Raw genomic sequence first — 72,089 nt, forward strand, 5'->3', positions numbered from 1 at the left:
CCACAATGAGCTCACAGTCCGGGGCGGTTGGGGGGCAGGGAGGGGAGACCGACATTAATACAAATAAACTGATGTCTTCTAGACTGTGAGCCCACTGTTGGGTAGGGACCGTCTCTATATGTTGCCAACTTGGACTTCCCAAGCGTTTAGTACAGTGCTCTGCACACAGTAAGCGCTCAATAAATATGACTGAATGAATGAATGTCAATATAAATAAATGAAATTAAGGATATATACCTAAGTGCTGTGGGGCTGGGTGGGGGAGCAAAGGGGGCGAGTCAGAAGGGAGTGGGAGATGAGGAAAGGTGGGGCTTAGTCATTCTCTCGTATTTACTGTATATATATATGTGTTTGTACATATTTATAACTCTATTTATTTATTTTACTTGTACATATCTATTCTATTTATTTTATTTTGTTAGTATGTTTGGTTTTGTTCTCCGTCTCCCCCTTTTAGACTGTGAGCCCACTGTTGGGTAGGGACCGTCTCGAGATGTTGCCAATTGGTACTTCCCAAACGCTTAGTACAGTGCTCTGCACATAGTAAGCGCTCATTAAATACGATTGATGATTGATGATGATGATGATGATTACGACGGTGTGGGGGGCGCCCAATAAGTCCGGGTGGCACGAAAGGGCTCTGGCCATCTTACCCCCTTCCCTTCCCCACAGCACCTGTACATATTTATATATGTTTGTACATATTTTTTACTCTGTTTATTTATTTATTTTACTTGTCCATATCTATTCTATTTATTTTATTTTGTTAGTATGTTTGGTTTTGTTCTCCGTCTCCCCCTTTTAGACTGCGAGCCCACTGTTGGGTAGGGACTGTCTCTAGATGTTGCCAACTTGGACTTCCCAAGCGCTTAGTACAGTGCTCTGCACATAGTAAGCGCTCAATAAATACGATTGATGATGATGATGATGATGATGATTACGACGGTGTGGGGGGCGCCCAATAAGTCCGGGTGGCACGAAAGGGAGACTCTGGTCAGGCTGGGCCGCGCCGCGAAGGCTTCTGGGACTCGTAGTCCGCGTGGGGGCGTCAGGCGGCCAGGCGGGGACTACATTTCCCAGCACGCCCCGCTCCCCGCCCCGACGTCACTTCCGGTATTCTCGCAAACCGTCGTGGCCGTCCGCCGCCGCTCCCCATCACTGCCACGTATCCCTACGCGGGGAAGCAGGAACTTGGGAGGGGAGGGAAAGGGCGACCCCCCCCCCCACAAAAAAAAAAGCTCTCACACATACACACAATCTTCCCCCCGCTCACCTCGAACATGAGCCCCAGCAGGAAGACCATGGCCACGCAGGACACGATGTCGGCATGGTTCTGCAGGACGAATTCGTGGCTCAGCACGGGCGGGTTCTTGGAGCTCTTCTTGCGGATCGCCATGGCCGGGTGGCGGCTCCCCTTCGTGAGGAGAGCCGGTGCTGCGGGGGGATGCCGCGCCGCCGCCGCCGCCGCACGCGGACACTCGGCGGCCCCGACCGGCGCCACTGCGCAGGCGCCGGGGGGCGGGGCCGCGGGGGAGGGAGCAGCGCCCACCACGGAGCGGCCTAGAGGGGGCGGCCTAGAGGGGGAGCCCACGGCGCCCCCCCGAGGCCGGAGGCCGCCAACCCCTCCGCCCCCGACGATGGAGAAAGCGGGGATTCTCGCTCGCCCCGCCCCCTTCCTTCGGACGGTTCCCGTCACCCTCCCTCCCCCCCTCCCACCAGCTGCCAGAGGTGCGCGCGCATCCAGCGGCCGTTCCAACGGTTGACGCTCCCCGGAAGCGCTGAGGCGACGTTGCGCGCATGCGCCCGGGGCTCCTCTCTAGGGGGCCACGTCTTCGCTGGAGGGCGTCACTCATTCATTCATTCATTCATTCATTCATTCATTCAATCGTATTTTTAATAGTAATGATGGCATTTATTAAGCGCTCATTCATTCATTCAATCAACCGTATTTATTAATAGCAATGATGGCATGTATTAAGCGCTCATTCAGTCAACCGTATTTATTAATAGCAATGATGGCATGTATTAAGCGCTCATTCATTCATTCAACAGTATTTATTAATAGTGATGATGGCATTTACTAAGCGCTCATTCATTCAATCAACCGTACTTATTAATAGCAATGATGGCATTTATTAAGCGCTCATTCACTCAATCAATCGTATTTATTAATAGTAATGATGGCATTTATTAAGCGCTCATTCATTCAACAGTATTTATTAATAGTAATGATGGCATTTATTAAGCGTTCATTCATTCTTTCAATCAATCGTATTTATTAATAGTAATGATGGCATATATTAAGTGCTCATTCACTCAATCAATCGTATTTATTAATAGTAAAGCTGGCATTTATTAAGCGCTCATTCATTCATTCAACAGTATTTATTAATACCAATGATGGCATTTATTAAGTGCTCCTTCACTCAATCAATCGTATTTATTAATAGTAAAGCTGGCATTTATTAAGCGCTCATTCATTCAACAGTATTTATTAATAGCAATGATGGCATTTATTAAGCGCTCATTCATTCATTCATTCAATCAGTCGTATTTATTAATAGTAATGCTGGCATGTGTTAAGCGCTCATTCATTCAATCGCATTTATTAATAGTAATGATGGCATTTATTAAGCGTTCATTCAATCAATCGTATTTATTAATGATGGCATTTATTAAGCGTTCATTCATTCTTTCAATCAATCGTATTTATTAATAGTAATGATGGCATTTATTAAGCGCTCATTCATTCAATCAACCGTATTGATTAATAGCAATGATGGCATTTATTAAGCGCTCATTCACTCAATCAATTGTATTTATTAATAGTAATGATGGCATTTATTAAGCGCTCATTCATTCAACAGTATTTATTAATAGCAATGATGGCATTTATTAAGCACTCATGCATTCATTCATTCAATCAGTCGTATTTATTAATAGTAATGCTGGCATGTACTAAGCGCTCATTCATTCAATCAATCGTATTTATTAATAGTAATGATGGCATTTATTAAGCACTCATTCACTCAATCAATCGTATTTATTAATAGTAATGATGGCATGTATTAAGCGCTCATTCATTCATTCAACAGTATTTATTAATAGTAATGATGGCATTTATTAAGCACTCATTCATTCATTCAATCGTATTTCTTAATAGCAATGATGGCATGTATTAAGCGCTCATTCATTCAATCAATCGTATTTATTAATAGTAACGATGGCATTTATTAAGTGTACATTCATTCATTCAATCAATCGTATTTATTTGTAGTAATGATGGCATGTATTAAGCGCTCGTTCATTCAATCGTATTTATTAAAAGCAATGATGGCATTTACTAAGCGCTCATTCATTCATTCAATCAATAGTATTTATTAATAGCAATGATGGCATTTACTAAGCGCTCACTCACTCATTCAATCAATCGTATTTACTAATAGCAATGATGGCATTTACTAAGCGCTCATTCACTCATTCAATCAATCGTATTTATTAATAGCAATGATGGCATTTATTAAGCACTCCATTCATTCATTCAATCGTATTTATTAATAGTAATGATGGCATTTATTAAGCGCTCATTCATTCAATCAATCGTATTTATTAATAGCAATGATGGCATTTACTAAGGGCTCATTCATTCATTCATTCAATTGTATTTATTAATAGCAATGATGGTATTTATTTAGCGCTCATTCATTCAACCGTATTTATTAATAGTAATGATGGCATTTATTAATCGTTCATTCATTCATTCAATCATATTTATTAATAGAAACGATGGCATTTATTAAGTGCTCATTCATTCATTCAATCAATCGTATTAATAGTAATGATGGTATTTATTAAGCGCTCATTCATTCATTCAATCATATTTATTAATAGTAATGATGACATTTATTAAGCACTCATAATAATAATAATGATGGCATTTATTAAGCACTTACTATGTGCAAAGCACTGTTCTAAGCGCTGGGGAGGTTACAAGGTGATCAGGTTGTCCCACGGGGGGGGCTCGCAGTCTTAATCCCCATTTTACAGATGAGGGAACTGAGGCCCAGGGGAAGTTAAGTGACTTGCCCAAAGTCACAAAGCTGACAAGTGGCGGAGTCAGGATTTGAACCCATGACCTCGGACTCCCAAGCCCGGGCTCTTCATTCATTCGGTCGTATTTACTGAGCGCTTACTGTGTGCAGAGCACTGTACTAAGCGCTTGGGAAGTACAAGTGGGCAACATATAGAGACGGTCCCTACCCAACAGCGGGCTCACAGTCTAGAAGGGGGAGACAGACAACAAAACAAAACATGTAGACAGGTGTCAAAGTCGTCAGAACAAATAGAATTAAAGCTAGATGCGCATCATTAACAAAATAAATAGAACAGTAAATATGTAAAAGTAAAATAAATACAGTAATAAATCTGTACAAATATATGTACAAGTGCTGTGGGGAGGGGAAGGAGGTAGGGCGGGGGGGATGGGGAGGAGGAGAGGAAAAAGGGGGCTCAATCTGGGAAGGCCTCCTGGAGGAGGTGAGCGCTCAGTAAGGCTTTGAAGGGAGGAAGAGAGCTGGCTCGGAGGATGCCTCATAAGGTTAAACCCCATACACGACTGTATTGTGACAAACACTGTTTCAATGCTGTTGAATGATCAATCAATGATATTTACTGAGCACTTATTATGGGCGGAGCACTGTGCTAAGCCCTTGGGAGAGTACAAAACAAGAGAATTAATAAATACGTTCCCTGCCCATAACAAGCTTACACACTCAAACTATTCATTCATTCAATCATATTTATTCATTCATTCATTCAATCGTATTTATTGGGATACGATTGAGTAAGCGCTCAATAAATACGATTGATTGATTGATTGATTGAGCGCTTACTGTGTGCAGAGCACTGGACTAAGCGCTTGGGAAGGACAAGTTGGCAACATATAGGGACGGTCTCTACCCAACAACGGGCTCACAGCGCTAGGGGAGATACAAACATAAAAAGCCCTGAACAAATAACCGCAATTATTACTATGATTGTTATTAATCCTAATAAGTTGATTTCTTAGATTCGATCCTAGAATTAAGTCTTGCTTCTTCCCAACAAGCACGGCACCATTAGTGTGTGCAAACCCATGTGGAGGAGAATAAAAATCTGAAAAAATCTGCTAGTTTTGCCCCCCCACTTCTGCATTGCTATTCCTTTCTCGTTGTCTTGTCGGGATCCCAGAAGATGCATAATTGATTGGGAGGTTTTGTTTTTTTTAATTCATTCATTCAATCGTATTTATTGAGCGCTTACTGTGTGCAGAGCACTGTACTAAGCGCTTGGGAAGGACAAGGTGGCAACATATAGGGACGGTCCCTACCCAACAACGGGCTCACAGCGCTAGGGGAGATACAAACATAAAAAGCCCTGAACAAATAACCGCAATTATTACTATGATTGTTATTAATCCTAATAAGTTGATTTCTTAGATTCGATCCTAGAATTAAGTCTTGCTCCTTCCCAACAAGCACGGCACCATTAGTGTGTGCAAACCCATGTGGAGGAGAATAAAAATCTGAAGAAATCTGCTAGTTTTGCCCCCCCACTTCTGCATTGCTATTCCTTTCTCGTTGTCTTGCCGGGATCCCAGAAGATGCATAATTGATTGAGAGGTTTTGTTTTTTTTAATTCATTCATTCAATCGTATTTATTGAGCGCTTACTGTGTGCACAGCACTATACTAAGCGCTTGGGAAGGACAAGTTGGCAACATATAGGGACGGTCCCTACCCAACAACGGGCTCACAGCGCTAGGGGAGATACAAACATAAAAAGCCCTGAACAAATAACCGCAATTATTACTATGATTGTTATTAATCCTAATAAGTTGATTTGTTAGATTCGATCCTAGAATTAAGTCTTGCTTCTTGCCAACAAGCATGACACCATTAGTGTGTGCAAACCCATGTGGAGGAGAATAAAAATCTGAAAAAATCTGCTAGTTTTGCCCCCCCCACTTCTGCATTCCTATTCCTTTCTCGTTGTCTTGTCGGGATCCCAGAAGATGCATAATTGATTGAGAGGTTTTGTTTTTTTTAATTCATTCATTCATTCAATCGTATTTATTGAGGGCTTACTGTGTGCAGAGCACTGTACTAAGCGCTTGGGAAGGACAAGTTGGCAACATATAGGGACGGTCCCTACCCAACAACGGGCTCACAGCGCTAGGGGAGATACAAACATAAAAAGCCCTGAACAAATAACCGCAATTATTACTATGATTGTTATTAATCCTAATAAGTTGATTTGTTAGATTCGATCCTAGAATTAAGTCTTGCTTCTTGCCAACAAGCATGACACCATTAGTGTGTGCAAACCCATGTGGAGGAGAATAAAAATCTGAAAAAATCTGCTAGTTTTGCCCCCCCACTTCTGCATTCCTATTCCTTTCTCGTTGTCTTGTCGGGATCCCAGAAGATGCATAATTGATTGAGAGGTTTTGTTTTTTTTAATTCATTCATTCATTCAATCGTATTTATTGAGGGCTTACTGTGTGCAGAGCACTGTACTAAGCGCTTGGGAAGGACAAGTTGGCAACATATAGGGACGGTCCCTACCCAACAACGGGCTCACAGCGCTAGGGGAGATACAAACATAAAAAGCCCAGAACAAATAACCGCAACTATTACTATGATTGTTATTAATCCTAATAAGTTGATTTCTTAGATTCGATCCTAGAATTAAGTCTTGCTTCTTCCCAACAAGCATGGCACCATTAGTGTGTGCAAACCCATGTGGAGGAGAATAAAAATCTGAAAAAATCTGCTAGTTTTGCCCCCCAACTTCTGCATTGCTATTCCTTTCTCGTTGTCTTGTCGGGATCCCAGAAGATGCATAATTGATTGAGAGGTTTTGTTTTTTTTAATTCATTCATTCATTCAATCGTATTTATTGAGGGCTTACTGTGTGCAGAGCACTGCACTAAGCGCTTGGGATGCTTCCACTGATTCCTTGACACAAAGCCAATATTACGGCATCACTGCTACATCGCTGTTTAAAACCGTCACATTTTATTCGTTTGGGGGGATCTCAGCGTCCCCCTTCCCCTTTGAGAACTGCTAAATCCCCCAATTCTCCATTATTCATTCATTCATTCAATCGTTTTTACTGAACGCTTACTGTGTGCAGAGCACTGTACTAAGCGCTTGGGAAGTACACGTAACGTATAGAGACAGTCCCTACCCGACAACGGGCTCACAGTCTAGAAGGGGGAGGCAGACAATAAAACAAAACATGTGGACAGGTGTCGTCGTCAGAATAAATAGAGATAAAGCTCGATGCACATCATTACAAAATAAATAGAATAGTAAATATGTACAAGTAAAATAGAGTCATAAATCAGTACAAACATATATACAGGTGCTGTGGGGAGGGGAAGGAGGTAGGGCGGGGGGGATGGGGAGGAGGAGAGGAAAAAGGGGGCTCAGTCTGTAGTTGAAATGCTTCCACTGATTCCCGGACACGAAGCCAATATTACGGAATCACTGCTACACCGCCGTTTAAAACCGTCACATTTTATTCGTTTGGAGGGATCTCAGCGTTCCCCTTCCCCTTTGAGAACTGCTAAATCCCCAAATTCCCCATTATGCATTCATTCAATCCCCCAAATTCTCCATTATTCATTCATTCAATCGTATTTATTGAGCACATACTGTGTGCAGAGCACTTACTGAGCACTTGGGAAGTATAAGTCAGCAACATATAGAGATGGTCCCTACCCAACAACGGGCTCACAGTCTAGAAGGGGGAGACAGACAACAAAACAAAACATGTGGACAGGTGTCAAGTCATCAGTATAAATAGAAATAAAGCTAGGTGCACATCATTAACAAAATAAATAGAATAGTAAGTACGTACAAGTAAAATAGAGTGTGATTTTGAGAATTTATTGACAACGGCAAAGACCTGCCAGTTACATAAAAATGCAATCACCACCCTGAACCTAGCTCAAGTCGACGTGTTTTCCATTCTTTCGGTAAAATGCATCGGAAGGACTTTTAAGTCAGCCAGTTCCTTTAGCCCCGCAGCATTTCTTCTGCATCACCTACCTTCTCGTCAGGGTTTGGAATTAAAAAAACGTTCTTAGACGTGGTGGGGTGGGATGGGGGGAATCTCATCACAACGTGCAGCCTAGAGATTGCTTTTCCATTTGCGACCAGAAGCGTCTTCTTTTACTGGAGGGAGATAATGAGAAATAATGAGCGGTTTGCATTGAAATGCCAAACGCCAATAAATGTAGATAAAACTGCAGCTTCATTATTACAGACTCATTTTGGCAACAAAGATTTAACCGCTCAGGGAACTTGAGCTCACTTGCACCACGGATTTTGTTTGCACCCCAAAGCCTTCTGCTAGTTTTAAGCATCTGCTAATTTGGGCTGGAAAATCAGGGAACCTCGGCATTGTTTGGTCACTTAAATGTTGTGAACAATCCACCTGAAACAGCATGACCTCATGGTTAGAGCTCGGCCTGGGAGTCAGAAGGACCTGAGTTTTAATCCCGGCTCCGCCACTTGTCTGCTGGGTGACCCTGGGCGAGTCGCTTCACTTCTCTGGGCCTCACTGACCTCACCTGTAAAAACCAATAATAATAATAATAATGGCATTTATTAAGCGCTTACTATGTGCCAAGCACCGTTCTAAGCGCTGGCGAGGTTCCAAGGTGATCAGGTTGTCCCACGGGGGGCTCACAGTCTTCATCCCCACTTTCCAGATGAGGGAACTGAGGCCCGGAGAAGTGAAGTGACTTGCCCAAAGTCACACAGCTGACAACTGTGAGCCCACCGTTGGGTAGGGAATGTCTCTATACGTCGCCAACTTGTACTTCCCTAGCGCTTAGTACAGTGCTCTGCACACAGTAAGCGCTCAATAAAGACGATTGATTGATTGACAACTGGCGGAACCGGGATTCAAACCCATGACCTCTGACTCCAAAGCCCGGGCTCCTGCCCCTGAACCACGCGATCAATCAATCCATGGTATTTACTGAGCGCTTGCTATGTGCAGAGTACTGTTCTAAGCACTTGGGAGAGGACAATACGAGACTGTGAGCCCGTTGTTGGGTAGGGACCGTCTCTATATGTTGCCGACTTGCACTTCCCAAGCGCTTGGTACAGTGCTCTGCCCACAGTAAGCGCTCAATAAATACGACTGATTGATTGATTGATATGTACAGTGCTCTGCACACAGTAAGCGCTCAATAAATACGATTGAATGAATAAGTTAGCAGAAACGTTCCCTGCCCTTAATGAGCTTACAGTCCAGAGAAAGATGGGGATGAAGACTGTGTGCTCCACATGGGACAGGGACTGTATCCAACCCGATTTGCCTGTATCCACCCCGGCGCTTAATATAGTGCCTGGCACATAGAAAGCGCTGAAGAAATAACCACAATTATTACTATGATTGTTATTAATACTAATACCTTTAGACTGTGAGCCCTCTGTTGGGTAGGGACTGTCTCTATATGTTACCAGCTTGTACTTCCCAAGTGCTTAGTACAGTGCTCTGCACACAGTAAGCGCTCAATAAATACGATTGATGATGATAATAAGTTGATTTCTTAGATTCGATCCTAGAATTAAGTCTTGCTTCTTGCCAACAAGCATGGCACCATTAGTGTGTGCAAACCCAAGTGGAGAGGAATAAAAATCTGAAAAAATCTGCTAGTTTTGCCCCCCACTTCCGCATTGCTATTCCTTTCTCGTTGTCTTGTCGGGATCCCAGAAGATGAATAACTGATTGAGAGGTTTTGGTTTTTTTAATTCATTCATTCATTCAATCGTATTTATTGAGTGCTTACTGTGTGCAGAGCACTGGACTAAGCGCTTGGGAAGTCCAAGTTGGCAACATATAGGGACGGTCCCTACCCAACAATGGGCTCACAGTCTAGAAGACAACGGGCTTCCAGCGCTAGGGGAGAAACAAACATAGAAAGCCCTGAACAAATAACCGCAATTATTACTATGATTGTTATTAATCCTAATAAGTTGATTTCTTAGATTCGATCCTAGAATTAAGTCTTGCTTCTTGCCAACAAGCATGACACCATTAGTGTGTGCAAACCCAAGTGGAGAGGAATAAAAATCTGAAAAAATCTGCTAGTTTTGCCCCCCACTTCCGCATTGCTATTCCTTTCTCGTTGTCTTGTCGGGATCCCAGAAGATGCATAATTGATTGAGAGGTTTTGCTTTTTTTAATTCACTCATTCATTCAATCGTATTTATTGAGCGCTTACTGCGTGCAGAGCACTGTACTAAGCGCTTGGGAAGTCCAAGTTGGCAACATATAGGGACGGTCCCTACCCAACAATGGGCTCACAGTCTAGAAGACAACGGGCTCACAGCGCTAGGGGAGATACAAACATAGAAAGCCCTGAACAAATAACCAGAATTATTACGATGATTGTTATTAATACTAATAAGTTGATTTCTTAGAGTCGATCCTAGAATTAAGTCTTGCTTCTTGCCAACAAGCATGACACCATTAGGGTGTGCAAACCCAGGTGGAGAAGAATAAAAATCTGAAAAAATAAGCTAGTTTTGCCCCCTACTTCTGCATTGCTATTCCTTTCTCGTTGTCGGGATCCCAGAAGATGCATAATTGATTGAGAGGTTTTGTTTTTTTTAATTCATTCATTCATTCAATTGTATTTATTGAGCGCTTACTGTGTGCAGAGCACTGTACTAAGCATTTGGGGAGTCCAAGTTGGCAACATATAGGGACGGTCCCTACCCAACAACGGGCTCACAGCACTAGGGGAGATAAAAACATAGAAAGCCCTGAACAAATAACCGCAATTATTACTATGATTGTTGTTAATACTAATAAGTTGATTTGTTAGATTCGATCCTAGAATTAAGCCTTGCTTCTTGCCAACAAGCATGACACCATTAGTGTGTGCAAACCCAGGTGGAGGAGAATAAAAATCTGAAAAACTCTGCTAGTTTTGCCCCCCACTTCTGCATTGCTATTCCTTTCTCGTTGTCTTGTCGGGATCCCAGAAGATGCATAATTGATTGAGAGGTTTTGTTTTTTTTAATTCATTCATTCATTCAATCGTATTTATTGAGCGCTTACTGTGTGCAGAGCACTGTACTAAGTGCTTGGGAAGTACAAGTTGGCAACATATAGGGACGGTCCCTACCCAACAACGGGCTCACAGCGCTAGGGGAGATACAAACATAGAAAGCCCTGAACAAATAACCGCAATTATTACTATGATTGTTATTAATCCTAATAAGTTGATTTGTTAGATTCGATCCTAGAATTAAGTCTTGCTTCTTGCCAACAAGCATGACACCATTAGTGTGTGCAAACCCATGTGGAGAAGAATAAAATCTGAAAAAATCTGCTAGTTTTGCCCCCCACTTCTGCATTGCTATTCCTTTCTCGTTGTCTTGTCGGGATCCCAGAAGATGCATAATTGATTGAGAGGTTTTGCTTTTTTTAATTAATTAATTCATTCAATCGTATTTAATGAGTGCTTACTGTGTGCACAGCACTGTACTAAGCGCTTGGGAAGTCCAAGTTGGCAACATATAGGGACGGTCCCTACCCAACAACGGGCTCACAGCGCTAGGGGAGATACAAACTAATCAGGTTGGACACAGTCCACGTCCCACACGGGACTCACGGTCTTAATCCCCATTTTACCGATGAGGGAACTGAGGCCCAGGGGAATCAAGTGACTTGCCCAAGGTCATACAGCAGAGGAGCGGCAGAGCCGGGATTAGAACCCAGGTCCTTCTGACTCCCAAGCTCAAGCTCTATCCACTAAGCCAGGCTGCTTCTGTTGAGTTCCCAACAAGCATTCCCACCGGGGGCCCAGCCCTGTTTTTAATGTCCCTTGGAAAACAACTTGTCTCTGAGCAAGGAAAAAAAAAAAAAATTTCCACTCTCTTTTCGCAGCTTGTTAGCGGAGAAAGAACAATTAGCACGTTGGCGGATTAGCAATAAAAATCACATAAGGATTTCTCAGGAGTGGTGTTAATCAGGCAGACCCAATGGCCAATAAGGAATCCCTTCGGGGAATGCAGTTTCACAGGGGAAAATAAAAAGCTGGTTTATGACTCTGAACAAATGGTGTTCAGCTAATCTTTGATAAATCACTACGGAAAAAATGAGGCTGCGTCCCTCCTTCCACCCAGCCACTTAGGAGACGGTAGATTTGAGGGTTTTTTTGTGTGTTAGTGCTGGTTTGTTCCCAAACATTTGAAACCGGAGAAGTCGGGGGAGAAAAGAAGAGGGGTGGGAGGTCAGGCTGAGAGAGTAGTTCTAAAATACACTATTTTTGGGGGGTATTTGTTAAGCACTTACTATGTGCCAAGCACTGTGCTAAACCCTGGGGGAGTTACAGAAATCAGGTTAGACACAGTCCCTGTCCGCATGGGGCTTTACAGTCTAAGTATGAAGGAGAACGAGTCATTGAATCCCCATTTGACAGATAAAAGAAATGAAGCCCGGTCCCGGGCACTCTTAAGGAATCTTGTGACGATTTTGACACCTGCCTACATATTTTGCTTTATTAATAATAATAATAATAATAATGGCATTTGCTAAGCGCTTACTATGTGGAAAGCACTGTTCTAAGCGCTGGGGGCGGATACTTCACTTCTCTGGGCCTCAGTTACCTCATCTGTAAAATGGGGATTAAGACTGTGAGCCCCCCCGGGACAACCTGATCACCTTGTAACCTCCCCAGCGCTTAGAACAGTGCTTTGCACATAGTAAGCGCTTAATAAATGCCATTATTATTATTATTATTACAAGGTGATCAGGTTGTCCCACGTGGGGCTCACAATCTTAAATCTTAATCTTTATTGTCTGTCTCCCCCTTCTAGACTGTTAGTCCATTGTTGGGTAGGGACCGTCTCTATATGTTGCCGACTTGTACTTCCCAAGCGCTTAGTACAGTGCTCTGCACACAGTAAGCGCTCAATACTATTGAATGATTGAATGAATGAATGAATGAATGGGATGTTCGCCTGACTCGTTCATTCATTCATACGAAGACGCAGTATGGCCTGGTGGCTAGAGTCCGGGCCTGGGATTCAGAGGGGTCATCATCATCATCATCATCATCAATCGTATTTATTGAGCGCTTACTGTGTGCAGAGCACTGTACTAAGCGCTTGGGAAGTACAAGTTGACAACATATAGAGACAGTCCCTACCCAACAGTGGGCTCACAGTCTAAAAGGGGGAGACAGAGAACAAAACCAAACGTACTAACAAAATAAATAGCTTTTAATGTCAAGGCTTCTATTCCCGGCTCTGGCACTCGTCTGCTGTGTGACCTTGGGTGAGTCACTTCCCCTCTCTGGGCCTCAGTTCCGTCATCTGTAAAACGGGGATTAAGACTGTATAAGCCCCAGGTGGGGCGGGGACTGGGTCCAACTTGATGCCCTTTGTGCCAGTAAGCGCTTAACAGATACCATTAAAAAAGGCAGAAAAAATACCACTGTAATAACTAATATTATCATTGGTGGACCCAAGGGTGGATTGGTTCACTTTTCCTTACGAAGGTGAGGAAACACACACCATTTGTAGACCAGCAGTGATGGATTAGAGCTAGACTGATCGACGGTAGGTACTGAGTGCCTCCTCAGTCCCCAGGACTGTACTAAGCGCTGGGGAGAGACACAGGTTCTCTGCCTCAAGGAACTGACCACTTACCTAGTTTTCCTTCTTTTTCCAATTTCTTCATGTGTTGAGAGAGGTTGTATTCAGCCGCTCTATGTAAATGCTGTGGAATGCCCTGAGAGAAGAGATGAGAGAGGAGAAAAAGAGGCATTTAATATGGACTGAAGCCGCAGCCAGCCTTCCAGAGACAACTGTCTGCTGGGCGACCCTGGGCGAGTCACCTCACTTCTCTGTGCCTCGGTTACCTCATCTGTAAAATGGGGATTGAGACCGCGAGCCCCACATGGCTCAGGGCCTGTGTCCAACCCGATTTGCTTGTATCCGCCCCAGTGCACATAATACGTGCTGAACAAATACCATAATTTTTAATTATCATTATTATTAATAGGCCAGAAACATACTTCAGGGTCTTTTTTTAAAAAAAAAAAAATTGGTGGTTTTGGTTAAGTGCTTACTACGTGCTGAAGCACTGTATTAAGCGCTGAGGTAGACACAAGATAATCGGTTTGGACGCAGTCCCTGACCTACGCGGGACTCACGGCCGTCATCCCCATTTTCCAGACGAGGTCGCTGAGTCCCAGAGAAGTGACTAGTCCAAGGTCACACATCAGGGTCCGCCTGTTTTGGTGGAGGTTCTGTGCATTTCCTCGGTGATTACGGGTAAAGAGCGGAGAACCAGACGTGGGGCTTTGCCTGACGACATTTGACGGCTCAGAGATTGTCATTCTGAAAAGAAATCGGGGGGGGATGACGGGCGAGGGGGGTAGGGGAGGTGCATGGATAAACCCAGAGGAAATCTGAGGAAGGGTTTCTGATGATTGGAAATCCAATGCTCACCAAAAGTGAACTTCTTGAGGCTAGCTGGGAAGCCCCGTGGTCTAATGGAGAGATCCCGGGCCTGGGAGTGAGAGGGCCTGGGTGCTTCGCACATAGTAAGCGCTTAATAAATGCCGTCATTATTATTATCTAATCTCGGCTCTGCCAACCACTGCCTGCTGTGTGACCTCGGACAAGTCACTTCACTTCTCTGGGCTTCAGTCTCCTCATCTGTAAAGCAGCGAGAAGCAGCGTGGAAAGAGCACGGGCTTTGAAGTCAGAGGTCAAGGGTTCAAATCCCGACTCCGCCAACTGCCAGCTGGGTGACTTTGGGCCAGTCACTTCACTTCTCTGCGCCTCGGTTCCCTCACCTGTAAAATGGGGATGAAGACCGTGAGCCCCCCGTGGGACAACCTGATCGCCTTGTAACCTCCCCAGTGCTGGGCACGTAGTAAGCACTTAATAAATGCCATCATAATTATTATTATTAAAATGGGGGTTCAATCCTACTCCTTTCTACCAATCAATCGATCGTTTGTGTTTATTGAGCGCTTACTGGGTAAAGGGCACTATGACTGGGCGGGTACGATACAATATAGAGTTGGTAGACCCGTTCCCTGCCCACAAGGAGCTTTCAGTCCCGACTGAGGAGACAGATATTCAAATAAATTACAAATAGGGGAAATGGGAGAGTATAAAGATAGGGACAGAAGTACTGATGGGCTGGGGGTGGACAAGGGTGAATAATAAGGGGCTTAACGGGGAAACAGCATGGCCTGGTGGATACAGCACGGACCTGGGTTCTAATCCCGGCTCGGCCACTTGTCTGCTGGGTGACCTTGGGCAAGTCACTTCACTTCTCAGTACCCCAGTTCCCTCATCTGTAAAATGGGGATGAAGACTGTGAGCCCCACGAGGGAGGTGGACTGTGTCCAACCGGATTAGCTTGTATCTCCCCCAACGTTTAGTACAGTTCCTGGCACATAGTAAGCTCTTAATGAAGACCATAAAAAAGTGATAGGCGGCACAAGTCGTACAGAGAAAATTAGTGCTTTGCGCATAGTAAGTGCTTAACAAATACCATCATTATTATTATTATTATACATACAGCTGAGTAGCTGCCCTTCAGGATTCAGAAACAATCCTTAGCATCTACGGATTAAGACTATTCTTATCCCTGCTGAACTTTATCGAAAAGCTGTTTGTCATTTGAACTTGATGAGGCAATTACCTGATCATTACGAGATATTTTTTTTTCCGCTGGGACAAAACTTCGTTATTTCAAATACACAGGGCACTTAGTCTTTGAGGAACATTACACACCATTCTGAAGTATTATGAACCTTATGAAGACAGGCGAAGTAATCCGAAGGTTGGTCGATACCTTTCTTGTTCGAAATTTTAAAGCGGAATATTTCTGTAAACTTCGGTAACGCTGAAGTGTAAAGAACCAAGGAACGGCAGCAAGTACCCTTTTATGCTTGCCAACCCAGTGTCTCCAGCGGGTTACTAGAACAGTGAAAACTGGCGATCAGAGAGGACCCACACTTACCTTATAGATCATCTTTGTGAGGTCTGGGAGTGAAAATGACTTTCCGTCACTCTCAAGAAAAATCCGGATGATTTCCTGTTCCCGGGCATTTCGGTGAGAGATGTACTCTTGGATTTTGGCTTCGGTGTTATGGATTACTGGTCCGTGTCCTAAATTCCACGGCATTGATAGAACATATTATCAACCAAAAGAATCGTATGTGTCGAGCACTTACTATGTGCGGTACTAAGCGCTTGGGAGAGTACGACAGAATCGGCGGACACGTTCCCCGCCCGCAGTGAGTTTAAAGTCTAGAGGTGTTAAAAAGCAGCGTGACCTAGTGGGAAGAGCACGGACTTGGGAGTCAGGGGACGTGGGTTCTAATCCCACCTCCGCCCCTCGTCAGCTGTGTGACCTTGGACAAATCACTTGGCTTCTCTGCGTCTCAGTTACCTCATCTGTAAAATGGGAATTAAGACTGTAAGCCCAGTGTAGGACAGGGATTGTGTCCAATACTGTGTCTAGTCCAGCACTTAGAACTGGACCTGGAATACAGTAAGCACTTAATACCATTAAAAAAAAGAATCAGATATCATTCTGGTGACATATGGAGTTTTATTTGCGAGACTATTCATCTGTTTTTTCAACCCAAGAAGTCAATGATTTTTCTTCTACGCATTCCAACGTGGGTAAATAAGCGTTCTAATCCTGCTTGTCTGCTGTGTGACCCTGGGCAAGTCACTTAACTTCTCTGTGTCTCAGTTATCTCACCTGTAAAACGGGGATTAATACTGGGAGCCCCATGTGGGACAGGGACTACGTCCAACCTGATTAACTCGTTTCTACTCCAGCACTTAGTACAACGCCTGGCAAAGAGTAAGCGCAGAAAAAAAAATACTATTAACAAAAAATCAACCTGTGAGGTGTTAAATTAATTCTCAGCTCGTTTTTTTCTGGTACGAACAGGGGCTACACGTGCTCTCCGGTGGCCAAAAGCCCACCCTCCTTTCCGAGTCTTCCTTTCGGGAAGAGCCCTGGTAGGGAACTAGGGAATATTTTCGGATGATGATGTGTATTTATCAATCGATCGCATAGATTGAGCGCTTACTGTGTGCACAGCACTGTACTAGGTGCTTGGGAGAGGACAATATAACAAGAGAAGCAGCCTGGACTGGTCGACAGAACACGGGTCTGAGCTGAAAGGGCCTGGGTACCAATCTCGTTACCCTGTTATAGACTACTCTCCCAACTGCTTAATAATTGTTATTCGTTAAGCGCTTACTATGTGGCGGGCACTGGACTAAGCGCTGGGACGGATACAAGCAAATCGGGTTGGGTATATCAATCAATCGTATTTATTGAGCGCTTACTGTGTGCAGAGCACTGGACCAAGCGCTTGGGAAGTCCAAGTTGGCAACATATAGACAGTCCCTACCCAACAGTGGGCTCACAGTCTAAAAAGGGGGAGACAGAGAACAAAACCAAACATACTAACAAAATAAAATAAGTAGAATAGATATGTACAAGCAAAATAGAGTAATAAATATGTACAAACATATATACATACGATAATAAATAAATACGATTTATCATGTAATCAATAAATACGATTGATGATGATGATGATATACATATATACATATATAGTCCCTGTCCCACGTGGGGCTCACGGTCTCAGTCCCCATTTTACCGTTGAGGTTACTGAGGCACAGAGAAGTGATGTGACTTTCATTCATTCAGTCAGTCGTATTTATTGAGCGCTTACTGTGGGCACAGCACTGTACTAAGCGCTTGGAAAGTACCATTCGGCAACAGACAGAGACAACCCAACAACGGGCTCACAGTCTAGAAGGGGGGAGACAGACAGCAAAGCAAGTAGAAAGGCATCAATAATAGCATTTCCAATGGCCCACAGCATCATCATCATCATCAATCATATTTATTGAGCGCTTACTATGTGCAGAGCACTGTACTAAGCGCTTGGGAAGTACAAATTGGCAACATATAGAGACAGTCCCACAGCAAACAAGTGGCAGAGCCGAGATTAGAACCCATGACCTCTTGATTCCCAGACCGCAGCGCTATCCACTGGGCCCTACTGCTTCAATCAGTCAATCAATCAATCGTATTTATTGAGCGCTTACTGTGTGCAGAGCACTGTACTAAGCACTTGGGGAGTACAAGTTGGCAACATGTAGAGACAGTCCCTACCCATCAGTGGGCTCACAGTCTAGAAGGGCTTCCCCAGTAGGTACAGTACAGCGCCCCGCACATAGTGAGCGCTCAATAATTACAACCAGTTGAAAATCAACAGGGGGACCGACCTGGATAGATCACATCCGCTTTCATTTTCAGGAGCTTATCTAGAGATTTCATGTAATCGAACAGGTCTTCGAAGACCGTGGTTCCTTCCCCAAGGATGCAGTCTCCGGAAAACACGGCGTTTTCCTCTTCCAAGAGAAGGGCCATGTGATCGTCAGTATGTCCCGGGGTGTAGACAACTCTGGTGGAGACACAAAAACGACCACCGGTCCCTGGTCACGGCTATAACGGAGAGGCAGTGTGGCCTGGTGGAGAGAGCCCGGGCCGAGGAGCCAGAAGGTCATGGGTTCTAATTCTGACTCCGCCACTTCATCATCAATCGTATTTATTGAGCGTTTACTGTGTGCAGAGCATTGTACTAAGCGCTTGGGAAGTACAAATTGGCAACGTATAGAGACAGTCCCTACCCAACAGTGGGTTCGTCAGTTGTGTGACCTTGGGCAAGTCGCTTCGCTTCTCTCGGCCTAAGTTACCTCATCTGGAAAATGGGGATGATGACTGGGAGCCCACTGTGGGGCAGGGACTGTGTGCAACCTGATTTGCTTGTAATAATGATAATAATAATAATTTTGGTATTTAGAGAAGCAGCCTGGCTCAGTAGAAAGAGCACGGGCTTTGGAGTCAGAGGTCATGGGTTCAAATCCCGGCTCTGTCAACTGTCAGCTGTGTGACGTTGGGCAAGTCACTTCACTTCTCTGTGCTGCAGTGACCTCATCTGTAAAATGGGGATGAAGACTGTGAGCCCCCCGTGGGACAACCTGATCACCTTGTAACCTCCGCAGCGCTTAGAACGGTGCTTTGCACACAGTAAATGCTTAATAAATGCCATCATTGTTATTATTATTATTTGTTAAGCGCTTACTATGTGTCAAGCACTGTTCTAAGCGCTTAACAAGGTAATCAGGTTGTCTGATTACTGAGCGCTTACTGTGTGGACAGCACTGCGCTAAGCGCTTGGAAGTGTTGGCATATACCTTCCCTTCCCCCAGGGAGCTTTCGGTTTAAAGGATGTCTGCTATGTGACCTTTCTGGGCATGTCACTTAGGAGAAAGTGGACCTCATTTACCCCGTCCTTAAAACGGGGATTAAGACTGTGAGCCCCACGTGGGACAACCTTGTATCTCCCCCAGCGCTTAGAACAGTGATTAGCACATAGTAAGCGCTTAATAAATAACATAATAATAATAATAATGGCATTTATTAAGCACTTACTATGTGCAGAGCACGGTTCTAAGCGCTGGGGAGGTTACAAGGTGATCAGGTTGTCCCACAGGGGCTCACAGTCTTCATCCCCATTTTCCAGATGAGGGAACTGAGGCCCAGAGAAGTGAAGTGACTTGCCCAAAGTCACACAGCTGACAACTGGCAGAGCTGGGATTTGAACCCATGACCTCTGACTCCAAAGCCCGGGCTCTTTCCACTGAGCCACGCTGCTTCTCTAAATCATCATCATCATCACAGTCTACATCATTTTAGACTGTGAGCCCACTGTTGGGTAGGGACTGTCTCTATATGTTGCCAACTTGTACTTCCCAAGAGCTTAGTCCAGTGCTCTGCACACAGTAAGCGCTCAATAAATATGATTGATGATGATGATCATCATCAACCTGATTAGCCTGTAGCTACATCCAGAACTCAGTATAGTGTCTGGCACCTAGGAAGCGCTTAATAATTCACAGACTCTTAGGACGGGGGTTTCAATCAATCGATCGATCGTATTTATTGAGCGCTTACTGTGTGCAGAGCACTGTACTAGGCGCTTGGGAAGGACAAGTTGACAACATATAGAGACAGTCCCTACCCAACAGTGGGCTCACAGTCTAGAAGGGGGAGACAGAGAACAAAACCAAACACAGTAACAAAATAAAATAAATAGAATAGACATGGACAAAGCAAAATAAATAAATAAATAATATTCAAGAGCCTACAAGTTCCTAGATGGCAGAGACTGTATCATCATCATCATCAATCATATTTATTGGGCGCTTACTGTGTGCAGAGCACTGTACTAAGCGCTTAGCACTGTAGACTGTATCTACGGACTGTATCGTCCTCTCCCAGGTGCTTAGTCCAACCCTGCCTGTGTCCACCCCAACACTTAGTACAGTGCCCGGCACACAGAAAGCGCTTAACAAGTAGAGAAGCAGCGTGGCTCAGGGGAAAGAGCCCGGGCTTTGGAGTCAGAGGTCATGGGTTCAAATCCCTGCTCCGCCAAGTGTCAGCTGTGTGACCTTGGGCAAATCACTTCACTTCTCTGGGCCTCAGTTCCCTCATCTGGAAAATGGGGGTGAAGACTGTGAGCCCCCCGTGGGACAATCTGATCCCCTTGTAACCTCCCCAGTGCTTAGAACAGCACCTTGCACATGGTAAGCGCTTAATAAATGCCATCATTAAGTACTAGAATTATTATTATTACTACAGGGTTCTGCACAAAGTGCTCGATAAATACCAATGATTGACTTGACTGATCTAATCCGCTCTCCTCCCGGCCTTCAGACCAGGCCCCGCCTGGAAGAATGGGAAACTCTCCTCCTTCCAAAGAGATCATCATCAATCGTATTTATTGAGCGCTTACTATGTGCAGAGCACTGTACTAAGCGCTTGGGAAGTACAAATTGGCAACATATGGAGACAGTCCCTACCCAACAGTGGGCTCACAGTCTAAAAGGGGGAGACAGAGAACAAAACCAAACATACTAACAAAATAAAATAAAATAAATCCCCATGGCTTCCCGGAAACCCACCCCAACCTAAAACAGCAGGCTCCTTTGGCAGAGACTTTGCTCCTCGCTGAAAATCCCCTCTCCTCTGGAGAACAGCTGGCCTCCAGGCCCCGGGATCGGGGCGTCTCGTTAATTGTCTCACAGACTTACTATTTAGGCCTTCTCCTTCGCCAACTCCGATAAATCCCGGTTCCTCTATCGAGTCCTCATTAATCCGTGACGCTCGATCCTTTCATCATTTCTGGGCCTCTCCTCTGAACTCCCTCCAAGTTTTCTACCTCCCTCGAGTTGGGGAATACGGAAGGGAACTGCCACCCCGGTTTTCCCCCTTTGTTTCTGAAGGCGGACTAATCCGAGTCCAAGCCATAATCAGGCGATAAAGATAAAAACCTAAAGAAGAGGCTTCTTCATCAATATCGGTTTTATAAGACAGCCACTCTCTGAAGAGAATCTCCTGGGGAATAATTGAGTTTCCGGAAAACGGCACTTGTTCCTTTCCTCCCAGGCTTTGTAAACAAGCGGAGATCTGTGAGCTGATAGGGAGGGAAAAATGGCCTTAATTGTCTTTTATTTAGCTTAACCGTCAAACTGGTTGCCACACTTTTCCTTCTCAGTCCATCCCAGATGGCAGGGTGATTTTTTAAAAAAAAAAATATGGCTAAATAGTTCTCCTTAACGTTTAACCACCAGCTTAGGGCAAAGGATGGAAAAGGGAGAGGGGAGGGAAGGGAGGCTAGGATCTGCTTTGCAGAGTTTTATTTTTCTTGGATTCAACCATGGCTATTTCAATGAAAAAAAAAATGATCAAGGCCAAGAGATCGATGATTTAAAACTCCTACCATCTGTCTAACCTTTCTCCTCCTGCCCATATGAAACTAGTACAATAGTGGCTGCCTCGGAATATTTATTAACATCATCGTTATGAATCATTATTATTAATGTTATAATATTTGTTAAGCATTTACTATGGAATTATGGTATTTGTTAATGATTGTGATATTAGTTATTATGCGCCAAGCCCTGTTCTAAGCGCTGGGGTAGATACAAGCCAATCAGATTGGACACAGTCCCTATCCCACATGGGGCTCTCAGTCTTCATCCCCTTTTTACAGATGAGGTAACTGAGGCCCAGAGAAGTGAAATGACTTGCCCAAGGTCTCACAGCAGACAGCAGACATGTGTCTGCTGTGTGGCCTTGGGCAAGTCACTTAACTTCTCTGAGCCTCAGTTACCTCATCTGGAAAATGGGGATTAAGACTGTGAGCCCCACGTGGGACAACATGATCATCTTGTATCCCCTCCAGCGCTTAGAACAGTGCACTGCACATAGTAAGCGCTTAATAAATGCCATCATTATTATTATTATGTGGCCAAGCCACATCCACATCCTCTGACTCCAGGCCCGTGCTCTTTCCACAAGCATGTAAGCTTTTTACGGGCAGGGAACTCTGCCAATTCTGCTGTACTGTACTCTCCCAACTGCTTAGTACAGTGCTCTGCACACAGTAAGCGCTCAATAAGTACCATTGGTTGATTGGCGCTGGGGTAGATAAATGATAATCGGATCAGACACGGTCCCTGTCCCACGCTGAACTTACAATCTAAGTAGAAAGGAGAACAGGAACTGAATCTCCACTTTACAGATGAGGAGACTGAGGCACAGAGAACTGAAGTGACTTGCCCGAGGTCACACAGCTGGCAAATGGCAGAGCCGGGATTAGAACCCAGGTCCTCTGACTCTCAAGCTTGCGTTCTTTCCACTAGACCAATGCTGCTTTTCATTTATTCTTGGCTCTCTCACCTACTGGAAACCGTGGCGAGTCCAAATCTCTTGCTGAGTGATTTATATTTTATAATGCAGAGTGACTTAAACTCATTCGTTCGTTCAATCCTCTACCCTCGAACATAAAATACAGAAGAAACGTTGCTAAAGGGGAGGAAACCAAAAGCACCAGAGCCATTTTAATGTTTCCTTTGAGGGCTTCACTCTTGAAAGCTTTTAGGCTTGCTCGTCATGAAGGCTTAGAGCATTTCGAGAAATTGACAGATTTAATTAACTTCAGATGACTTTACCCCTCCTGTCATCTATCTGGTTTTTTTTTTTTTTTTTACCAAACATTCGGTAGTTTCTTGACCTTTATGAGTAACCAGTTTTCAAACAGATGAAAGACTGAGAAAGTGCAAAGATAGAGAGAGAAAGAGTCAGATGTTAATATACTGAGAAACTGTACATTATTAGAAAGTGCTTTGGATAGATTTTTGAAGTGAGAACTGTTCTAAACAATAATATATTTCTCATTCATTCAATTCATTCAATCGTATTTCTTGAGCGCTTACTGTGTGCAGGGCACTGTACTAAGTGCTTGGAAAGTACAATTCGACCACAGATGGGGACAATCCCTACCCAACAACGGGTTGACAGCCTAGAATAATAATAATAATAATAATAATGACATTTATTAAGCGCTTACTATGTGCAAAGCACTGTTCTAAGCGCTGGGGAATTTACAAGGTGATCAGGTTGTCCCACGCGGGGCTCACAGTCTTAATCCCCATTTTACAGATGAGGTAACCGAGGCCCGGAGAAGTTAAGTGACTTGCCCAGAGTCACACAGCCGACAAGTGGTGGAGCCGGGATTTGAACCCATGACCTCTGACTCCAAAGCCCGGGCTCTTTCCACTGAGCCACGCTGCTTCCCCTAAGAAGGGTTATAGTTATTCCCTATAACTACAGAGAAGTGGCGGGGCTCAGTGGAAAGAGCACGGGCTTGGAGTCAGGGGTCATGGGTTCGAATTCCGGCTCCGCCAATTGTCAGCTGTGTGACTTTGGGCAATAATAATAATGATGGCATTTATTAAGCTCTTACTATGTGCTAAGCACTGTTCTAAGCGCTGGGCAAGTCACTTAACTTCTCTGTGCCTTGGTTACCTCATCTGTAAAATGGGGATTAAGACTGTGAGCACCCCCCTGTAAACTCCCCAGCGCTTAACACATAGTAAGCGCTTAATAAAATGCCATTATTATTATTATTATTGAGCACTTACTGTGAGCAGAACACTACTAAGTGCATGGGAGAGGGCAACATAACTGGGTTGGTAGACCAGTTCCCTGCTTACAAAGCCCTAAATTGCCTCTATAGGGGTTGAGATGAGTTTGTGCTTTTTCCAAAGCTCTTTCCTCCTGGGGCCTAGGAGGTAGTTGGACCACCAGAGACATTCGAAAAATAGCATTCCGCCGACATTATAACTCCAAAGCTCGCTTTAGCAGAAACTCAGTACTGACGAACATGGAGAAACCGTTTAAAATTTCGACTGCTTCCTTTCTTTGGGAGTTTCACGCCAGAGCTCACCCAAAATAGACGAGACCTAATGCCAGCAGTTTTGAGTGGTTTTTTCCACCTCCTTCTGGGTTGACAAAATGATACAAGGAACGCCTGCCGCTTTCGATTTTTCATGAAAAAAGGGGGAAGTGATTATTTTAGTGCCTGCCAAGCTGTAGGGAATCTTACTGATCTGAGCTTTACGATCTCTAGTTTGGTAACTGAGAAATAAGGGGCCTCTTTCGGACGCCAGCATTTTTTTTTCCGTCAGAGACAAGAGGGCAGGTAAATGCATTCAGGGAGCGGGACTGAGGGGAAGTGTCTCTGTTCCAATCAATCAATGGTACTTACTGAACGCTTACTGGGCGCAGAGTGGTGAACGAAGTGCTGAGGAGAGTACAATACAACAGAGATGGTATGCACGTTCCCTGCTGACAGGGAGCTTACAGTCTAGGGGGGAGACACGCGTTAGTAAATTGCGGATATGGAAATAAATTCTAAGGGGATGAGGTGAATATCACGGGCAACGAGAAGCACTTTGGCCTAACAGATGCAGCTTGGGCCTGGAAATCAAAAGGACCTGGGTTCTAATCCCGGCTCCGCCACTTGTCTGCTGCTTGACCTCGGGAATGTCACTTTTCTGTGGCTCAGTTCCCTCCCCTGTAAAATGGGGATTCAGACGGTAAACCCCATGAGGGACAGGGTCCAACCTGATTAACTTCTATCTGCCGTGCCTGGCACATAGTAAGCGCTTAACGAATACCGCAAATACCAAACGTTCAAGACCATCAGGTTGGACACAGTCCCCTGTCCCTCTGGGGCCAACACTCAACCCCCATTTTCCAGATGAGGTAACTGAGGCCCAGAGAACTGAAGGGTCTTGCCCAAAGTCACCCAGCGGATGAGTGGGGGAGCCGGAATTAGAAACCAGGTCCTTCTGATTCCTCAGTCCCGTGCTATAACCACTAGGCAAGACGCAGCGTGGTCTAGTGGATACAGCATGGACATGAGTGTCAAAAGGACCTGGGTTCTCATCCCGGCTCTGCCACCTGTCTGCTGTGCGACCTTGAGCAAGTCCCTTCACTTCTCTGTGCTCCAGTTATCTCATCTGTAAAATGGGGATGAAGACTGTGAGCCCCATGTGGGACAGGCATGGTGTCCAACCTGATTATGCGCTTAGAACAGTGCCTTGCACATAGTAAGCGCTTAATAAATACCATTATTATTATGCTGTATCTACCCCAGCGCTTAGAACTCTGCCTTGCACACAGTAAGGGCTTAACAAATATCATTATTATTATTAGGCCATGATGCAGTGAAGACAAATCACGTAGATTTGTCTAGGAGAAGCAGCGTGGCTCAGTGGAAAGAGCATGGGCTTTGGAGTCAGAGGTCATGGGTTCAAATCCCAGCTGCCAACTGTCATCTGTGTGACTCTGGGCAAGTCACTTAACTTCTTTGTGCCTCAGTTACCTCATCTGTAAAATGGGGATTAAACCCATGAGCTCCCCGTGGGACAACCTGATCACCTTGTAACCTCCCCAGCGCTTAGAACGGTGCTTTGCACATAGTAAGCGCTTACCAAACACCTTCATTATTATTATTAAGCCACGATGCAGTGAAGACAAATCACCTAGTAGACAGGAAAGCACATTAAGCTCCCTATCATTGAGCAGTGTATGAATCAGGTTAAATATTTTGAAGCCTTCAGGGCTTCTGAATCCTTCCACCCCTTGACGAAAAAGAAAAAGCAAGGAAAAAGGTTCTATAAGGGAACAGTCAGGAGAGAGATTTCGCGCAATAAGTGTAAAGACTTTAGGCGATATTAAATTTCGGGTCAGGCCTCAGATGCTGACTCGGAGATGTTTACCTGATAGTGGCTCCCTCTGTCTTGATCACATCTCCATCTCGCAGATAAACGTACTGCTGCTCTCCGTTTCCTATAACTTCTTCCACGTGAGGATTCCGTGGAAGCTTCTTAATGGCATATTCAGTTCCTAGTTGCGAAACACACCAAGTCTGTGTTATAATCCTGGTGGGTGTTAATCCCTTATTATGTGCCAAACACTGTCCTAAGCACTGGGGTAGATACGAGCTGATCTGGTTGGATACGGTCCCTGTCCCACATGGGGTTCACAGCCTAACTAGGAGGGAAGAGGATTTAATCCCCATTTTACAGAGGAGGGAATGGAAGCCCAAAGGGGCTTAGCTCAAGGTCACACGGCAGACAAGTGGCACAGCCAGGATTAGAACCCAGGTCCTCTGACTCCACTGGGCAACGCTGCTCTCACAGAGCTCGTCATTGTGTACTGAGTGGCTGGGGGCAGCCACCGCCGACACTCAGGGATTCACTGGGTCTTTCTGTCTGCTTTGACAAGCTCGTGGGCTGGGAATGTGTCTGCTATATTGTTGTATTGTCCTCTCCCAAGCGCTTAGTACAGTGCTCCGCACACAGTATGTGCTCAATAAATACGACTGAATGAATGAACATCCCAGCAGAACAGCAATGCCCCCAGATGGCCAAGCCCACGGCCACTAACTTAAGGTCACATTTTTTTAAAACAGTTAATAACTAAATAATAATAGCAGCATTTACTAAGCGCTTACTATGTGCAAAACACTATTTTAAGTGCTGGGGAGGTTACAAGGTGATCGTGTTGTCCCATGGGGGGCTTACAGGCTTAATCCCCATTTTACAGATGAGGTAACTGAGGCACAGAGAAGTGGCTTACCCAAAGTCACACAGCTGACACTTGGCGGAGCCAGGATTTGAACCCACGACCTGACTCCAAAGCCCTTGCTCTTTTCCACTGGGCCATGCTGCTTCTCTCAGGATCAAAACCCTCCCAACCACCTTAACTGGGTTAGCACATTTTTAAAAATGGTATTTGTTAAGTGCTTACTATGTGCCAGGCACTGTACTAAGCACTGGGGTAGATCCAAGCTAATCAGGTTGGACACAGTCCCTGTCCCACATGGGGCTCCCGGTCTTAATCTCCATTTTATGGATGAGGTAACTGAGGCACAGAGAAACAACCTGACTTGCCTAAGGTCTCACAGCAGACCAGTGGTGGAGCCGGGATTAGAACATATTTACTATTAGTACATATTTACTATTCTATTTTGTTAATGGTGTGCACCTAGCTTTACTTCTATTTATTCTGATGACTTGACACTTGTCCACATGTTTTGTTTTGTTGTCTGTCTCCCCCTTCTAGACTGTGAGCCCGTTGTTGGGTAGGGACCGTCTCTACATGTTGCCAACTTGTACTTCCCAAGCACATATACAGTGAGTAAACGCTCAATAAATACGATTGAATGAATGAATGAATGAATGAATGAATGAACCCTGGTCCTTCTGAAGCCCAGGCTTTTTCCACTAGGTCTCACTGCTTCCCAATTCAGGCCTATTTCCTATTTGAAAAGAGTTTTTCGTTTCAGTGGTAAGAGAAGGGGATGGCAAAGGATTCCAAGGACCAGAAGTGACTTATTGGTCTAAAGTATTGGCCAGAAGTACCCAGGGAATCTTTAATTGCTAGAAACGATTGAGGAATTTATTACGGTATTCTCCAATCAATCAATCAATCGTATTTATTGAGCGCTTACTATGTGCAGAGCACTGTACTAAGCGCTTGGGAAGTACAAATTGGCATCACATAGAGACAGTCCCTACCCAACAGTGGGCTCACAGTCTAAAAGGGGGAGACAGAGAACAGAACCAAACATACCAACAAAATAAAATAAGTAGGATAGAAAAATATGGAACGCTTCACGAATTTGCGTTCTCCAGAAAGATAATCAATCAATCAATCAATTGTATTTATGGAGCACTTACTGTGTGCAGAGCACTGTACTAAGCGCTTGGGAAGTACAAGTTGGCAACATATAGAGATAGTCCCTACCCAACAGTGGGCTCACAGTCTAAAAGGGGGAGACAGAATGCCAACCTCTAATCCATCTACCACTAATAGATATACAGGAAAAACTCAGAAGTGGCAGGTTTCAGATGATCTGACATTTGGCCGGGGCAGGGGGGGTATGGAAATGGGTCATTTCCCTCCTTTCTATCACTAAATCAATCAATGGTATTTACTGAACACTTACTGTGTGCAGAGCACTGTACTAAGCGCTTGGGAGAGAACAATGCAACAGATTTGGTAGACATGTTCCCTGTCCAGAAGGAGCGTGGCCTATTGGGAAAAACACAGGCCTGGGAGTCGGAGGACCTGGGTTCTAATCCTGGCGCCGCCACTTGTCTGGTGTGTGACCTTGGGCAAGTCACTTAATTTCCCTGTGCCTCAGTTACCTCATCTGTAAAATGGGGATTAAAGCTGAGTCCCACGTAGGACATGGACTGTGTCCAATCTGCTCATCTTGAAACTACCCCATTGCTTAGTACGGTGCCTGGCACAAAATAAGTGCTTAACAGACACCATTCAAAAAGGAGCTTACAGTCTAAAGGGATATAAATGGAGGGCACAGCTAATTTTCAGGATGATACTGCAGCTTATCACACTTGAAAACGCTGGTCAGTATTTGTTATACCCTTGCCGTGTGCACAGCACTGTACTAAGCACTTGGGAGAGCATAGTATAACAATAAACGGACACATTCCCTGCCCACAACGAGCTTTCAGCCTAGGGGGGAGACAGACAATAATCGAAATAAATGACAAATATGGACACAAGTGCTGTGGGGCTGTGCAAGTATCAATCAACCTGTGGTCCTTATTGAGTGCTCACTGCGTGCAGAGCTCTGTACTAAGCGCTTGGGAGTGGACGATAAGACAGAAGTGCTAAGCAAACCCTTTAGTAGCTGAGTGTTCGGTATCTGGACAGAGTCGAGGAAAGCTCGTTCCCAGACCCGCCACCCTCTGCTCACCATCGCCGATGATTTTACAAACGTCTTGGATTCCTCCGGAATGATCCGTGTGCCAGTGAGTCACTAAGATTTCCTGGATGGAGGTGTTGAACTGAATCAGCGCCTTCTTGAGACAACTGATATATTCAGGGATGTCCGGTTCCCCCGTGTCGATGAGGATCCGTCTAAAAAAAGGGGGCAAATGGACATTTAGGAGGCCGCGGAGAAAACTGACCAACTATATTATATCATTCTGGACATTTACATTGGTTTTTAAGAAAGCCATACTTTCCCCACACGTATGAGTAGATGAAACTGAAAACTTTCACAGAAATAATGTACATTCTTCCCCCGACCGGCCCCAAATCTTCAGAAAAATCACTGTATAAGGGGGTGATCGCATTTCACATAGTCTCCCTCCGGACTCGAAGCTCACGGTGAAGATGACAATGATAATCATCCTCATCAATCGTATTTATTGAGCGCTTACTGTGTGCAGAGCACTGTACTAAGCGCTTGGGAAGTACAACATGATAATAATAATGGTGTATTTGTTAAGCACTTACTCTACGCTAGGCACTGCACTAGGCGCTGGGGTGGATATGAGCAAACTGAGTTGGACACAGTCCCTGTCCCATGTAGCTCATAGTCTCAACTTCCATTTTATGGATGAGGGACCTGAGGTCCAGAGAAGTGAAGTGCCTTGCCCATCGCCATGGAACAGGCAAGTGGCAGGGCCAGGATTAGAACCCATGACCTTCTGGCTTCCAGGCCCGGGCTCTATTCATTCAGTCGCATTTATTGAGTGCTTACTGTGTGCACAGCACTGTACTAAGCGCTCTATCCACGAGGCCATGCTGCTTCTCCGGGATTGAGTCTCCCAGCTCTGTTATACTGTCCTCTCCCAAGCGCTTAGTAAAGTGCTCTGCACACAGCAAACGCTCAATAGATATGGCTGAATGATTGACTACACATGTCTAAGATCGCCTCTGACAGGTGCCTGACACATATTTGCTTTTAGACTTTTAGACTGTGAGCCCACTGTTGGGTAGGGACTGTCCCTATATGTTGCCAAATTGTACTTCCCAAGCGCTTAGTACAGTGCTCTGCAGACAGTAAGCGCTCAATAAATACGATTGATGATGATGATTTGCTGACAGCCGGCCATTACATCAAATAATTCATTCTTTTCCCCTGCTGTTCCTGCTCTTCCACCTCATCTACCAACAGCTGATTTTGAGTTTCCTCTGAAATCAGCCACAACTCACTCAATTCCTCAGCATTAATAGAACAAAAACTCATAGCCTAGGGAGAGGTGGGGACTGTCAGACCAGGAGTTGGGAACCCCTCCTTTTCCCTTTTAGGCTCACGATGGCTAGTATTTGTTACGGAATGTGACAGCATTTAACGGAATCAGTCAATCAACAGTATTTACTGAGTGCTGAACGCTGTACTGAGCGCTTGGGGGAATACAGTACATCCGAATGAGCAGAAACGTTCCCTGCCCAATCCGGAACGTCACGGATTCCGGCTGGCCTGGTCCGCCCAGGGAACAACAGTTTAAACTGTGACATCTTATCACTTTATGCTCGGCGTAGTTCGGAGCAGCGTGGCCTGGTGGATAGTGCTTGGGCGTCAGGACCTGGGTTCTAATTCTGCCTCCACGATTTGTCTGCTGTGTGACCATGGGCAAGTCACTTCTCTGGGCCTCAGTTACTTCATCTGTAAAATAGGGATTGAGACGGTGGGCCCCACCCGATTTGCTTGTATCCACCTCAGAGTTTATACAGTGCCTGGCACACAGTAAGCGCTTAACAGATACACCACAAATTATATTACATTATAATAATAATTGCGGTATTTGTTAAGCGCTTACTGTGTGCCAGGTACTGTTATTATGATTAAAAACGACCCCCAAGGAGAAAGTGGGGGCTGGGAGGCAGCCCCCTTCCCCTCTCCCCATAATAATAATGATGGCATTTATTAAGCGCTTACTATGTGCAAAGCACTGTTCTAAGCGCTGGGGAGGTTCCAAGGTGATCAGGTTGTCCCACGGGGTGCTCACAGTCTTCATCCCCATTTTACAGATGAGGGAACTGAGGCCCAGAGAAGTGAAGTGACTTGCCCAAAGTCGCACAGCTGACAGTTGGAGGAGCTGGGATTTGAACCCATGACCTCTGACTCCAAAGCCCGTGCCCTTTCCACTGAGCTACGCTGCTTCTCCCCATCCCGCCCGAGGGGACCTTAGGACCTGCATAGAGGATGGAGAAGCCGTGTGGCTTACTGAGTACAGCCCAGGCCCGGGAGTCGGAAGGTGCTGGGTTCTAATCCTGGCTCTGCCACTTGTCTGCTGTGTGACCTGGGTCAAGTCACTTCACTTCTCTGGGCCTTGTTCTCTCTCCTCTGTCAAATGGGGATTAAGACTGTGAGATCCTCTTAGGACAACCAGATTACCTTGTATCTACTCATCATCATCATCATCATCAATCGTATTTATTGAGCGCTTACTATGTGCAGAGCACTGTACTAAGCGCTTGGGAAGTACAAATTGGCAACATCATCATCATCAATCATATTTATTGAGCGCTTACTATGTGCAGAGCACTGTACTAAGCGCTTGGGAAGTACAAATTGGCAACACACAGAGACAGTCCCTACCCAACAGTGGGCTCACAGTCTAAAAGGGGGAGACAGAGAACAAAACCAAATATGCTAACAAAATAAAATAAATAGAATAGATATGATCAAGTCACTTCACTCCTCTGGGCCTCAGTTTCCCTCCTCTGTCAAACGGGGATGGAGACTGTGAGCCCCAGGAGGGTCAGGGACTGGGTCCCACCTGATTTGCTTGTCTCCACCCCAGCGCTTAGCCCCTAGTAAGCGCTGAACAATTCAACGATGGTTATTATTTAATAATAATGATGGTATTTGTTAAGCGCTTACTAGGGGCCAGGCACTATTCTAAGTGCTGGGGTAGATACAAGGTAATCAGGTTGTCCCACTTGGGTTTCAGTCTTCATTCCCATTTTACAGATGAGGGAACTGAGGCACAGAGAAGTGACTTGCCCAAAGTCACACAGCGGACAAGTGGCAGGGTTGGGATTAGAACCCACGACCTCTGACTCCCAAGCCCAGGCTCTTTCCACTGAGCCACGCTGTTTCTCTTAATTAATTCTATTTATTCTGACAGTTCTGACACCTGTCCACTGGTTTTGTTATTTTTGTCTGTCTCCCCCTTCTAGACCGTGAGCCCGTTGTTGGGTAGGGACCGTCACTATATGTTGCTGATTTGTACTTCCCAAGCGCTTACTCAGTGAAAAGAGCCCGGGCTTAGGAGTCAGAGGTCGTGGGTTCAAATCCCGGCTCCGCTGCTTCTCAGCTGTGTGACTTTGGGCAAGTCACTTAACTTCGCTGGGCCTCAGTTCCCTCATCTGTAAAATGAGGATGAAGACTGGGAGCCCCACGGGGGTCAACCTGATCACCTTGTATCCCCCTCCAGCGCTTAGAACAGCGCTTGGCACATAGTAAGTGCTTAACAAATACCATCATTATAATAGTCAGCTTTGTGACTTTGGGCAAGTCACTTGACTTCTCTGGGCCTCAGTTCCCTCATCTGCCAAATAATAATGGCATTTACTAAGTGCTTACCATGTGCAAAGCACTGTTGCCAAATGAGGGTTAAGACTGGGACAACCTGATCACTTTGTCTCCCCCTCCAGCGCTTAGAACAGTGCTTGGCACATAGTAAGCGCTTCACAAATACCATCATTATAATGGTCAGCTATGTGACTTTGGGCAAGTCACTTGACTTCTCTGGGCCTCAGTTCCCTCATCTGCCAAATAATAATAATGGCATTTACTAAGCGCTTACTATGTGCCAAGCACTGGTGCCAAATGAGGATTAAGACTGGGACAACCTGATCACTTTGTCTCCCCGTCTGGCACTTAGAACAGTGCTTGGCACATAGTAAGCACTTATGTTTGTACATATTTTTTACTCTATTTATTGATTTATTTACTTGTACATATTTATTTTATTCTGTTAATGTCTTGTTTTGTTCTCTGTCTCCCCCTTCTAGACTGTGAGCCGACTGTCAGGTATGGACCGTCTCTATATGTTGCCAACTTGTACCTCCCAAGCGTAGTCCGGTGCTCTGCACACAGTAAGCGCTCAATAAATACGATTGAATGAATGAATAACAAATACCATCATTACAATCAATCAATCAATCAATCTGCCAAACACTGGTGCCAAATGAGGATTAAGACTGGGACAACCTGATCCCTTTGTCTCCCCCTCCAGCGCTTCGAACAGTGCTCGGCACATAGTAAGCACTTAACAAATACCATCACTATAATGGTCAGCTATGGACTTTGGGCAAGTCACTTGACTTCTCTGGGCCTCAGTTCCCTCATCTGCCAAATAATAATAATGGCATTTATTAATTGATTATTATGTGCCAAGCACTGGTGCCTAATAATAATGGCATTTACTAAGCACTTACTATGTGACAAGCACTGGTGCCAAATGAGGATTAAGACTGGGACAACCTGATCACTTTGTCTCCCCCTCCAGCGCTCAGAACAGCGTGGCGATTGAGAAGCAGCGTGGCTCAGTGGAAAGAGCCTGGGCTTTGGAGTCAGAGGTCATGGGTTCAAATTCCGGCTCCACCACATGTCTGCTGTGTGACCTTGGGCAAGTCACTTGAGTTCTCTGAGCCTCAGTTCCCTCACCTGTAAAATGGGGATTAAGACTGTGAGCCCCACGTGGGACAACCTGATCACCTTGTAACCTCCCTAGCGCTTAGAACAGTGCTTTGCAGATAGTAAGCGCTTAATAAATGCTATCATTACTATCATTATTATTATTATTATTATAACAGTGCTTGGCACATCGTAAGCTCTTAACAAATACCATCATTATAATGGTCAGCTTTGTGACTTTGGGCAAGTCACTTGACTTCCCTGGGCTTCAGTTCCCTCATCTGCCAAATAATAATAATGGCATTTATTAATTGATTATTATGTGCCAAGCACTGGTGCCAAATAATAATGGCATTTACTAAGCACTTACTATGTGCCAAATGAGGATTAAGACTGGGACTTGTCTGTCTCCCCCTTCTAGACTGTGAGCCCGATGTTTGTACATATTTATTACTCTATTTATTTATTTTACTTGTACCAATCTATTCTACTTATTTTATTTTGTTAGTATGTTTTTGTTCTCTGTCTCCCCCTTCTAGACTGCGAGCCCACTGTCGGGTAGGCACCGTCAGCTTGGACTTCCCAAGCACTTAGTCCGGTGCTCTGCACACAGTAAGCGCTCAATAAATACGATTGATTGATTTTGTTGCAGTGGTGCGCACCCAATCAGCACGATGGAAGGACTACTGAGAGCTCACCTCCTCCACGAGGCCTTCCCAGACTGAGCCCCTTCCTTGCTCTCATCCCCCCATCTTACCTCCTTCCCTTCCCCACAGCACCTGTCTATATGTATATATGTTTGTACATATTTATTACTCTATTTATTTATTTATTTTACTTGTACCTATCTATTCTATTTATATTTTGTTAGCATGTTTTTGTTCCCTGTCTCCCCCTTCCAGACTGTGAGCCCGATGTTTGTACATATTTATGACTCTATTTATTTATTTTACCTGTACCTACCTATTCTACTTATTTTATTTTGTTAATACGTTTGTACGTATTTATGACTATTTATTTACTTATTTTACTTGTACCTATCTATTCTATTTATTTTATTTGCATGTTTTGGTTGTCTGTCTCCCCCTTCTAGACTGCGAGCCCACTGTCGGGTAGGGACCGTCTCTAGACGTTGCCAACTTGTACATCCCAAGCGCTTAGTCCAGTGCTCTGCACACAGTAAGCGCTCAATAAATACGATTGATTAATTGATTGTTATTGTTGCAGTGGTGCACACCCAATCAGCATGATAGAAGGACTACTGAAAGCTCACCTCCTCCAAGAGGCCTTCCCAGACTGAGCCCCTTCCTTCCTCTCCATCCCCCCATCTTACCTCCTTCCTTTCCCCACAGCACCTGTCTATATGTATATATGTTTGTACATATTTATTACTCTATTTATTTATTTATTTTACTTGTATTTATCTATTCTATTTATATTTTGTTAGCATGTTTCTGTTCTCTGTCTCCCCCTTCTAGACTGTGCGCCCGATGTTTGTACATATTTATTACCCTATTTATTTATTTTACTTGTACCTATCTATTCTACTTATTTTATTTTGTTAATATGTTTGTACGTATTTATGACTCTATTTATTTACTTATTTTACTTGTACCTATCTATTCTACTTATTTTATTTTGTTAGTATGTTTTTGTTGTCTGTCTCCCCCTTCTAGACTGCGAGCCCACTGTCGGGTAGGGACCATCTCTAGACGTTGCCAATTTGTACATCCCAAGCGCTTAGTCCAGTGCTCTGCACACAGTAAGCGCTCAATAAATACGATTGATTTTGTTGCAGTGGTGCGCACCCAATCAGCACGATGGAAGGACTACTAAGGGCTCACCTCCTCCACGAGGCCTTCCCAGACTGAGCCCCTTCCTTCCTCTCCATCACAACACCTGTCTATATGTATATATGTTTGTACATATTTATTACTCTATTTATTTATTTTACTTGTACCTATCTATTCCATTTATATTTTGTTAGCCTGTTTTTGTTCTCTGTCTCCCCCTTCTAGACTGTGCGCCCGATGTTTGCACATATTTATTACCCTATTTATTTATTTTACTTGTACCTATCTATTCTACTTATTTTATTTTGTTAATATGTTTGTACGTATTTATGACTCTATTTATTTACTTATTTTACTTGTACCTATCTATTCTACTTATTTTATTTTGTTAGTATGTTTTTGTTGTCTGTCACCCCCTTCTAGACTGCGAGCCCACTGTCGGGTAGGGACCGTCTCTAGACGTTGCCAATTTGTACATCCCAAGCGCTTAGTCCAGTGCTCTGCACACAGTAAGCGCTCAATAAATACGATTGATTTTGTTGCAGTGGTGCGCACCCAATCAGCACGATGGAAGGACTACTAAGGGCTCACCTCCTCCACGAGGCCTTCCCAGACTGAGCCCCTTCCTTCCTCTCCATCACAACACCTGTCTATATGTATATATGTTTGTACATATTTATTACTCTATTTATTTATTTTACTTGTACCTATCTATTCCATTTATATTTTGTTAGCCTGTTTTTGTTCTCTGTCTCCCCCTTCTAGACTGTGCGCCCGATGTTTGTACATATTTATTACCCTATTTATTTATTTTACTTGTACCTATCTATTCTACTTATTTTATTTTGTTAATATGTTTGTACGTATTTATGACTCTATTTATTTACTTATTTTACTTGTACCTATCTATTCTACTTATTTTATTTTGTTAGTATGTTTTTGTTGTCTGTCACCCCCTTCTAGACTGTGAGCCCACTGTTGGGTAGGGACCGTCTCTAGACGTTGCCAACTTGTACATCCCAAGCGCTTAGTCCAGTGCTCTGCACACAGTGAGCGCTCAATAAATACGATTGATTGATTGATTGTTATTGTTGCAGTGGTGCACACCCAATCAGCACGATGGAAGGACTACTGAGAGCTCACCTCCTCCACGAGGCCTTCCCAGACTGAGCCCCTTCCTTCCTCTCCAACCCCCCATCTTACCTCCTTCCTTTCCCCACAGCACCTGTCTATATGTAGATATGTTTGTACATATTTATTACTCTATTTATTTATTTATTTTACTTGTATCTATTCTATTTATATTTTGTTAGCCTGTTTTTGTTCTCTGTCTCCCCCTTCCAGACTGTGAGCCCGATGTTTGTACATATTTATTACCCTATTTATTTATTTTACTTGTACCTATCTATGCTACTTATTTTCTTTTGTTAATATGTTTGTACATATTTAGGACTCTATTTATTTACTTATTTTACTTGTACCTATCTATTCTACTTATTTTATTTTGTTAGCATGTTTTTGTTGTCTGTCTCCCCCTTCTAGATTGTTAGCCCACTGTGGGGTAGGGACCGTCTCTAGATGTTGCCAACTTGGACTTCCCAAGCGCCTAGTCCAGTGCTCTGCACACAGTAAGCGCTCAATAAATACGATTGATGATTGATTGATTGACTGAATGTTCGGTGTTTACCTGGGCCCGGTGCCCACCAGGTAGGTGTTGGTGCCCTGCAGGGTCATGGGCCCCGGGTTACAGCCGAGGACCCGCACCACACGACCCGACAACTGCTCCATGGCCGAAAGCACCGCCGCCATTGCGGCCTCCTCAGCGCCTTCTTCTTCTCGGGCGCGCGCGCATGCGCGCTCGGCCCCGCCGGCCGCCCGCCATTGGCTCCCGAGCGACCACGTGACCCGCGCGGCCTTCGCGCGCCGACGACCCTCAATCATTCCCTCAGCCCGTCGGCCATATTGAGCGCCCCCTGCGGGCCCAACACCGGGCTAATAATCAATCAATAATAATAACGATGGCATTTATTAAGCGCTTACTCTGTGCAAAGCACTGTTCATCATCAATCGTATTTATTGAGCGCTTACTATGTGCAGAGCACTGTACTAAGCGCTTGGGAAGTACAAATTGGCAACATATAGAGACAGTCCCTACCCAACAGTGGGCTCACACTGTTCTAAGCGCTGGGGAGATTACAAGGTGATCAGCTTGTCCCGCGGGGGGGCTCACAGTCTTAATCCCCATTTTACAGATGAGGGAACTGAGGCCCAGAGAAGCGAAGTGACTTGCCCAAAGTCACACAGCTGACAGTTGGCAGAGCCGGGATTTGAACCCACGACCTCTGACTCCAAAGCCCGGGCTCTTTCCAGTGAGCCACGCTGCTTCCCCAATCAATCAATCAATCATCAATCAATCAATCAATAGTATTTATTGTGCGCTTACTGTGTGCAGAGCACTGGACTAAGCGCTTGGGAAGTACAAGGTGGCAACATAGAGAGACCAATCAATCGTATTTATTGAGCGCTTACTGTGTGCAGAGCACTGGACTAAGTGCCTCGGAAGTACAAGTTGGCAACATGTAGAGACATCCCCTACCCAATAGTAATCATCATCATCATCATCAATCGTATTTATTGAGCGCTTACTGTGTGCAGAGCACTGTACTAAGCACTTGGGAAGTACAAGTTGGCAACATATAGAGACGGTCCCTACCCAATAGTGGGCTCACAGGACCATGACAATACATACTACCACGGATACGGGCCTGAAACATTGTCCACACATAAACATAATCATAACAATGATATTTGGTAAGCGCTTACCAAGTGCCAAGCACTGTTCTAAGCGCTGGGGAGGTTACAAGGTGATCAGGTTGTCCCACCTGGGGGGGGGGGGGGCCTCACAGTCTTAAGCCCCATTTTCCAGATGAGGGAACTGAGGCCCAGAGACGTGAAGTGACTTGCCCAAAGTCACCCAGCTGACAGTTCATTCATTCAATCGTATTTCCTCACCGTACCTCGTTCTCGCCTGTCCCGCCATCGACCCCCGGGCCTGGAATGCCCCCAATCCCTCTGCCCATCCGCCAAGCTCGCTCTCTTCCTCCCTTCAAGGCCCTACTGAGAGCTCACCTCCTCCAGGAGGCCTTCCCAGACTGAGCCCCTTCCTTCCTCTCCCCCTCGTCCCCCTCTCCATCCCCCCATCTTACCTCCTTCCCTTCCCCACAGCACCTGTATATATGTATATATGTTTGTACATATTTATTACTCTATTTATTCATTTTACTTGTACAAATCTATTCTATTCATTTTATTTTGTTAGTATGTTTGGTTTTGTTCTCTGTCTCCCCCTTTTAGGCTGTGAGCCCACTGTTGGGTAGGGACTGTCTCTATATGTTGCCAACTTGTACTTCCCAAGCGCTTAGTCCAGTGCTCTGCACACAGTAAGCGCTCAATAAATATGATTGATGATGATGATGGTGGATGTCTTTTTGTCATTCAATCGTCTTTATTAATAATGATAAAAATAATTATGGTATTTCATTCATTCAATCGTATTTATTGAGCACTGACTGTGTGCTGAGCACTGGACTAAGCGCTTGGAAATTCCAAGTCTGCCACATATAGAGATCGTCCCTATCCAACAACGGGCTCACAGTCTAACTTTATAGCATCTAGCTTTAATTCTATTTGTTCTGACGATTTTGACACCCGTCTACATGTTTTCTTCCGTTGTCTGTCTCCCCCTTCTAGACCGCGGGCCCGTTTTTGGGTAGGGACCGTCTCTATATGTTGCCGACTTTAATAATAATAATGATGGCATTTAATAAGCGCTTACTATGTGCAAAACACTATTCTAAGCCCTGGGGGAGTACAAGGTAATCAGGTTATCCCATGGGGGGCTCACAGGGTTCATCCCCCTTTTACAGATGAGGCAACTGAGGCCCGGAGAAGTGAAGTAACTTGCCCAAAGTCACAAAGCTGACACTTGGCGGAGCCGGGATTTGAACTTATGACCTCTGACTCCAAAGCCCGGGCTCATTCATTCATTCATTCAATCGTATTTATTGAGCGCTTACTGTGTGCAGAACGCTGTACTGAGCACTTGGGAAGTACAAGTTGGCAACATATAGGGACGGTCCCTACTCAACAACGGGCTCACAGTCTAGAAGGCTCTTTCCATTGAGCCACACTACTTCCCATTAAGCTACGCTACTTCCCAAGCTCTTAGTACAGAGCTCTGCACACAGTAAGCGCTCAATAAATACGACTGAATAACTGAATGAATGAATAGAAGGGGGAAACAGACAAAACTAAGAACAGCCTCCAAACAGGGGAGCCCCCCATTGCCCCAGAAACCAGAAGTGATGTACAGGAGACTCCCCGCCGGTCCTTTCCCTCTCTCATCAGGTGTCATGAGGGGGCCTTTCCACCCTGTACCTGGTGGATGTCGTTTTTTCATTCAATTGTCTTTATTATTATTAATAATAATGATGATGGCATTTCATTCACTCAGTCGTATTTGTTGAGCGCTTCCTGTGTGCCCAGCCCTTGACCAAACGCTTGGGAAGTCCAAGTCGGTGACATATAGAGGCGGTCCCTACCCAACAATGGGCTCGCAGTCTAGCTTTATACCATATAGCTTTAATTCTATTTTGTTCTGATGATTTTACAGCGCTTAGAACAGTGTTTTGCACATAGTAAGTGCTTAATAAATGCCATTATTATTATTATTATTTGACACGTGTCTACATGTTTTGTTTGGTTGTCTGTCTCCCCCTTCTAGACTGTGGGCCCGTTGTTGGGTTGGGACCGTCTCTATGTGTTGCCGACTTGGACTTCCCAAGCGCTTAGTCCAGTGCTCTGCACACAGTAAGCGTTTAATAAATACGATTGAATGAATGAATGAATGAATGAATTCACTCTTTCATGCAATCATATTTATTGAGCGCTTACTGTGAGCAGAGCTATGTGCCAGACTACGCTCTTGGGAGAGTACAATATAACGATAAACAAAGACATTCCCTGCCCACAGGGAGCTTATAGTTTAGAGGGGCAACAACAATTTTTAAGTGAAGGAGCAACGATTTGAAAGTGTGACAGCAATAATTTGAAAGTGTAATAGTGCCCTGTCTTTGTGAGTTCAGCTTAATTAGTGAGTTTTATAAGAACTGTGAAAGCAGCATGGGCTAGTGGATAGAAAATGGTCCTAATCCCTACTCCACTACTTGCCTGCTTTGTAAGCCACTTCTCTGTGCCTCAGTGGCCTCATCTGTAAAATGGGGATTAAGACTGTGAGCTCCACACTGGATGGGAACTGTGTCCAAACTGATTAGCTTGTAACTATCCCAGCACTTAGTACAGTGTCTGGCACATAGTAAGTGCTTAATTAATACCATGAAAATAAAAGAAAGGTTTTGACCAAAATTTACCCTAGCAGACGACCATAAGTATTTTTCCTGTTGGAAATCTAAAAGTAGTGAAGTACGGCTAAATTTAAAAGCTCTTTTTGCAAAATAGGATCAATACTATTTCCTCCTGATGGGCAGTTCTACTTTGCATCTGGGTGTGTTCTAAATATTCTTAATGAGGTTTATCTGTATTATTATCAGTAGTTTGGAGAGCCAATCACATGACTAGCTGGCAATTAGAGCTTCATTTTTGAATTGGGCCTTTAAAGGACATACACTCTCTAATGGCTCTTGGTCATTAGAGTCAAATAAAATCTAACCAACTGGATCTCTCTCCTGGAATTCAAAGTACGCTCTCCTCGCAGTTTCCTGAAGATTTTAACTGCGGTGGAAAAAAGCATGTGAGGCGCAAATTTTAAGGTAAGTCTCCTTACTCCTTAAAAAGTGCTGGAGTAGGAAGAGGCTTGGGCTAGGCAGGTTAATTACTGCTTTATCTCAGGAGGCCCATGTGTAATATCAAAGGTTACTTATCTAGGTCTATGTGGACTCTGACTCTGACCTCATCAACAAACCAGGATAGGGTTTAAGGACAGTTTCTTTAGGGACAGCTTGCTCCTGAGTTTTGGAAGGGGCAATTTTCTTGTTCATTGATTTATTCATTGACTCATTCATTCAATCTTATTTATTGAGCACTTACTATGTCCAGAGCACCGTCCTAAGTGCTTGGGAAAGTACGATGCCACAATACACAGACACATTTTCTACCCACGACTTGCTCTTGTTGAGCGACCCCAGGGTAGGATGGTGCTTTCTGAGAGATTCTGCCCCGCACAATTTTGTGGTGACTAATTTGTAAGCAATTATATCCCTAACTTATTTATTATATCCCTAATTTATTTATATGAATGTCCCTCCCCTCTAGACTGTGAGCTCCTTGTGGGCAGGGAATGTGTCTATTGTATTGTATTGTGCTCTCCCGGGCACTTCGTACAGTGCTCTGCACACAGTAAGCACTCAATAAATTCGATTGATTCCAAGTGTGGTCCTAGTAAAACTTGGGGTTCTCCTAACAGTCCAAGTCGGGGAATTACAGTCTGCCCACCCAATTAGGTACATATAAGTTGCTTTATCTGATTAGTCAATTGCTTCTGGTGTCATCATCATCATCATCATCAATCGTATTTATTGAGCGCTTACTATGTGCAGAGCACTGTACTAAGCGCTTGGGAAGTACAAATCGGCAACATACAGAGACAGTCCCTACCCAACAGTGGGCTCACAGTCTAAAAGGGGGTGACAGAGAACAAAACCAAACATACTAACAAAATAAAATAAATAGAATAGATATGTACAAGTAAAATAAATAAATAAATAGAGTAATAAATATGTACAAACATATATACATATATACAGGTGCTATGGGGAAGGGAAGGAGGTAAGATGGGGGGATGGAGAGGGGGACGAGGGGGAGAGGAAGGAAGGGGCTCAGTCTGGGAAGGCCTCCTGCCCAAACTGTAATTCCCCCTAGTTTCTGTTGAAAAAATTATTCATTTCCCCTCTGAAAAATTGGGTGAAGTATTAACAAGTCTGGATAGTTCCTGTATATAAGCGAAAGGAGAGGAATAGCTGCCCAGACAGCATCAATTGTTGCAGAATCTTTGGGGATAGGAAGTATTTCACCTTGTAAATATTAAATAGTATTAAGTTATAGTCAAGTAGACTGAAATGATTAGAAGCCCCAAATTTAGTTCTCTTCTGCAGTCTATAGGAGAGTGTTTGTAAACTCACTGTGTCCAGGGAACGTGTCTTGTTTATTATTGCATTGTCCTCTCCCAAGTGCTTAGTACAGTGCTCTGCACACAGTAAGCGCCCAATAAATATGATTGAATGAATGGATGAATGAACGTGTTTACCAACTCTGTTATACTGTACTCTGTGTCCAACCTGCTTAACTTTGATCGATCCCACAGCTTAGAACAGTGCTTGGCACATAGTAAGCGCTTAACAAGTACTATTATTATTTTATTATTTTATTATTACATGGTACAGTGCTCTGAACACAGCAAGTACTCAAGTACCATTGATTAATTGCACTGAAATATTTCCAAGTTACATGATTTGTACTTAGTGTACAGGAAGAGAATTAAGGAAAACTGGGATTGGGGCATGGTGTATTTAATAAAACACCCCAGCAGGAAATGTATTGTTCTCTCTCAAACAGGACAGTGCTCTGCATAAAGTAAGCAATCAATAAATACTATTGATTGATTGAGACAAAGCTCCTCAAAATCCTCCAGGACTTTGCCAGGTGACCTTGGGTGAGTTATTTAAGAGCATTTCACCCCAGTGCAGTAAAAAAAAGGAGGTAGGGTGAGGTTAGCAACTAAAAACCCACATTGCTAGCTGATTTAAATACAATATTGAGAGGAAAGAGTTTGTTTATTTTGGTTTAACCAGGTTCCCATGGAGGATAATACAATTAGGAAGCGGGTAGGGGGGAACTGCCCTGGAGGAATAATTTTGTTACCAACCTCCCAAATCATTTAGCTATGGGGGGGCTTAGTTATTAATCAATCATTGAATGGTGTTGATACAGTGCTAGGTGAATCCCATCTGGGTAATTAGGCAGAGCCAATCCACTCAAGATTTGTGTCAAAGGGTGTAGGGTACGAAAAAGAGGTAGCAGAGGAAAGAGAGAAAGATGAGACCTTGTGGGGGAAAGGGAATTTTCCCTCTACACACTTCTCCCCTCTTTCTGCTGTTCTTCTCTCCTCTATCCTCCTCTCCCCATTATTCTCCTCTCCCCCATTCTCCTCCTCTCCCCCATTCTCATCCGTGAGCCCATTGTTGGGTAGGGGCCATCTCTATATGTTGCCAACTTGTACTTCCCAAGCGCTTAGTACAGTGCTCTGCACACAGTAAGCGCTCAATAAATACGATTGAATGAATGAATGAATTCTCCTCCTCTCCCCCATTCTCCTCCTCCTCTCCCCCATTCTCCTCCTCCTCTCCCCATTCTCCTCCTCTCCCCCATCCTCCTCCTCTCCCCATCCTCATCCTCTTCCTCCATCCTCTCCCTCCATCCTCCTCCTCTCCCCATCTTCCTCTCCCCATTCCTCTCCCTCCATTCTCCTCCTCTTCCCATTCCTCTCCCTCCATCCTCCTCCTCTTCCCCATTCTCCTCCTTCTCTTCCTCATTCTCCTCTACCTTCCTCCTCCTCCCTCTCCCTTCCCATCCTCCTCCTCTCCCCCATCCTTTTCCTCTCCCTCCATCCTCCTCCTCTCCCCCATCTTCCTCTCCCCATTCCTCTCCCTCTATCCTCCTCCTCTTCCCTATTCTCCTCCTCCTCTTCCTCATTCTCCTCCTCTACCTTCCACCTCCTCCCTCTCCCTTCCCATCCTCCTCCTCCTCTCCCTTCCCCCATTCTCTTCCTCCCCCCATCCTTCCCACCGTCCCCAGTCTGGCAGAAGAACTCCAAGCCCAGAAGTTGGCCAGGAAGAATCTGGGGCAGGTGGACCAGAACCTCCAGAAAGCTGTAAGAGACCCTAACCCCGTCGATCATTAAAAGGGATGGTGGGCTTCTGGGACTAAGCAGCTCTCGTCGGGTTTTGGTGTGGACTTTATGTCCCTGGGAACCTTCTCCCCTTCAATGTTCCTGAGAGAGACACCCGCCCTTTCCTCCTCGACCCGATCCTCCGTTCATCAGGTGGGGAGTGAGGGACCCATTTCCAGGCAAGAACGGACATTTCTGGGTGGGCCGGCCGAGGGATGCCGTGACAGGAAGGTGTGGCATCTCCAGTGACCCAAGACGGTTTGCTCTTGAGAAGGGCACTGTGCTTAATTCAGTCCGCTAGTGGTTGAGAAACAACGTGGCCTAGTGTTTAGAGCTTGGGACTGGGAGTCAGAAGGACCTGGGTTCTAATCCCTGCTCTGTCACTTTGCTGCTGAGTAACTATGACTGTAGGAATGAATGAAAGGCTACAGAGCAGACAATATCCAAGAACCTAATCTGGTCCTGGTGATGACCGTTTGGACATTTTTTCTCCTTAGGTTCTCTCAGCCTGAGGAAAATGAGCCGTACCTGGATTATTCCAATGCCAAAGGCTGGAAGTGAAGCTCCTTTGGAAGCCTGACCTTTCAACTTAACACCTTTCAGCCGCTACCCTTTCCCCAGTGCTTCAGAAAGGAACATAACATTAAGACATTTTCGGTTTCATCTCTCCCGCGGAAACTGAGTCGAAAATCCAGCCTACATCAAAGACCCTCCACCCCGATCATCTTCTCCCTCGCTTGCGGTGAAAGACAGTCCGAGTCACAATGACCCTTTCCAAACCGAATTTTCTTTTGCTGGTGTTGGGCCTGGTCATCTACATAGCTGATTTGGGAGTGGACTTCTGGGTGACCATCCGCTATTTCCAGAACGGACAGTCGGTCCACGGGTTCCTTACCGTGGGCTTCGTGCTGCTGGCATCTTTGGTCGTGCAGTGTTTCAGTTATGCGTGGTTTGAGGAAGACGGAGATCCCGGCAAACCTCCGTGTTCTCTTTTCCTCCATTGCCTGCAGTGTGGGATCTTTACCAGGTGGGTATGAGCTCTTGGTCTCAGCAGCTGCTTGAAAAAGGAAAAAAAGAAAGCGAAAGTCCATGTTTCTCTCAGGAGCTTCGCTCGTGCTACTGTAATTTTATTCGTATTGCTGTCTGTCTCCCCCACCCTTGACTGCGAGCTTGTTGTGGGCAGGGAATATCCCTGTTTATTGTTGTATTATACTTTCCTGAGCGCCTAGGACAGTGCTCTGCATGCAGAAAGAGCTCAGTAAAAATGATTGAGTGAACGAATGAACGTCTTCAGGGAGGTGAAAGAACTTGAAGTGTCAGTTTTTATGATTTGAGCTATCGGGTGGCCTTGGGTTGGCACAAAGGTTAAATAAGCGCTTAAAGAATAATAAATAAATGCTTAGTAAGGGTAAAGTAATTAGTAAGTGCTTAACAAATCCTGCAATTATTGTCATTAGTAATAATAATAATAATAAGTAATAATTATGGCATTTATTAAGCGCTTACTGTGTGCAAAGCACTGTTCTAAGTGCTGGGCGGCTACAAGGTGATCAGGTTGTCCCATGGGGGCTCACAGTCTTAATCCCCATTTTACAGATGAGGAAACTGAGGCCCAGAGAAGTGAAGTGACTTGCCCAAAGTCCACAGCTGACAAGTGGCGGGGCCGGGATTTGAACCCATGACCTCTGACTCCAAAGCCTGGGCTCTTTCCACTGAGCCACGCTGCTTCCTCTCAGGCCTCCATTCACTCATTCATTCAATCATATTTATTGAGCGCTTACTATGTGCAGAGCACGGTACTAAGCGCTTGGGAAGTACAAGTTGGCAACATATAGAGACGGTCCCTCCAATATCCACTCAGCTCGATTCATTGCTGGCAGAAGTTTTTTTTATATAAAAAAAGTATTTCAGTCAGTCAAATGTATTTATTGTTATTAATAATAATAATCGTGGTATTTGTTAAGCGCTTACTATATACCAAGCACTTTTCTAAGCAGTGGGGTAGATACAAGGTAATCAGGTTGGACACAGTCCCTGTCTCAGACTTAATCCCTGTTTTACAAATGAGGTAACTGAGGCACAGAGAAGTGAAATGACTTGCCCAAGGTCACAAAGCAGACATGTGGCGGAGCCAGGATTGGAACCCCCATCCTCTAATTCCCAGGCCTGGGCTTTTTCTACTAGGCCATGCTGCTTCTCAGGCCATGATGTGTTCAGAACTCTGTACTAAGCGCTTGGGAGAGTACAACAATAAACAGACACATTCCCCGGAGAAGCAGCGTGGCTCAGTGGAAAAAAGCCCGGGCTTTGGAGTCAGAGGCCGTGGGTTCAAATCCCGGCTCCGCCGCTTGTCAGCTGTGTGACTTTGGGCAACTCACTTCACTTCTCTGGGCCTCAGTTACCTCATCTGTAAAATGGGGATGAAGACTGTGAGCCCCCCGTGGGACAACCTGATCACCTTGTAACCTCCCTAGCGCTTAGAACAGTGCTTTGCACATAGTAAGCGCTTAATAAATGCTATCATTAATTAATTAATTAATTCCCTGCCCACAATGAGCCTACAGTGCTCCAGGCACTGTATTAACCCCTGGAGCTGATACTAGCTAGTCAGTTTGGACACAGTCCGTGTCCCACGTGGGGCTCACAGTCTTCATCCCCATTTTCCAGATGAGGGAACTGAGGCCCAGAGAAGTGAAGTGACTTGCCCAAGGTCACACAGCAGACAAGTGGGGGAGTCAGGATGAGAACCCAGGACCTTCTGATTCCCAGGCCTGGGCTCTTTCCACTGAGCCACGCTGATTCCGCAGAAGTTTCCATGTTCATCTAGGGAACACTCTTTCTTCAGTGGGAGGCACTTTCTAAATTTAAAAAGCAGAATATTTACCCCAGTGATCGTGCAGCTTTTTTTTTTGCTTTGTTTGTGGTGGCCTGAAAATGCCCTTATAACCATGTTGTTTGCCTTGCACATACTTAGCGAACTGCACATCTGCTCTATTGTTGCATTAGACTTTTCACACTGGTGGATCAGTACTGAACTTCAAAAATCAAAAAAGGACAGGAAAATGCCGACGCAAGTCACAGGTGTTTGCCCAAGCCGGTATTTGTTTTATGGTTTTTCTTTTTTTTTTTTTTTTTTGGCCATACCGGACTTTGAACGAAAAGGATCTGAAGTCTGAATGAATTTCTGAGGTTGTTGTGAAAAACAAGTGGATCAGAAAGGGAAGAGGCCATCCCAGCCTGGTTTTTTTTGTTAGTTTATTTAGCTGCGCATGCCTTTTACCCCATGCTGCATCTCACACGCCGGGGGTAGAGTTGCAAAGTTCAAGGAAAACATGAAAGTAAGCAGACGAGGTCCAGGTGCGAAGGGGAATAATGACGGTGTGTCTCGTCCGGATGTTTGCGGAGGACAGAAGTTCACCTCTTTGGGATTGAAAGCTGGAAGTCTCCATGGGCTTCTTGGTTAACTCCACCTCCATATCACAGACCTGAGTTCACCTTCCCTTCCAAAGAGGGCCAAGAGGCGTTTGGAAGTTAGGCATGGGCCATTTCTAGACTGTGAGCCCGCTTTTGGGTAGGGACCGTCTCTATATGTTGCCAACTTGTACTCCTCAAGCGCTTAGTACAGTGCTCCGCACACAGTAAGTGCTCAATAAATACGATTGAATGAATTGGTCTAGACTGTGAGCCCACTGTTGGGTAGGGACCGTCTCTATATGTTGCCCACTTGTACTTCCCAAGCGCTTAGTGCAGTGCTCTGCACACAGTAAGCGCTCAATAAATACGATTGAATCATCATCCTCATCAATCGTATTTATTGAGCGCTTACTATGTGCACAGCACTGTACTAAGCGCTTGGGAAGTACAAATTGGCAACATATAGAGACAGATATTGAATGAATGAATGAATTCGGAGAAGATGGAGAGAGAGGATTTGGATGGGTGGAGGTTTGGAGGAAGTCCTCAAGTCAACAACACATTTTTTTTTTGTGTGTGTGGTACTTGTTAAGCGCTCACTATGTGCCAGGCACTGCACTAAGCGCTGGGGTTGTTACGGCTGATCAGACTGGACCCACTCCATCATCCCACGTGGGGCTCACAGTCTTAATTCCCACTTTCCAGATGAGGGAACCGAGGGCCAGAGAAGGGACGCGGCTTACCCAAGTGGCGGAGCCGGGATTCATTCACTCAGTCGTATTTATTGAGCGCTTACGGTGTGCAGAGCACCGTACTAAGCGCTTGGGAAGTCCAAGTCGGCAGCATAAAGAGACGGTCCCTACCCAACAGCGGGCTCACAGTCTAGAAGGGGGAGACAGACAACAAAACAAAGCATGTGGATGGGTGACAAGTGGTCAGAACCCCAGTCCTTGTGATTCCCGCACCCGGGCTCTAACTTTTTCATGCTGCCGCTGTGTGCTTTGCAGGTATTGTATCGCTCTGAAAATGGGACACGAGGTGGTCTTTGGCAAACAGAAAGACAACTTGCAGGTAGCGGTTCAGGCGGTGACTGACCTGAGCATGCTCCGACTGTTTGAGGCCTACGTGGAGGGGTTACCCCAGCTCATTCTCCAGGCCTACATCTTGATGGAGAGTCCGGCGGTCAGCTTCAGTCAGTGTGAGTCTGTCTCAGATCCCCCTGGGGATGATTCCGGGGCTGGGAAGGAGGAAGGGAGGGAAGGAAGAAAGGGAGGGATCGATGCTGATCCCCACAGTGGTATTTATAAGCTCGCTGAGGGCGGGGAATGTGTCCGTTTACTTCTCTGTTATCCTCTCCCTGCACACAGAAAGCCCTCAATAAATTCATTCATTCATTCAATCGTATCTATTGAGCGCTTATTGAGCGCTGGACTAAGGACTTGGGAGAGGGCAATATAAGAAGTACAGTATTTGAGGTCAAGATGAAAAGCAGAGTGGTCTAGGGCACAGAGCCCATCCTGGGAGTCAAAAGGACCTGACTTCTAATTCGGGCTCGGCCGCTTGTCCGCTGTGTGACCTTGGGCAAGTCACTGTGCTTCTCTGGGCCTCAGCTCCCTCATCTGTGAAATGGGGATGAAGACTGTGAGCCCCACGTGGGACAGGGACTGTATCCAACTCAAGACTATAATGTTATACACTATACCTATAATAGTATATTCATTCAATCGTATTTAATGAGCGCTTACTGTGTGCAGAGCACTGTACTAAGCACTTGGGAAGTACAAGTTGGCAACATATATATTATTATATATATATAATACATTATATATATATTAACATACATATTGTGTTATTATGTTATAATTATGATTATATAGAGACGGTCCCTACCCAACAACAGGCTCACAGTCTAGAAGTACGTATCTAGTATATAATAATAATAATAATGGCATTTATTGAGCACTTACTATGTGCAAAGCACTGTTCTAAGCGCTGGGGAGGTTACAAGGTGATCAGGTTGTCCCACGGGGGGCTCACAGTCTTAACCCCCATTTTACAGATGAGGGAACTGAGGCCCAGAGAAGTGAAGTGCCTTGCCCAAAGTCCCACAGCTGACAATTGGCAGAGCTGGGATTTGAACCCGTGACCTCTGACTCCAAAGCCCGTGCTCTTTCCACTGAGCCACGCTGCTTCTATAGTATATAGAATCTATCTATATTCCTATTAAACGTAATATATCGAATGGTATTTGTCAATAAATGATATTTATTCTACAACATTTATTATCTAAAAGAGTTGGTAGACCTGTGCCCACAGTGAACTTACAGTCTAGAGGAGGAGACGGATCAATCAATCAATCGTATCTATTGAGCGCTTACTATGTGCAGAGCACTGTACTAAGCGCTTGGGAAGTACAAGTTGGCAACATATAGAGACAGTCCCTACCCAACAGTGGGCTCACAGTCTAAAAGGGGGAGACAGAGAACAAAACCAAACATACTAACAAAATAAAATAAATAGAATAGATATGCACAAGTAAAATAAATAAATAAATAGAGTAATAAATATGTACAAACATATATACATATATACAGGTGCTGTGGGGAAGGGAAGGAGGTAAGATGGGGGGGATGGAGAGGGGGACGAGGGGGAGAGGAAGAAAGGGGCTCAGTCTGGGAAGGCCTCTTGGAGGAGGTGAGCTCTCAGCCGGGCTGATCTAACGGATGATGATCTAACGATTATTATAATTTATTAATCGTTCTTAATCATTTATTATAGTAACGATTATTCTCATTCTTCCACTCTGGCCTGTCAAGCACACGTTCCTTCTCTCATTTTTCTTTAGACGCCTCGGTGACCATCTCCTGCTGCGCTGTTTCCCTGGCGACCGTGGATTACCAGATCTATCTGAGGAAATCACTGCCTCATAAAGAGAAGCTGACGGGGATTTGGCCGAAGCTGACCCTGCTGCTCTACAAGCTGCTGACCCTCACCTCCTGGTCTCTGAGCATCGCCCTCCTAGTCCTGGTCAACCTCTGGGCAGTGCTGATCTTGCTTGGCCTCCTCTGGATCCTGGGCCTCGCCTGGGCGTGGAAGCAGAGCACGAATTTCTGCCGCTCTCCGAAGATGGAAGTCCTCTACAGGGCCGTGGTCGGCTTCATCCTCATCTTCACCTTCCTGAACGTCAAGGGGGAGAGGACCCGGTGTGCCATGACGGCTTACTACGTAGCCCGCGTCCTGGCCACGGCCGGGATCGTGGCCTGGTTCTGGCTGGGTGGCCCCGTGCCGGGTCAATGGGACTTTTTCGGGGGCGTCACCGTGGCCGTGGTCCTGACGCTCTGCTTCGGCCTGGTGTTCCTCGTCGTCTACTACGGCTCTTTTCACCCCAACAGGTTCCCAGAAAGAAACGGAGGGGATGAGGTGGACGGGATCGGCCCAGAAAGAGAGCCTGGCATGAGATACCGCTTGATGCTGTAGCCGCCCCCCAAACCCCCATTGGACCTCTCCCAGTCTCCCCGTACCCTCATTCATTCATTCATTCAATCCTATTTATTGAGCGTTTACTGCGTGCCGAGGACTGGACTAAGCGCTTGGGAAAATACAATACGACAATAAACAGACACATTCCCTGCCCACAACAAGCTTACAATCTAGAGGCGGGGAGACAGACATCAATACAAATGAATAAATAATATTTAATCATATGTATTGAGCGCTTACTGTGTGCAGAGCACTGGACTAAGCGCTTGGGAGAGTACAATGCAACAATCAACAGACACATTCCCTGTCCACAAGGAGCTTACAGTCTAGAGGTGGGGAGACAGACATCGATGTGTGTGTGTATATATATATAAATGAATTACGGATATGGATATAAGTGTTGTGGGGCTGGGATGGGGGATGAATAAAGGGAGCAAGAGAAGCGGAGAGGAGGGAGGGAAGGCCTCTGGGAGGAGGTGAGCCTTCAATAAGGCTTTGAAGCAGGGGAGGGTCATTGTCAGATTTGAGGAGGGAGGGCATTCATCAATCGCATTTATTGAGCGCTTACTGTGTGCAGAGCACTGTACTAAGTGCTTGCAGGATGTGGGGGAGAGGTCGGTGGTGAGATAGACGGGAAGCGAGAAGGTTGGCATGAGAGGAGCAAAGTGCGGGGACTGGATTGGAGTAGGAGAGTAGCAAGATGAGGTAGGAGGGGGCAAGGTGATTGATGGCTTTAAAGCCAATGGTGAGGAATTTTTGTCTGATGCAGAAGTGGATGGGCAGCAACTGGAGTGGGGAAACATGTCCTGAACATTTTTTGTGGAAAAATGATCTGGGCGGCAGGGTGAAGTATGGACTAGAGTGAGGAGAGACAGGAGGCTGGGAGGTCAGCAAGGAGGCTGATGCAGTCATCCAGGTGGAAGAGGATGAGTGATTGTATTAACGTGGTAGAAGTTTGGATGGAGAGTAAAGGGTGGATTGCCTCAACTTCGTGCCCCTCTGGACCTCCATTCCCCTCCCCCTATAAGTGTGAGTGTCATCGAGAGAGATTAATAATAATAATAATAATAATGACTGTTGTATTTGTTAAGTGGCTTACTATGTGCCAGGCACTGTACTAAGCACTGGGGTGGATCCAAGCAAATCGGGTTAGATACAGTCCCTGTCCCGCGTGGGGCTCCCAGTTTTCATCCCCACTTTACAGATGAGGGAACTGAAGCACGGAGAAGTGAAGTGACTTGCCCAAGGTCATAAAGCAGACAAGGGGCAGAGTTGGGATTAGAAGCCCAGATAATAATCATTATCAATAAGACATAATTATAATTATATAATATAATCATATATAACTATATTATAATTGTAATTATATAATCATAATTATATAGTATATAATATATACTATATAATAATATATAATTTATTATATAATTATAATACAATAATAACCATTATCAATAGTAATAATAATGATTATGATGATGATGATGGCAAGTGCCTCCTTGGGAAGAAGACGCCGGTGGGAGGGCTACCGTTCCCAGGGACAAAACCTGCGATCAGCCGCCAGAGGGCAGTGGAATCACAATGAAGAAACAGCGCTTGACACATAATTAGTATTTAACAAATACCATTATTATTATTATTATTGTTATTATTATTATTTTTATGGCAAGGATCTCCTTGGGAAGAAGACCCCGATGGAGGGGGGCGGGGGCTACAGTTCCCAGGGACAAAACCTGCGATCAGCCGCCAGAGGGCAGTCGAATCACCACTAAGAAACCCTGCTTGGCACATAGTTAATGCTTAACAAAAAACATTAATAATAATAATAATAATAATAATAATAATAATAATAATAATAATAATAATAATGATGATGGCAAGTGTCTCCTTGGGAAGAAGACCCCGGCGGGGGGGCCTACAGTTCCCAGGGACAAAACCTGCGATCAGCCGCCAGAGGGCAGTCGAAGCACAACTAAGAAACCCTGCTTGGCACATAATTAGTACTTAACAAATATTATTATTATTATTATTATTATTATCATCATTATTATTATTATTTGAATGACAAGAGTCTCCTTGGAAAGAAGACCCCGGCTCGGGGCGGGGGTGTTACAGTTCCCAGGGACAAAACCTGCGATCAGCCGCCAGAAAGCAGTAAAATTACAACTAAGAAACAGTGCTTGGCACATAATTAGTGCTTAACAAATATTATTATTATTATTATTATTATTATTATTATTATTAATGATTATGATGATGATGGCAAGGGTCTTCTTTCCAAGGAGACCTGCGATCAGCTGCCAGAGGGCAGGCGAATCATAATTAAGAAACAGTGCTTGGCACATAATTAGTACTTAAAAATACTATTATTATTATTATTATTATTAATAATAATAATAATAATAATAATAATAATGTTTTTATGGCAAGGGTCTCCTTGGGAAGAAGACCCCGGAGGTGGGGGGCTACAGTTCCCATGGACAAAACCTGCGATAAGCAGCCAGAGGACAGTGGAATCACAACTAAGAAACAGTACTTGGCACATAATTAGTACTTAAAAATACTATTATTATTATTATTATTATTGTTATTATGGCAAGGGTCTCCTTGGGAAGAAGACCCCGGAGGGGGTGGGGGCTACAGTTCCCATGGACAAAACCTGCGATAGGCAGCCAGAGGGCAGTGGAATCACAACTAAGAAACAGTAATTGGCACATAATTAGTACTTAAAAATACCATTATTATTATTATCACTATTATAATTATAATTATTATCATTATTATTATTATTATGACAAGGGTCTCCTTGGGAAGAAGACCCCAGCGGGGGAGGGGGGGGGCCAGCTACAGTTCCCAGGGACAAAACCTGTGACCAGTCATCATCATCATCCATCGTATTTATTGAGCACTTACTGTGTGCAGAGCACTGTACTAAGCGCTTGGGAAGTACAAGTTGGCAACATATAGAGGCAGTCCCTACCCAACAGTGGGCTCACAGTCGCCAGAGAGCAGTGGAATCACAACCAAGAAACAGTGCTTGACACATAGTTAGTGCTTAACAAATACCATTATTATTATTATTATTAATAATTATTATGATGATGATGGCAAGGGTCTTTTGGGGAAGAAGACCCCTGGGGGGGCTACAGTTTCCATGGACAAAACCTGCGATCAGCCGCCAGATAGCAGTGGAATCACAACTAAGAACCGGAGACTCTCCGCAACTGCGGGCTGCTGGTTTTTGCTACAATAATCCATCAATCAGTGGTATTTATTGAGCGCTTACTTTGCGCAGAGCACTGTTCCATGAACTTGGGAAGCAGCGTGGCCTTGTGGCAAGAGCCTGGGCTTGGGACTCAAGCGGTTGTGGGTTCTAATCCTGCCTCTGCCACTTGTCTGCTGGGTGACCTTGGGCAGTCATTTAACTTTCCCTGTGCCTCAGTTACCTCATCTGGAAAATGGGGATTAAGAGTGTGAGCCTCATGTGGGACAGGGACAGTGTCCAACCTGATTATCTTGTTTCTACCCCAGTGCTTAGAACATCCCCATCCCCAGCCCTACCTCCTCCCCCTCCCCACGGCACCTGTATATATATTTGTACAGATTTATTACTCTATTTATTACTTGTACATATTTACTATTTATTTTGTTAATGATGTGCATATAGCTTTAATTCTATTTGTTCTGACGATTTCGACACCTGTCTACATTGTTTTGTTTTGTTGTCTGTCTCCCCCTTCTAGACTGTGAGCCCATTGTTGGGTAGGGACCAGCTCTATATGTTACCGACTTATACTTCCCAAGTGCATAATAATAATAATAATAATAATAATAATGTTGGTATTTGTTAAGTGCTTACTATGTGCCAAGAACTGTTCTAAGCGCTGGGGGGGTTACAAGGTAATAAGGGTTGTCCCACGTGGGGCTCACAGTCTTCATCCCCATTTTACAGATGAGGAAGATGTGGAAAGATCCCGGGCTTTGGAGCCAGAGGTCATGGGTTCAAACCCCGGCTCCGCCAATTGTCAGCTGTGTGACTTTGGGCAAGTCACTTCACTTCTCTGCGCCTCAGTTCCCTCATCTGGGAAACGGGGATGAAGACTGTGAGCCCCCCGTGGGACAACCTGGTCACCTTGTAACCTCCCCAGTGCTTAGAACAGTGCTTTGCGTATGGTAAGCGCTTCATAAATGCCGTCATTATTAAGTGGCGGAGCCGGGATTAGAACCCAGGACCTCTGACTCTCAAGCCCGGGCTCTTTCCCGAACGAACGAGATTACCTTGAATCTCCCTCAGCCTCTGTCTTGGATTTAGGGAGATAAATAGAATTATTACGGCCGGCTCCCAAAGTCCTCAGCAGTGTGAGGAGATCATCATCATCATCATCAATCGTATTTATTGAGCGCTTACTGTGTACAGAGCGCTGTACTAAGCGCTTGGGAAGGAGCAGCAGCGCGGCTCAATGGAAAGAGCCCGGGCTTTGGAGTCGGAGGTCCGGGGTTCAAATCCCGGCTCCGCCGCTTGTCAGCTGTGTGACCTTGGGCAAGTCACTTAACTTCTCTGGGCCTCAGTTACCTCATCTGTAAACTGGGGATTGAGACTGTGAACCCCTTGGGACAAACTGGTCACCTTGTAACCACCCCAGCGCTTAGAACAGTGCTTTGCACGTAGTAAGCGCTTAATAAATGCCATTATTATTATTATTATCATTACAAGTTACAGAGGAGATGAACCCTCTGCCCTTATGGGATGCTCTGGTGGTTCGCTCCGGTCCGCTTTAGCATTCCTCAGTCCGGCCCCAAAGCGGTGTAGCCCTGGATTTTTCCACAGGTCCAGCGTGTTTCCAATTTGCGCGAGCTGTCATTCCCATGACTCTGGAAACTCGCCTCTGTAGTTTTAAACCCCAGTAATGATATAAGGACAAGAGCGCGACTTTGAAGTTATTTCCAGTTTAATCGACTCTTCCACATGTTACGGAGAAGCAGCACGGCGGAGCGGATAGATGGGAGCCAAAAGGTCGTGGGTTCTTATCCCGGCTCTGCCACTTGTCTGCTGGGTGACCTTGGATGAGTCACTTCACTCTTCGGGGCCTCAGTTCCCTCGTCTGTAAAATGGGGATGAAGACTGTGAGCCCCATGGGGAACAACCTGATGACCTCGTATCTCCCCAGCAATTAGAACAGTGCTCGGCACGTAGTAAGCGCTTAACAAATGCCCATCATTATTATTATTGTCAGGACAACCTGATGACCTCGTATCTTCCCAGCAATTAGAACAGTAGTCAGCACATAGTAAGCGCTTAACAAATGCTCATCATTATTATTATTATTAATAATAATGGCATTTATTAAGTGCCTACTATGTGCAAAGCACTGTTCTAAGCGCTGGGGAGGTTACAAGGTGATCAGGTTGTCCCACATGGGGCTCACAGTCATAATCCCCATTTTACAGATGAGGGAACTGAGGCACAGAGAAGTTAAGTGACTTGCCCAAAGTCACACAGCTGACAATTGGCAGAGCCGGGATTTGAACCCATGACCTCTTACTCCAAAGTCCGCGCTCTTTCCACTGAGCCACGCTGCTTCTCTATTGTCAGGACAACCTGATGACCTCGTATCTCCCCAGCGCTTAGAACAGTGCTCAGCACATAGTAAGTGCTTAACAAATGCCCATCATTATTATTATTGTCAGGACAACCTGATGACCTCGTATCTCCCCAGCAATTAGAACAGTGCTCAGCACATAGTAAGCGCTTAACAAATGCCCGTCATTATTATTATTGTCAGGACAACCTGATGACCTCGTATCTCCCCAGCGCTTAGAACAGTGCTCAGCACATAGTAAGTGCTTAACAAATGCCCATCATTATTATTATTGTCAGGACAACCTGATGACCTCGTATCTCCCCAGCAATTAGAACAGTGCTCAGCACATAGTAAGCGCTTAACAAATGCCCGTCATTATTATTATTGTCAGGACAACCTGATGACCTCGTATCTCCCCAGCAATTAGAACAGTGCTCGGCACATAGTAAGCGCTTAACAAATGCCCATCATTATTATTATTGTCAGGGCAACCTGATGGCCTCGTATCTCCCCAGCAATTAGAACAGTGCTCGGCACATAGTAAGCGCTTAACAAATGCCTGTCATTATTAGTATTGTCAGGACAACCTGATGACCTTGTATCTCCCCAGCACTTAGAACAGTGCTCGGCACACAGTAAGCGCTTAACAAATGCCCATCATTATTATTATTTTCAGGACAATCAATCAATCAATCAATCATATTTATTGAGTGCTTACTGTGTGCAGAGCACTGTACTAAGCGCTTGGGAAGTACAAGTTGGCAGCATATAGAGACAGTCCCTACCCAACAGTGGGCTCACAGTCTAAAACGCTTAACAAATGCCCATCATTATTATTATTATCAGGACAACCAGATGACCTCGTATCTCCACAGCAATTAGAACAGTGCTCGGCACATAGTAAGTGCTTAACAAATGCCCGTCATTATTATTATTGTCAGGACAACCTGATGACCTCGTATCTCCCCAGCAATTAGAACAATACTCGGCACATAGTAAGCGCTTAACAAATGCCCATCATTATTATTATTGTCAGGACAATCTGGTGACCTCGTATCTCCCCAGCAATTAGAACAGTGCTCGGCACATAGTAAGCGCTTAACAAATGCCCATCATTATTATTATAGTCAGGACAATCAATCAATCGTATTTATTGAGTGCTTACTGTGTGCAGAGCACTGTACTAAGCGCTTGGGAAGTACAAGTTGGCAGCATATAGAGACAGTCCCTACCCAACAGTGGGCTCACAGTCTAAAACGCTTAACAAATGCCCATCATTATTATTATTGTCAGGACAACCTGATAACCTCGTATCTCCCCAGCAATTAGAACAGTGCTCGGCACATAGTAAGCACTTAACAAATGCCCATCATTATTATTATTATCAGGACAACCTAATGACCTCGTATCTCCCCAGCAATTAGAACAGTGCTCGGCACATAGTAAGCTCTTAGCAAATGCCCATCATTATTATTATTGTCAGGACAACCGGATGACCTCGTATCTCCCCAGCAATTAGAACAGTGCTCGGTACATAGTAAGCACTTAACAAATGCCCATCATTATTATTATTGTCAGGACAACCTGATGACCTCGTATCTCCCCAGCAATTAGAACAGTGCTCAGCACATAGTAAGCGCTTAACAAATGCCCATCATTATTATTATTGTCAGGACAACCGGATGACCTCGTATCTCCCCAGCGCTTAGAACAGTGCTCGGCACATAGTAAGCGCTTAACAAATGCCCATCATTATTATTATTGTCAGCTGTGTGACTTTGGGTAAGTCACTTCACTTCTCCGGGCCTCAGTTCCCTCATCTGTAAAATGGGGATTGAGACTGTTCTAAGCGCTGGGAAGGTTGCAAGGTGAACAGGTTTTCCCCCGAGGGGCTCACACTCAATCCCCATTTTACAGTTGAGGTAACTGAGGCACAGAGAAGTGAAGTGACTTGCCCAAAGTCACACAGCTGACAATTGGTGGAGCTGGGATTTGAAGCGCTTTCTATGTGCAAAGCACTGTCCTAAGCGCTGGGGAGTTTGCAAGGTGATCAGGTTGTCCCCCGAGGGGCTCACACTCAATCCCCATTTTACAGTTGAGGTAACTGAGGCCCAGAGAAGTGAAGTGACTAGCCCAAAGTCACACAGCTGACAATTGGTGGAGCCGGGATTTGAACCCCTGACCACTGACTCCAAAGCCCGGGCTCTTAGACCATGGGGCTCCATGTGGAATCTGATGATCTTGTATCTATCCTGGTGTTTACTACAGGGCTAGGCACATAGTAGGCGCTTAACAAATTCCATTATTATTAATTGATTTATTTCTCCTGGGGAAGTTCTGAGACACATTCTGTCTCCGCATCACGCATAACCATATCTTCATCCGATCGATCAGTGGTATTAGAGAAGCAGCGTGGCTCAGTGGAAAGAGCCCGGGCTTTGGAGTCAGAGGTCACGGGTTCAAATCCCGGCTCCGCCAATTGTCAGCTGTGTGACTTCGGGCAAGTCACTTCACTTCTCTGGGCCTCAGTTCCCTCATCTGTAAAATGGGGATTAAGATTGTGAGCCCCCGTGGGACAACCTGATCACCTTGTAACCTCCCCAGCGCTTAGAACAGTGCTTTGCACATGGTAAGTGCTTAATAAATGCCATCATTATTATTATTATATCTTCATCCGATCGATCAGTGATATTAGAGAAGCAGCGTGGCTCAGTGGAACAAGCCCGGCCTTGGGAGTCATAGGTCATGGGTTCAAATCCCGCTCCACCACTTGTCAGCTGTGTGACTTTGGGTGAGTCACTTCACTTCTCTGTGCCTCAGTTACCCCATCTGTAAAATGTGGATTCACTGTGAGCCCCACGTGGGACAACCTGATCACCTTTTATCCTCCACAGCGCCTAGAACAGTGCTTTGCACATAGTAAGCGCTTAATAAATGCCATTAATAATAATAATAATAATTTATTGAGTGCTTACTGTGTGCAGAGTACTGTACTAAGCACTTGGGAGAGTGCTAGATAAGCAGCGTGGCCTAGTGAACCAAGTCCTGGCCTGGGAATCAGAAGGTCCTGGATTCTAATCCTGGCTCTGCCACTTGTTCGCTGTGTGACCTTGGACAAGTCACTTCGCTTCTCCCCAGTTCAGTTACCTCGTCTGGAAAATGGGGATTAAGACCGTGAGCCCACAGTGGGTCAGGGACTGTGTCCATTCCAGTTACCTTGTATCTACCGCGGCATTTAGTTCAGTGCCTGGAGCATAGTAGGTGCTTACCAAATGACAATACCACTGCAAACTGAGGGGCAAAAAAGAAGTTTTGGTATGATTTTTACCTTACAAGACGTATTTGAATAAGTTAAACGATGGATACTAAACAATTTCTTCCTGTTTTGACTACCGTCAGAACCGAAACAAGAAGGTGGAAGCATTCCGCGGAATTGTTTTCCCTGCCAGCGTGTCGGCTGATTTGGTAGTGAGCCCGCCTGATATCCCCAGGACAGCTCCAATTTACGAACCCGTTTATTCGTTCCCAATAAACATTTGTCAGAAGAACGTATTAGTTCAAACCAAAGCCTCCTTTATTTATTCATATAAAAGAGCACTTAACTTTCAACAAAGAATTGCCTACCATCAGACGCACCCTATAAACAGATCAAATTTATGAAGACACTGTTCCAGCGAGTGACCGCTTGAAGACTAAAGTTCACTTCGATTCTCCATTTGTTATCGGCGTTTGCTAGTTTCGAATCCCGCCCCAAACAATCTGCTCCCTTTAAGTTTGGAAATTCACCATGGGGGTTTGGAAGTTCAATGTCCTTCATAAATATTCATCATCGGGGGATCGAGAAACCCAAGCAACATGGCCTAGTGGCAAAAGCCTGGGCTTGAGGGTCCGAGGATGTGGGTTCTAATCCCGCCACCGCCACTTGTCTGCTGTGTGACCGTGGGCAAATCACTTAACCTCTCTGTGCCTCAGTGATCGCATCTGTAAGAACGGAGAGCCCCACGTGGGACAACCTGGTTATCTTGTATCTACCCCAGTGCTTAGAACAGTGCTTGGAACATAGTAAGCGCTTAACGAATGTTATAATTATTATTATTATCATTACCCATACGATACAGCTTTTCTGGAAATTACCATTAGTCGTCCTTTGGTGTTTCAGATAGTTGAATAATAATAATAATGATGGTATTTGTTAAGCGCTTACTATGTGCATGGCACTGTACTAAGTGCTGGGTTGGATACAACAAATCAGGCTTATGGGACCTTGTCCCATATGGGACTCCCAGTCTCAATCCCCATTTTGTAGATGAGGTAACCGAAGCACAGAGAAGTGATTTTTTTTTTTATATTGGTATTTGTTAAGCGCTTACTATGTTCCAAGCACTGTTCTAAGCGCTGGGGTAGATACAAGGTAATCAGGTTGTCCCACGTGGGGCTCACAGTCTTCATCCCCATTTTACAGATGAGGTAACTGAGGCACGGAGAAGTTAAGTGACTTGCCCAGGGTCACACAGCAGACAAATGGCAGGGCGGACAAGTGGGGTTGAAATAAATATTCCCGCGTCCAAGTTGGCCCCGGGTATTCTGTCTGACATCCTGCTGCTCTGTGAGCTCGTTGTGGGCCGGGAATGTGTCTATCATCATCATCATCATCGATCGTATTTATTGAGCGCTTACTATGTGCAGAGCACTGGACTAAGCGCTTGGGAAGTACAAATTGGCAACACATAGAGACAGTCCCTACCCAACAGTGGGCTCACAGTCTAAAAGGGGGAGACAGAGAACAAAACCAAACATACCAACAAAATAAAATAAATAGGATAGATATGTACAAGTAAAATAAATAGAGTAATAAATATGTACAACCATATATACATATATACAGGTGCTGTGGGGAAGTCTATTGTTTTATTGACTTCCCCCAAGCACTTAGTCCAGTGCTCTGCACACGGTAAGCGCTCAATAAATACGATTGAATGAATGAACGATTGAATGAACGTCCCCTGTCCCTATATGGTGCTGGATGTCTTTCTGTCCGGTGTTTTTTATTTTCGGTGCCGAGTTTTTGCCGGGAGCAGAGATGGGGAGGAAAGGGGGTTGGGATTTCAATGGAGATGGTCCAATGCCTTCTCTACACTTCTGGCACTGCCCTGGGCATGAGTGGTGATTGATGATCTGGCTAACAGGCATTAATAATAATAGTAATAATTATAATTATGGTACTCGTTAATTGCTTACTGTGGAGCAGGTACTGTGTTAAGTGCTGTACTGTACTAAGGCCTTCTCAGACTGAGCCCTCTCCTTCCTCTCCCTCTCCTCCCCCTCCCTATCATCATCATCAATCGTATTTATTGAGCGCTTACTGTGTGCAGAGCACTGTACTAAGCGCTTGGGAAGTACAAATTGGCAACATATAGAGACAGTCCCTACCCAACAGTGGGCTCACAGTCTAAAAACAGTGGGCTCACAGTCTAAAAACAGTGGGCTCACTATCGACCTCGCCTTACCTCCTTCCCCTCCCCACAACACCTATATATATATATATATATATATATAGCATCCTGGCGGGTATATATATATATATATGGCGGGTGTATATATGTTTGTACATATTTATTACTCTATTTATTTTACTTGTACATATTTATTCTATTTATTTTAATTTTGTTAATATGTTTTGTTTTGTTGTCTGCCTCCCCCTTCTAGACTGTGAGCCCGCTGTTGGGTAGGGACCATCTCTATATGTTGCCAACTTGTACTTCCCAAGCGCTTAGTCCAGTGCTCTGCACACAGTAAGCGCTCAATAAATGCGATTGAATGAATGAATGAATGAATGAATGGGGATGAGGAGTGTGACGGACGGGGATGGAGAGAGCGAATGAGCCAGAGATCCTGCAAAGCAACATAGCCTAATGGTTAGAGAAGCAGCGTGGCTCAGTGGAAAGAGCCCGGGCTTTGGAGTCAGAGGTGATGGGTTCAAATTCCAGCTCTGCCAATTGTCAGTTGTGTGACTTTGGGCAAGTCACTTCACTTTTCTGGGCCTCAGTTACCTCATCTGTAAAATGGGGATTAAGACTGTGAGCCCCCCGTGGGACAACCTGATCACCTTCTAACCTCCCCTGCGCTTAGAACAGTGCTTTGCACAAAGTAAGTGATTAATAAATGCCATCATCATTATTATTATTATTATTATAGAGCCCAGGCCTGGGACTCAGAGGACCTGGGTTCTCATCCTGGCTCCTCCACTTGTCTGCTGGGTGACCTTGGGCCAGTCACTTCCCTTCTCTGCACCTCAGTTTCTTCATCTGCAAAATGGGGATTCAATACCTGTTCTCCCTCCAACTTGGACTGTGAGTCCCATGTGGACCTGATGATCTTGTCTCCACCCCAAGCTTAGAACAGTGCTTTTTTTTTTTAATGGCATTTATTAAGCGCTTACTATGTGCAAAGCACTGTTCTAAGCACTGGGGAGGATACAAGGTAGTCAGATTGTCCCACATGGGGCTCACAGTCTTCATCCCCATTTTACAGATGAGGTAACTGAGGCACAGAGAAGTGACTTGCCCAGAATCACACAGCTGACAACTAGTGGAGCCAGGATTTGAACCCGTGACCTCTGACTCCAAAGCCCGCGCTCTTTCCACTGAGCCACGCTGCTTCTATATGTCAGTGCTTGACATATAGTAAGTACTTTATGATATTTGTTAAACGTTTCTGTGTGTCAGGCACTGCGCTAAGTACTGGGGTAGAAGCAGCGTGGCTCAGTGAAAAGAGCCCGGGCTTGGGAGTTAGAGGTCATGGGTTCTAATTCTGGCTCCACCACTTGTTGGCTGTGTGACTTTGGGCAAGTCACTTCACTTCTCTGTGCCTCAGTTACCACATCTGGCAAATGGGGATTAAGACTGTGAGCCCCATGTGGGACAACCTGATCACCTTGTATCTCCCCCCAGCACTTAGAACAGTGCTTCACATATAGTAATCGCTTAACAAATACCATCATCATTATTATTATTATTATTCAAGCTAATCGGGTTGGACACAATCCATGTCCCCTATAGGGCTCATAGTCTTAATCCTCATTTTACAGATGAGAAGGCACAGAGAAGTGAAGTGACTTGCCCAAGGTCACCCAGCAGACAAGCGGCGGGAGGCAGGATTAGAACTCAGGTCCTAATGACTCCTGGGTCTGTGCTGTATATACTAGGGCACGCTGTTTCTCAAATCTTTAACAAAGGCACTTAACAAATACCACGGTTATTGTTAGCATCATCAATAGCGCCGTGTGCAGAATATTGTGCTAAGCGCTTGGTAGAGTATAATACGTCCGAGCTGGTAGACACTTTCCCTGCCCACAGGGAGCCTCCAGTCTGGAGAGGGAGGCCCACACTGATATGATAATAATAATAATAATAATAATAATAATAATAATAATAATAATAATGGCATTTATTAAGCGCTTACTATGTGCAAAGCACTGTTCTAAGCACTGGGAGGAGATACAAGGTGATCAGGTTGTCCCACATGGGGCTTACAGTCTTAATCAGTATGTTACACTTCCCACCTGGCATAACACACGCCAGGTCACGTATGTCTCACTCTCTTGTAGCCTCAAATGTCAATGCCCACTCCAGACATTCATTCATTCATTCGATCGTATTTATTGAGCGCTCACTGTGCGCAGAGCACTGTACTAAGTGCTTGGGAGAGGACAATAGATATTCCCTGTCCACAACCAGTTCACAATCTAGAGGATCATTACTGTCTTGTGTCCAGTGAAAGTGGAAACTGTGTTGAGCGCTTTTTAATCTCCAGCTTCTTTGGTCCTCAGAGGATTGAATTATTCTCCCCTGACCCGAATTTTCTCTGCTGCTAATACTGTGATTTATGCAAGATACTTATATCAAATATTTAATGTCCGCTCTCTCAGGCCACCACCATATTTGACTAAAGAGGGCATCTTCCAACTCTGTTGTATTGTACTCAAGCGCTTAGTACAGTGTTCTGCACACTGTAAGTGCTCAAGAAGTACCATTGATTAATTGATTTTTGTGCTCAGCGATGACACCACGCAGCCCTGGACCCTAGAAAGAGGATTGTGACAATCTCCAGCAAACCTTTCAACAATCAATATGTTGCCAATTTGTACTTCCCAAGCGCTTAGTACGGAAATAGGATTGTGACAATCTCCAGCAAACCTTCCAACAATCAATATGTTGCCAATTTGTACTTCCCAAGTGCTTAGTACAGTGCTCTGCACATAGTAAGCGCTCAATAAATACGATTGATGATGATGATGATGATCAATAACGTTGTCTGAGCACCTACTGAATGCAGAGAACTGTACTAAGCGCTAGGAAGGGTCACTAGACGTGATTCCTGTTTATTTATTGATTTTACTTGTGCCTATCTATTCTATTTATTTTATTTTGTTAGTATGTTTGATTTTGTTTCTCTGTCTCCCCCTTTTAGACTGTGAGCCCACTGTTGGGTAGGGACTGTCTCTATATGTTGCCAACTTGGACTTCCCAAGCGCTTAGTACAGTGCTCTGCACACAGTAAGCGCTCAATAAATTGATTGATTGATTGATCAAGGAGATTCCTTGTGGCAATTCAAATAAAAGAAAAGGAGGGAACTTGAAATTTGTTCTCTTCCAGCAAAAGGCCCTTGATTAATCAATCAATCAATCAATCAATCGTATTTATTGAGTGCTTACCGTGTGCAGAGCACTGTACTAAGCGCTTGGGAAGTCCAAGTTGGCAACATATAGAGACAGTCCCTACCCAACAGTGGGCTCACAGTCTAGAAGGGGGAAACAGAGAACAAAACTAAACACATTAACAAAATAAAATAAATAGAATAGTTGTGTAATAATAATTGTGGTATTTGTTAAGCGCTTACTATCTGCTGTGCACTGTGCTAAGCACTGGGGTGGATTCAAGACCCATTCTTTGTCCCACAAAAATCAGCGTGGCCTAGTGGAAAGAGGCTGTGCCTGAGAGTCAGATGACCTGGGTTCTAATCTCACTTTGCCAGTTGTCTACTGTGTGACCTTGGGCAAGTCACTTAACGCTGCTTAGAGAAGCAGCGTGGCTCAGTGGAAAGAGCCCGGGCTTTGGCGTCAGAGGTCGTGAGTTCAAATCCCGGCTCCGTCAATTGTCAGCTGTGTGACTTTGGGTAAGTCACTTAACTTCCCTGTGCCTCAGTTAACTCATCTGTAAAATGGGAATTAAGACTGTGAGCCCCCCGTGGGCCAACCTGATCACCTTGTAACCTCCCCAGCACATAGTAAGCGCTTAATAAATGCCATTATTATTATTATTATTATATTATTATTAATAATGCGCCTCAGATTCCTCATCTGTACAATGGGGATTCAATACTTGTTCTCCTTCCAACTTGGAGCCCTGGGTGGGACAGGGACTGGGTCCAATCTGATTAACTTGTATCTATGCCAGTGCTTAGAAGAGCGCTTGACATGTAGTAAGTGTTTAATGAATACATTATTATTATTATTATTATTATCATTACTGACGGCTACACACTGTATTAAGCCATTGGGAAAGGACAAAGGAAACAGAGGACTTCATGCTTAAATTGGGAATCCAGATCCAACAATCTTTACCAGGAGTGGAATCAGGAAAAATTGAATGTTTAATCAATCAATTGAATGTTTAATCAAATACGCTCATATGAACCCAATTAGTACCTGTCTAAAGTTAGAGAAACATCAAGGGTAGAGGCATGACATGTCAATTTTCAGGACTCTATTTATTTATTTATTTATTTTACTTGTACATATCTATTCTATTTATTTTATTTTGTTAGTATGTTTGGTTCTGTTCTCTGTCTCCCCCTTTTAGACTGTGAGCCCACTGTTGGGTAGGGACTGTCCCTATATGTTGCCAACTTGTACTTCCCAAGCGCTTAGTCCAGTGCTCTGCACACAGTAAGCGCTCAATAAATACGATTGATTGATTGATTGATTGATTGACTTGCTAAACTCGGGTTATTTGGGTTTCGAACACGATTTCTCTCTGCGGTTCCTGAGGTCCAGGGGGTCTGGCTGTTGGGAGAAGGGAGAGATGAAAGCGTAAATGGTTTTGGTGTGCGAGGTGAGGAGACTTCTTCATTCAGTTCTGAATAGGGATTTTGAGGTTGGCTGTGGTTTTCTTCTTTGGTTCATTCATTCATTCAATCATATTTATTGAGCGCTTACTGTGTGCAGAGCACTGTACTAAGCGCTTGGGAAGTCCAAGTTGGCAACATCTAGAAACGTTCCCTACCCAACAGTGGGCTCACAGTCTAGAAGGGGGAGACAGACAACAAAACAAAACATATTAACAAAATAAAATACATATTTTATTTATTTATTTATTATTTAATAATTGGTGTCCGGATAAACACCAACTAGTGGGTGAAACTGTCACAATGATAATAATAATGATAGCATGGAGTAATAGAGAATGTGCCTCGGAGTCAGAAAGTCATGGGTTCTAATCCTGCCTCTGCCACTTGTCTGCTGTGTGACCTTGGACAAATCGCTTCACTTCTCTGTGCCTCAGTTACCTCATCTGTAAAATGGGGGTTGAGATGTGAGCCCCACCTGGGACAGGGATTGTGTCCAACTTGACAACCTGATCACCTTGTAGCCTCCCCAGCGCTTAGTACAGTGCTTTGCACATAGCAAGTGCTTAATAAATGCCATTAATATTATTATTATTTGTTTGTACCTATCTCAGTGCTTAGTAATAATAATAATAATAATAACAATGGCATTTGTTAAGCACTTACTATGTGCAAAGCACTGTTCTAAGCGCTGGGGGGATACAGGGTGATCAGGTTGTCCCACGTGGGGCTCACAGTCATCATCCCCATTTTACAGATGAGGTAACAGAGGCTCTGAGAAGTGAAGTGACTTGCCCAAGGTCACACAGCAGACATGTAGCGGAGCCGGGATTTGAACCCATGACCTCTGACTCCAAAGCCCGGGCTCTTTCCATTGAGTCACGCTGCTTCTGCTAGTAAAGTGCCTGGCACATAATAAGTGCTTAACAAATACGATTATTATTACTACTACTACTACTAATGATAACTGTGTTATCAGCTAAGTGCTTACTATGTGCCGAGCACTGTACTAAGCGTGAGGTTAGATACAAGGTCATCAGGTCCCACATGGGGCTCACATTCTTGATAGGAGGAAGAACAAGAGTCGAATCCGCATTTTGCTGATGAGGTAATGGAAGTTCAGCAATTCGAACCCAAGTCCTCTGACTCCCAGTCTGTGCTCTTTCCATTAGGCCATGCTGTTTTGTTGCAGAAGAGGGAACTGAGGAACAGAGGGGTGAACTGAGGCACAGAGGAGTTAAGTGAACGCTCATGGTCACCCAGCAGATAAAAGGGAGAGCCAGGATGAGAACCCAGGTCTTCTAATCCCGGCTCCGCCACTTGTCGGCTCCGTGACTTTGGACAAGTCACTTAACTTCTCTGAGCCTCAGTTTCCACATCTGCAAAATGGGGATTAAGACTGTGAGCCCCATGTGGGGCAACCTGATCACCTCATAACCCCCAGCGCTTAGGACAGTGCTTTGCACATAGTAAGTGCTTAACAAATACCATTATTATTATCATTACTATTATTATTTTTATCACGACCTCCAGGCCTGGTCTCTTTCCATTAGGACACACCGCTAGATAGAAAATAAAAGCTCAAGGTCATCTATGGGCATATGGAAAACTTCATTTATTTATTCATTTATTAAGACCTTAACTCTGCGCTGAGCACTGAGGGCTAACTCCCAGTCACCTGTGCGACCTTGGGCGGGTCACTTCCCTTCTCCGGGCCTCAGTTACCTCATCTGGAAAATGGGGATTGAAATTGGGAGCCCCACGCGGGACAGGGACTGTGTCCAATCCGATTTGCTTGTATCCGCCGCAGCGCTTAGTACAATGCCTGGCACATAGTAAGCGCTTAACAAATACCGCAGCATGCCTAGGTGGGAGCCAATTTTAAGCCAAGACGAAATGCTTTAAACAGTCCTTGCGCTGACACAATGAGAAACTCAAGGGAGCAGGGGAATCTGTGCTCACCTCCCGGATAAACTCTTTAATATCAGTTTTCGTGACTTCCCGTAAGAGCAGTAATCACTTCGGCTGGTTTATTTCACAGCTTCCTCGTGACCGCACTGACACTTCCTGCTCTAAGGGATCCAATCGGCTCTTCAAAATATCCACCCCGGGGCCATTCCAAAATCTCTTCCAAACATTTGCGAGAGAAAGTTTTGCTGTTTACTCCCTCGGCCTAACACAATTAAATGTTTTCAGGAGGGAAGAAAGTCACGAACGCATTCGCGGGGCTTTGATTTGAAACTCCTCCGCCGGGAACAGCCCCCTCGGTCCCTTCTATAACAGTTTTGGAAACCAAATAAAAAAGTAATTCTCAGAGGAACATAACCCAGGGCTCAGAGCCCCGAACCTGCGATTTCTCCAATGACCTCCCAACTTTCAAAATTTGTCAGACATAAAAGCAGCGCTAATCTGATTAGTAACTGCGATCGAGTAAATCTACTGTAAAAATGGACCAGGCCCCGGTTTTAAACTCGATACCCCGCAAGTCATCTGAGACGAGCCCCCGTGAAACATAAAAGTCTCTTTGATGGAATATTTATTCCAGGAGTTTAAAGAAGCGGAGAACCGGGGCTGTTTATTTTTCGTAAATGGCGGTAACGTTCTGCGCCAGTTGACCCGGAGGGGAGGACGGAACCGGCGTGGAGAAACCGTGATGGGGATAAATCAGAGAGGAAGAGAAATGTGGGGTCCCAAAGGTGTAAGGGCCAAGTATTCCAACTGCTGTCCATTGTCCCCTTGAGTTATGTTAGAATCAGAGGACTTTGGGAAATTATTTACGGAGATGAGAGAAAGCCAGTGCGGTTGGGCGTGTGACTGGGGAAACCCTATTCCACTAAGCAACGTGGTTTAGTGGATACAGCATGGGCCTGGGAATCAGAAAGTCATGGGTTCTAATCCCGGCTCTGCCGCTTGCCTGCTGTGTGACCTCGGGCAAGTCACTTCACTTCTCTGGGCCTCAGTTCCCTCATCTGTCAAATGGGGACGAAGAGTGTGAGCCCCACGTGGGACAACCTGATTACCTTATATCTATCCCAGCTCTTAGAATAGTGTTTGGCATATAGTAAGAGCTTAGCAAGTACACAATTATTATTATTATTAGCTTAATTATTTTGGTCTCAATGAAGTCCATATTATAGTTTAGTCCCAGCTGGGCTGTGTGACCCCAGGCCTGTGGTTTAACATCTCTGGGCCCCGGTTTTCTCTTCTATAAAACCGGGAGGAGATCTCTGCTCTCCCTGCCTGTTGGGCTGTGAATACTGTGTTGGGGCAGGGTCAGCTTCCAGGCTGATTCTCCCGTTTTGACCCCAGTGCTTAGCACAGTGCAGGCACCCAGTAAGTGCTTAACGAGTACAAGAACGTGGCTAAACTTAGCGGTAAGGCCTGGCTGAGATGCTTCTTCTCCCGCTCTTAGGTTCTGACCCAGGTCTGGTCTCTGGAAGAAAGGAGAAAGGAGATTTCTCCCGAGGGGCTGTGGAAAGAGCATAGGCATGAGAGTTCGAGGTCCTAGGTCATTATTATTATTATTATTCAGCGTGGCATAGTGGAAAGAGCACAGGCTTGGGAGTCAGAAGTTGTGGGTTCTAATCCTGGCTCCGCCACTGATCAGCTGTGTGACTTTGGGCAAGCCACTTAACTTACCTGTGCCTCAGTTGCCTTATCTGTAAAATGGGGATGAAAACTGTGAGCCCCACGTGGGACAACCTGATTACCTTGTATCTACCCCAGTGCTTAGAACAGTGCCTGGCACATAGTAAGTGCTTAACAAATGCCAACATCATCATCATTATTATGGTATTTGTTAAGCGCTTACTATGTGCCAAGCACTGTTCTAAGCCCTGAGGTAGATACGAGGTAATAAGGATACCCCACGTGGGGCTCACAGTCTTAATCCCCATTTTACACAGATGAGGTAACTGAGGCACAGAGAAGTGAAGTAATTTGTACAAAGTCAGAGAGCTGATAAGTGGCGGAGCCGGAATTAGAACCCACCACCTCTTACTCCCAAGCCCGGGCTCTTTCCACTAAGCCACGCTGCTTCTCTAGCCCTGCTGCTTCTCTCAGGGTGACACAGAAAGGAGTGAGAAAAGAGGAAATGAGGGCTTGGTCAGGTAAGGCCTCTTGGAGGAGATGGGCTTTCCTTCTAGACTGCAAGCCTGTTGTTGGGCAGGGATTGTCTCTGTTGCTAAATTGTACTCTCCAGGCACTTAGTACAGTGCTCTGTACTCAGTAAGTGCTCAATAAATACGATTGAATGAACGAATAAGGCTTTGAAGGTGGGGAAAGTCATTGTCTGTGGGATTTGAGGAGGGAGGGCGTTTCAGGCCAGAGGAAGGACGCGAGCGAGGGGTTGGTTGCGAGACAGGTGAGATGGAGGTACAGTAAGAAGGTTGGCCTTAGAGGAGAGAAGTGTGCTTGCTGGGTTGTAGTAGGAGAGCAGCGAGGTGAGGTAGGAGGGAGCAAGGTGAATAAATGCTTTCGTTCTCCTTTGGGCTTGTGTGTCTGGGCTACCAACTTTCACTCCGACTTCTGGGCCCACTGCCCTCCAGTCTCAAAACTGCCCCGGACTTTGTGTCCTCCGAAAGGCCTGCCCCAGACTGGCCGGACCCCCATTTTCCGATGACGGATTCTTGTAGTAGTGATAGTACTCACTGAATGCTTACTGTGTGTGGAGCACTGTGCTAAGCTGTCCTGTGGAGAGGAAAAAAAAGAGCAGGCTGCTTCTCCAGAGAGAGAGACATGGAGAACTTAGACAGCATCCACGGGAA

At 45.0% G+C, this 72,089-nt stretch overlaps 3 protein-coding genes across 4 annotated transcripts in view; 1 reads left to right on the top strand and 2 right to left on the bottom strand.

The window, feature by feature from the left end:
* The window catches only part of TRAM1 (translocation associated membrane protein 1), a 24,547-nt gene extending 23,069 nt beyond the window's left edge, over positions 1–1,478 (bottom strand). For both annotated transcript variants that reach the window (XM_038766703.1, XM_038766701.1), the window contains exon 1: positions 1,274–1,478. In XM_038766703.1, the coding sequence (XP_038622631.1) occupies positions 1,274–1,396 (123 nt within the window). In that variant the 5' untranslated portion in view covers positions 1,397–1,478. The remainder of the gene's footprint in view (positions 1–1,273) is intronic.
* A 6,434-nt stretch (positions 1,479–7,912) lies between these two features.
* Positions 7,913–37,572, bottom strand: LACTB2 (lactamase beta 2). The gene is made up of 7 exons (XM_038766635.1): positions 37,447–37,572; positions 29,284–29,447; positions 26,273–26,399; positions 18,362–18,540; positions 16,059–16,207; positions 13,724–13,805; positions 7,913–8,221 (listed from the first exon to the last, which is right to left on the bottom strand). Exons 1-7 carry the CDS (start codon positions 37,566–37,568, stop codon positions 8,178–8,180), a joined length of 867 nt encoding a protein of 288 aa, XP_038622563.1. The 5' UTR covers positions 37,569–37,572; the 3' UTR covers positions 7,913–8,177.
* A 7,770-nt stretch (positions 37,573–45,342) lies between these two features.
* On the top strand, positions 45,343–51,655 carry XKR9 (XK related 9). Its single transcript, XM_038766761.1, has 3 exons — positions 45,343–45,748; positions 49,143–49,333; positions 50,981–51,655. Exons 1-3 carry the CDS (start codon positions 45,486–45,488, stop codon positions 51,610–51,612), a joined length of 1,086 nt encoding a protein of 361 aa, XP_038622689.1. The 5' UTR covers positions 45,343–45,485; the 3' UTR covers positions 51,613–51,655.
* The last annotated feature ends 20,434 nt before the right edge of the window (positions 51,656–72,089 follow it).

The sequence above is a fragment of the Tachyglossus aculeatus genome, chromosome 25 (assembly GCF_015852505.1).
Source record: "Tachyglossus aculeatus isolate mTacAcu1 chromosome 25, mTacAcu1.pri, whole genome shotgun sequence".
Classification (NCBI taxonomy): Eukaryota; Metazoa; Chordata; class Mammalia; order Monotremata; family Tachyglossidae; genus Tachyglossus; species Tachyglossus aculeatus.

What these genes read in the sequence shown, in the direction of transcription:
- LACTB2 (XM_038766635.1), bottom strand. Translation starts at nt 37,568, where the DNA reads ATGGCGGCGGTGCTTTCGGCCATGGAGCAGTTGTCGGGTCGTGTGGTG. An exon ending in CTGGTGGGCACCGGGCCCAG is followed by an intron (nt 29,448 to 37,446) that starts GTAAACACCGAA and finishes CCCTTTTTTTAG; the next exon opens with ACGGATCCTCATCGACACGG. An exon ending in AGCGGATGTGATCTATCCAG is followed by an intron (nt 16,208 to 18,361) that starts GTCGGTCCCCCT and finishes CGTGGAATTTAG; the next exon opens with GACACGGACCAGTAATCCAT.
- XKR9 (XM_038766761.1), top strand. Translation starts at nt 45,486, where the DNA reads ATGACCCTTTCCAAACCGAATTTTCTTTTGCTGGTGTTGGGCCTGGTC. An exon ending in CAGTGTGGGATCTTTACCAG is followed by an intron (nt 45,749 to 49,142) that starts GTGGGTATGAGC and finishes TGTGCTTTGCAG; the next exon opens with GTATTGTATCGCTCTGAAAA. An exon ending in GGCGGTCAGCTTCAGTCAGT is followed by an intron (nt 49,334 to 50,980) that starts GTGAGTCTGTCT and finishes ATTTTTCTTTAG; the next exon opens with ACGCCTCGGTGACCATCTCC.